Source organism: Coregonus clupeaformis, chromosome 4 (genome assembly GCF_020615455.1).
Source record: "Coregonus clupeaformis isolate EN_2021a chromosome 4, ASM2061545v1, whole genome shotgun sequence".
NCBI classification, from domain to species: Eukaryota; Metazoa; Chordata; class Actinopteri; order Salmoniformes; family Salmonidae; genus Coregonus; species Coregonus clupeaformis.
In genome coordinates, this window is record NC_059195.1 from 15,201,064 (window position 1) to 15,273,152 (window position 72,089).

Sequence of the window (72,089 nt, forward strand, 5' to 3'; positions counted from 1 at the left end):
TAATAGCATTTGTCTGTGATACAGTATATTATCTAAGTCATATCATCCCTCTTCTTTCATGAAATATTTCATCCAAGATAGAATTAAAGAAAGTAAAACAGCAGTGAGAGATAAACTTAGGGTATCAGACAGTTAAGAAGAAATAGAGAGTGATGGCAATTAAACAATCACAGATCACCCTGTCTAAACTCACTATTGTGCAATTTTCTCTCTCTCCCTGCTGCAAAGGATTTTCATTTCTTTCTCTTTTTTGTCATCCGATCTCCAGTACCTAAACCCTTTCCCAGTGTTCCAAGCTGAACTGCAGACTAGGATAATACTTTGTTTTTCTTCCTGGCTGAATACAGACAAAGGCTGCCACTCCAGGAGGTCAGATGTACTCAGGGGCCGACAGTGTGTGTGTGTGTGTGTGTGTGTGTGTGTGTGTGTGTGTGTGTGGCCTTGCACCAGAATGTATGTCTGACATGATTTTAAGATATGTGCCCGGTCGGTCCTCAGATTGTCTGGCACTGTCCTTTTAGTTGTTCCAAAGGTCAGAACCAAGTTTGGTAAAGCTGCCTTCAGCCACTATCGTCCTTTGGAACAGCCTGCCGGAGGATCTGAGGGCCTCAGAAACTATAGGGATTTTTAAGAAGGATCTTAAGTCACAACTTTTTTGCCGTGCTTTTACTTAGGATGCATTTATTCATACTATCTATTTTATATATTTTATCCCATTTTATATTTCATATTAATTTTAATGCATTAGTCTCTTATTTTATTATTGTTTTACTATTTTAATGTGTCTAGTTTTTATCTTTCTCACCTTTTATTATATTTGTCAAGCACTTAGAAATGCATCCCCTGTAAGAAATGTGCTCTTTAAATAAAGTTTGATTGTATGTGTGTGTACATGGGTTTTTGTTCGGGGACCACTTTGCTGTTCACTTCCTGTCTCCAACACACAGCATGGAACAGAGTCGCTAGGGGATGAGAGAGTAGATACAATACAGACAAAGATTATAATAACATTATGCTAATTAAGTATGACAGAAACCTCTGTTGCATATCTTTGCATTGACTTTTGTGGGGGAATCAAAGCATTGAAATGATGTTATTTTTTTTATACATAGTTTATTGGATTACGCTAAGATTATCGGAAAGGGGTTACGGCAGAATACACACAAACACATTACTCCACAGTCTGCCAACCTTCTTCAGACAGAATTTCATTAGGGATTAGCCACAAGGTGCCCCCGGGTCTAACTGAAATACATTTGTTAGGTTAAATGAGGGCATCAGGTAGCCTAGCGGTTAGTGCATTGGGCCAGTAACTGAAAGGTTGCTGGTTTGAATCCCCAAGCTGAAAAAGGCTCTGTCGCTGTGCCCTTGAGCAAGGCACTTAACCCTAATTGCTTATGTAAGTCACTCTGGATAAGAGCGTCTGTTAAATGGGAAAAAAAACAAGGGGACAGTCTGGAAGGCTATACCTTTCAGCAGCTTATCTATTTTAAAAAGTAAGTACGGTAGTAGGAAGAAATACCAGCCAAAGTTTGTTGCCCCGTTGGACAACAAACAACTTCCACTTGTTGAATGAATTGTTTTGCAATGACATGCTTTATATACAATACTCAGAATAAACCGAAGATACGGTAGGTGACAGTATTGGCAAAGTCGACCCACTCCACCCAACCATTACAATTCCCTCAGAGTAACTAACTCTCCCAAGGCGGGTTTGGCGTAAGTTGTAGTGGTTGTTGGTGTGGTGGTGGCGGCGACAGCAGTGTTGGTTGGCATGCAGAGGGGTGATATCACCGACACCTCTCCACTTCACAGTGGATCGGTCTCTCTAGGGCCTGATCAAAGCCATGTGACCTCAGCCATGCGGGGCGTTGATTGCTTCCATGCACTCCATGACACCACTCGGCTCGGCCCACAACACCCTAATTAAAATGGAGAGTGAGAAGAGAGGGACTTCCACACACAAACTAAATAGACACTTCACGCATACACACAGGCACGCGCAGATACTGGCACACACGCGTGCACACTTACAGGAACACACAGTAAACACTCCATTGACCCTGCGTTAACTAGAACCACCTCCTCCTTTTGTTCTGAAAAGGGCAGCTCTTGAAAAGCAGAAGCAATAGCCGAGGACCCTTGTAATGCCCATTTTAACCTGCTGTCACTGTAAATCCCATAAGCACAAAGTCAATGGCTACAAACCAAGATGGATACATACCAGTAGGCGTAGCTAATGAAATGAGAACATAGAGAAACCAAGTCAGAATGACAAGAGATTCTGACCCTACACCTGGCGGAACAGAAGTTTATCCAATTTCTATTCCAAATTCCAATACTAATTAGAGTAAGAAATACCCCCTCGGCACCTAGCCGGCGGTGATTCAGGGAGCTGGGTGCTTTGTTGGTGCCTTAGCAGGAGGGATCAATATCATATCAGGACTGGTGGAACACCTGACAGTTCAATTTCACAACCAGCCTCCCAATCAATACCCGTGGAATAGTTTTGGACTTTCCCAAAGGTTGCCTGGCAGAGTTAATCTATGTCATTAGCCAGGTCACCATGCGCATGGTTATTTCACTGTGTAACAATAAACGTTCATAGAACATGGCACGCTCTGTTCTCTCCTGCTTGACTGCCCACCGCTAATTGAGGTAAATATATTCACATCATCTTTTTGTAAGTCATGTTCAGAGCATATAGAAAAGGATAGGCTGGCAGGCCTATCTACAGGGTTCAAAGCAGAGGAAATGTAACCCAGTTTTATCGAGCATAAAATGTGTTAAAATAAACTGTTTAAGGTCTGTCAGTACCTTTAGGACAAAGTGTTTGCCCTTGAAACATTGTACCATTTACAGTAACTATGCTTGGAATAAATGAACAGAAGGAGTTACATAACTAAAAGTGTTGGCAAAAAGGTGTTTAATATGGATACATATGATTTATAGGTAGAAAATATGTATATCTTATTGAAAAACAATATCTGGAACTTTTCGATTTGAAACCAAAAATGTATGTAAGTCTTAAATTGACAAAAGTAATTATCTCAATAACAGAAACCAAATTGATTGTTAATTTGACACTGCTCAGGGTGGTAGTTAGGTCATTGTAAGAAAAATAACAGGATAATTAAAACAGACCTAATTTGAGCAGCTTAACCAACTCTCTAATATGAGGAATTAGCAGGCCACATAAATCCACATGAGTTCTACTTCAATGCCCTGGATTTCAGCGGAAACCAGGAAAGGGGAGAAGAAAAATAGTTTTCCCCAGTTACTGAAGCTCAGCTGGAATCGCCTGTCAAAATATACCACGGAAACCCAGTGGAAAAATGACACAAGCGGCTCCGCTTTGAGTGGCATTGTGGTTTTGGCCATGGCCCACTCCAAACTGGAACCAGTTATTCCGCTGCATGTGTCAGGGGGCCTCGACGGGCAGGGGCGGGACAGGAAGCAACCCTGAAGCAAGGGAGTATGGGTAAAAGTGTCTCCACAAGCAAGGTTTTCCTTATATTCTTTGCGATGACCGGACACAGCAGAAATGTAACATGCTGTAGGTCACAGGTTGTTACTATAGCAAAGGCTAATGTTTAGACAAGGGAGCTTTTGTAAAATGTACAATGTGGTTTAAAGGATGGACACCAGACTCCTTCCTGCTCTGTGTGAGGTCTCCCCAGTTGTCTTTAATATGACAGAAATTGTTAAGAAAAATGTCTGTCAACAAAAGTTTCCCCTCTCAGTTCACCACTTGTTACTATAATAATTTGCTAAAATATTTTATTTGCAAAAGACAAGGAGGGATTCTAATATAAAGTCATTTTAGATTTGAACATTTAAATGCAACGCAATGCCATAACTTCACCATTCCAACAATGGCTGGACAGTGCATAATTCACTGGAGTTTGGGTTGGTAGACTCAAATGTAGTGAAGCTTCCCGTCACACTGTGCTTCTGGCTCTAGCACAGCCTCTCACTCTCCCTCTCACATCCCAGCTTACACATTTACAGTCGGGCCAGTGGCAGAGGTCCAGACCCTTAAGCCCAGCTCCCAACACACACTCTGAACCCACCCGGGTGTTCACTTGATGGCTTCTTTGGATCAAGAGAGGAGAATGAGGGAATTGCGTCCAAGAGTTTAGTGGCTGGGACTGGAACCGGAAGAGAGTTAAGACTGCCATTATATGGGGATATTGAACTGAGGAGTGTTCTTGTTCAGACATTTTGGGAAATCAATAGTGTAAGTTCTACGGTGCCCAAAATACAAAACATTTAAGTATAATATATGAGGTGCTTACAGAAATGTATAGCTCGTCATTGTTTTACATGTTATTCACGTTGGTCCCTTTGATAGAGACAACCAGTTTCTCCTACCAAAGATTCAAACCTCAAAACCGACATTTAAAATCACATATCCTCAGATAAATCCTCTCGGCCGGATGACAACATATTAATTTCCCCATAATGTTGAATTTTGAATGTCCTCTCTTGTCACAATAGAGGTGAATAGACGTTTAGTCGGTGTGACTGACAGTATCAATTACAGTAACACATGTATGACTGGATGAGTTGATGGTAATATATGGACAAATATTGGACACATCATGACCTTAGCTCTCCTAGGCAAGATTTATTTGACAGTCAATCAATATTAAAACAGTTGATTAAATGGTTTATAGAGCACACACTATATTGCATACAGTAGTTCTGAATCCATATGTAAGGTCTATAGGTAAATGTGAATTCAGAACATATTCATCATGTGATCTTACTGATGTAACCGTCAATAAAATTATTGTGACGATTTAACAAGTCCTCTCAGGGATGAAAAGCTGTAAATTACTCCCAATTGGAAAGCCCACCAAGATTGTATAAGTACACCAACACACACCCACCCAGTAATACACACAAGCATGCACACACACACACGCACACCACCACAGAGTTTTAGGGGGCCGTTACTGCAGTGACTGTCAGTATGGGATATGAGTCAGGGGGAAGTGATACACCTCATATAAACTCCAATAACCTACAGCTGAGAACAGTAAAACCTAGAGGTGAATGTGTGGCTTGGTGGATGGGAACATCTTTCCAGAGATTTAGCTAATGGGGGATCTGAGGGGCTGGATAAGATTGAATGCAGTATAGACCAGACATCCCTTAGCTGCCATAATTCCCTGCATAGTTCTGGACACTGATCTGGCCCTGGGAGGCTGGATCCGGTGGGTGACTTAGAGCAGCAATATCAGCTTCGTCTTTGAAATTCCTAAACAGTGTATCAGCTTTGGCAGTGAAATTCCAAGATGGTGTTTGTTGGCCCCCGGCATAAGAAAGGATAGTTTTCATTGTGAAGAACCTCCAGATCCTGTAGAAATGTAGCCAATTAATATGTGATTGACCACTGTCAGGAATGTCAAGCAACCATTGCTCATCAAACATAGATGATTCTGGATTGAGACAGGTGCATTTCTGAGACCAAAGAGAAGGACAAGAAACTTGTATAAACTATTAGACACAAAATAGCCAACAGACCTGAATCTGAAGGTTTTGGTATGATTTATCTTTTCATAAAGTGTACATAAGGATTTCACATCCCTTACATTTCATTACTAACAAATGTAACTGCATCACTTTTTTTCTTAATTTAATCCACACCATTGCTTATCATGGGAACTCTTTGATCGGATTGGACCAAACACACATGTACATTGAACAAATGTTTAGGGAAGTTATTGGAATTCCATATCAAATGCCAAAGAAAAGTTAACAATGTACAATCCTCTTGAACAGGCCAGTGTATGGCAGGTAGCCTAGCTTTAAAGAGCGTTGGTCCAGTAACCGAAAGGTCGAATCCCTGAGCCGGCAAGGTGGAAAAATCTGCCGTTCTGCCCTTGAGCAAGGCAGATAACACCCAACAACAACTGCTCCCCGGGCGCCGATAACATGGATGCTGATTAAGGCAGCACCTCTTTGATTCAGAGGGGTTGGGTTAAGTGCGGAAGACACATATCGGTTGAATGCATTCAGTTGTGTAACTGACTCGGTATCCCCTTTCCCAGTATCCCGTAACATGATGGCTGGTTTAACTTGGTACAGTAGACATTTCATGCTGAGCTCAGCTTCCTCTGTCCTGTCACTTCACTCAACACAACACCCTGCCAGCCATGGGGTCAGTCTCTGACTGCTTTTCTCCTTAATGAACTAGCAGATAATGGCCTATGGGGGCCTGGGACAGCCTTGACACAAATTGCCATGTCCTCTGACTTGGATTAGCTGTAATTACTGTTCTGTTCATCATAGAAGATCAATGGGATAACAGTGTAACACGTAAAGGCCGGCCGGTGTCACACGCTAGGCTAGCATGAAACCCACCCCTATGAGCCTAGCTCAAATGAGAATGAACTTGTTGTTATTATCAGTGGGAATGTTGTAATTATAAGCATTACTATTTTGGCATCTGTGTCAAAATCTTTAAGTTTTAATACAATTATCTTAGGATAACTTACTTTGAAGTTGGGACAGTGATCTTGATTATTTCATCCAATGTGGCATTGAGTGCATATGAGGCCCTCTTCTGTCCTACACCATTACGGCTAGTCTGTTGAATGTCTTCGATGACTTGAACACGATCACACATACATACTGTACTGAACTGTATACACACACTCATGCACAAACACACACCGACACACAGACAGACACAGACACAGACACACAGACATCGCACACTGACATGTCCTTATAACCTCTGCATCGCTGCACATCCGATACATACTGTACAGTAGTACCCATGGCCCTATCTTGATACAGCCCTCACCTGCTGTGTGTTGAACCTGTATGACTTCCCCCATCACCCTATCCCAGGCATGTCAGCGCCAGAGTTGGAGCCTCTGGGCTGATGCCATCCGCTCTGTCAGGGAGTAGTGTTCTCCCCTGGCCTCTACAAAGTGGGGCGGAATGCTGATTAATGACTATGGCTCTGCTCTCTTGGGTTTTTAATTAAAGTATCTTCACATGCTCACACCTACACATACACACACAAACACAGAGTAATAATGGATTACAGATAAGGCCTAGAGAATAGGGGAGAAACCGAAGAGAATGTAAATTAAGACCAACACAAATGAACCACTCCTTGATGATATGACCCTTTGGCTCTTTACCAGCTCTAATCATCCTCTCTAACTGGATGTGCGAGAATTAAGTTGTCCTCTTGATTAGAGAGACATACATCTAGATGGAGGTAGTGGACATTTCTGTTTGCTTAGGCATCATGTAGGATGTGATGAGTAGAAGGTGCATGTGTATGCTTAGAGGAAAGTGCTGTTAATTTAGTCGGAGATGTCCAGGCAAAGAGCATTTTTAGGATCATTGGAATTTTACAAATGAGTATAAGAAACACATAGTCACAATAACAAACAGATCACTACACAGATACTCTTTAAATAGAAGCGCTGTACTATTCACCATCAGATGGAACAAACAGCTTGTTGATTTAGGCCACGGGAAAGAAGAAAAAAAGTCAAGTGATTTGCTCATTCACTGGAGGGAAGGAGAGCGAGAGGGTGCAATTGTCATGAATGTAGAAGTCAGTGGCGGTGCGGCGTTGACGGTGGGCTAACCTGATGAATGCAGATGGTGTCCGGCTGCTAGCGCCATACGGCGCTCCAGATTAAACCTGCCGCCACTTACAGAACCAGAGAGAAGAGCACGCCACATGGAAGGAAAGCCAAGGGGGACCGTTTGATCTCATTCCATATTCCATTTGTTTTTGGTCAATTCTGTGCCACAGACACAGGTCTATATGAATAGTGCATAGACTAGCCTGGTACATAATCAATGAGGGAGTGAGAAAAGGGAAAGTGAGTGACTGTTGTCACTTCAAAAGCCTGTTTTTCTTCCTTCCAGTGATTTGGATAAAGGGTTTTAATGGGTCTGTTGGCGGAGGGTTCATTGTGTTGAGGATAATGGGCACAAAGCTGGTCTCCCACGAGGCACGTTATTATTCTAAACAGTGTAATGAGGTTTGTGTAGCGCCAGCGCCTTGGGACAGACAGGCAGCCTGATGATGATTCTGAGGGAAGAAGATGCAATGAACTGTATCCTCTGGATGAGGGTGACTGGTTGGTTCATGTCACATTGATATGGTCCGCATTGACGTCATTGTTGTTGTCGTCTTACACACACACACACACACACACACACACACACACAATATCATCATCATCTGCATTTTACATCTTAAAGTCTTTGATGAAACATATCTTGGTTGTCTTACCTATTTCAGAGTTGTATACAAAGTTATCCAGACTTAAGGGGAGTTTAATCAAAACATGTACAGTCGTGGTCAAAAGTTTTGAGAATGATACAAATATTAATTTTCACAAAGTCTGCTGCCTCCGTTTTTATGAAGGCAATTTTCATATACTCCAGAATGTTATGAAGAGTGATCAGATGAATTGCAATTAATTGCGAAGTCCCTTTTTGCCATGAAAATGAACTTAATCCCAAAAAGACTTTTCCACTGCATTTCAGTCCTGCCACAAAAGGACCAGCTGACATCATGTCAGTGATTCTCTCGTTAACACAGGTGAGAGTGTTGACGAGGACAAGGTTGGAGATCACTCTGTCATGCTGATTGAGTTAGAATAACTCTTCCTCTGTTAACCATGGTTACCTGCAAGGAAACACGTGCCGTCATCATTGCTTTGCACAAAAAGGGCTTCACTGTCACACCCTGACCTTGAGAGCCCTGTTATTTCTCTAGTTAGTTTGGTCAGGGTGTGAATGCTAGTTGTTCTATGTTATATATTTCTATGTTGGCCGGGTGTGGTTCCCAATCAGAGGCAGCTGTCGATCGTTGTCTCTGATTGGGGATCATACTTAGGCATCCATTTTGCCTACCTATGTTGTGGGATCTTGTTTCTGTTTAGGCTTGTTGCTGTTAGCCTTCAGAACTTCACGTTCAGTTGCTTTTGTTATTTTGTCAAGTGTTTAGTTAATAAATTAAACATGTACGCATACCACACTGCACCTTGGTCCGATCCTTTATACAACGAACGTGACATTCACAGGCAAGGATATTGCTGCTAGTAAGATTGCACATAAATCAACCATTTATCGGATCATCAAGAACTTCAAGGAGAGAGGTTCAATTGTTGTGAAGAAGGCTTCAGGGCGCCCAAGAAAGTCCAGCAAGCGCCAGGACCGTCTCCTAAAGTTGATTCAGCTGTGGGATCGGGGCACCACCAGTGCAGAGCTTGCTCAGGAATGGCAGCAGGCAGGTGTGAGTGCATCTGCACGCACAGTGAGGCGAAGACTTTTGGAGGATGGCCTGGTGTCAAGAAGGGCAGTGAGGAAACCACTTCTCTCCAGGAAAAACATCAGGGACAGACTGATATTCTGCAAAAGGTACAGGGATTGGACTGCTGAGGACTGGGGTAAAGTCATTTTCTCTGATGAATCCCCTTTCCAATTGTTTGGGGAATCTGGAAAAAAGCTTGTCCGGAGAAGACAAGGTGAGCGCCACCATCCGTCCTGTGTCATGCCAACAATAAAGCATCCTGAGACCATTCATGTGTGGGGTTGCTTCTCAGCCAAGGGAGTGGGCTCACTCACAATTTTGCCTAAGAACACAGCCATGAATAAAGAATGGTACCAACACATCCTCCGAGAGCAACTTCTCCCAACCATCCAAGAACAGTTAGGTGACGAACAATGCCTTTTCCAGCATGATGGAGCACCTTGCCATAAGGCAAAAGTGAGAACTAAGTGGCTCGGGGAACAAAACATTGACATTTTGGGTCCATGGTCAGGAAACTTCCCAGACCTTAATCCCATTTGGAACTTGTGGTCAATCCTCAAGAGGCGATTGGACAAACAAAAACCCACAAATTCTGACAAACTCCAAGCATTGATTGGGCAAGAATGGGCTGCCATCAGTCAGGATGTGGCCCAGAAGTTAATTGACAGCATGCCAGGGCGGATTGCAGAGGTCTTGAAAAAGAAGGGTCAACACTGCAAATATTGGAATTACTCTTTGCATAAACTTAATGTAATTGTCAATAAAAGCCTTTGACACTTATGGAATGCTTGTAATTATACTTCAGTATACCATAGTAACATCTGACAAAAATATCTAAAAACACTGAAGCAGCAAACTTTGTGAAGACCAATACTTGTGTCATTCTCAAAACTTTTGACCACGACTGTACAGTACCTTGATTACAAAACGTTTTCAACATCAACAACAGTCCTATAACTTTTATAATGTCCTTTTGAAAAGTGCTGAGGACTGTTAATAAAGACAGAACACATTTGAAACCGTTAATTTGACTGATTGTCACGTCTCCTCCCGTTGCTCCCCTCCGGCGCTCTGATTCGCCCACCTACTGAGCCACCGGTCTGAGCGCACCACCTCGGCAACACCGGCATGGAAACCCAACGCACCCTAATCACCTCCAGCGCACCTGCACCTCATCTCATCACCACCCCTATTTAGCCCTGGACTGTTCTGTATGATGTTGTGTGTGATTATTATTATTAATAATAATAATAATAATAAGCCATTTAGCAGACGCTTTTATCCAAAGCGACTTACAATCATGCGTGCATACATTTATTTTTATTTTATTTTTTGTGTATGGGTGGTCCCGGGGATCGAACCCACTACCTTGGCGTTACAAGCGCCGTGCTCTACCAGCTGAGCTACAGAGGACCACATTAAGCTTTGTGTCAAATCAAATCAAATCAAATGTTATTGGTCACATGCGCAGACATTACAGTGAAATGCTTACTTACAGCCCTTAACCAACAGTGCATTTATTTTTAACAAAAAAAGTAAAAATAAAACAACAACAAAAAAAAAATTGAGAAAAAAAGAGCAGAAGTAAAATAAAATAACAGTAGGGAGGCTATATATACAGGGGGGTACCGGTGCAGAGTCAATGTGTGGGGGCACCGGCTAGTTGAGATAGTTGAAGAAATATGTACATGTGGGTAGGGTTAAAGTGACTATGCATAAATAATTAACAGAGTAGCAGCAGCGTAAAAAGGATGGGGTGGGGGGGCAGTGCAAATAGTCCGGGTAGCCATGATTAGCTGTTCAGGAGTCTTATGGCTTGGGGGTAGAAGCGGTTGAGAAGTCTTTTGGACCTAGACTTGGCACTCCGGTACCGCTTGCCGTGCGGTAGCAGGGAGAACAGTCTATGACTAGGGTGGCTGGAGTCTTTGACAATTTTGAGGGCCTTCCTCTGACACCGCCTGGTATAGAGGTCCTGGATGGCAGGAAGCTTGGCCCCAGTGATGTACTGGGCCGTACGCACTACCCTCTGTAGTGCCTTGCGGTCGGAGGCCAAGCAGTTGCCATACCAGGCGGTGATGCAACCAGTCAGGATGCTCTCGATGGTGCAGCTGTAGAATTGTTTGAGGATCTGAGGACCCATGCCAAATCTTTTTCAGTCTCCTGAGGGGGAATAGGCTTTGTCGTGCCCTCTTCACGACTGTCTTGGTGTGTTTGGACCATGATAGTTCGTTGGTGATGTGGACACCAAGGAACTTGAAGCTCTCAACCTGTTCCACTACAGCCCCGTCGATGAGAATGGGGGCGTGCTCAGTCCTCTTTTTTTTCCTGTAGTCCACAATCATCTCCTTTGTCTTGGTCACGTTGAGGGAGAGGTTGTTGTCCTGGCACCACACGGCCAGGTCTCTGACCTCCTCCCTATAGGCTGTCTCATCGTTGTCGGTGATCAGGCCTACCACTGTTGTGTCGTCTGCAAACTTAATGATGGTGTTGGAGTCGTGCCTGGCCATGCAGTCATGGGTGAACAGAGTGTACAGGAGGGGACAGAGCACGCACCCCTGAGGGGCCCCCGTGTTGAGGATCAGTGTGGCAGATGTGTTGTTACCTACCCTTACCACCTGGAGGCGGCCCGTCAGGAAGTCCAGGATCCAGTTGCAGAGGGAGGTGTTTAGTCCCAGGATCCTTAGCTTAGTGATGAGCTTAGAGGGCACTATGGTGTTGAATGCTGAGCTGTAGTCAATGAATAGCATTCTCACGTAGGTGTTCCTCTTGTCCAGGTGGGAAAGGGCAGTGTGGAGTGCAATAGAGATTGCATCATCTGTGGATCTGTTGGGGCGGTATGCAAATTGGAGTGGGTCTAGGGTTTCTGGGATAATGCTGTTGATGTGAGCCATGACCAGCCTTTCAAAGCACTTCATGGCTACAGACGTCAGTGCTACGGGTCGGTAGTCATTTAGGCAGGTTATCTTAGAGTCCTTGGGCACGGGGACTATGGTGGTCTGCTTGAAACATGTTGGTATTACAGACTCAGTCAGGGACATGTTGAAAATGTCAGTGAAGACACTTGCCAGTTGGTCAGCACATGCTCGGAGTACACGTCCTGGTAATCCGTCTGGCCCTGCGGCCTTGTGAATGTTGACCTGCTTAAAAGTCTTACTCACATCGGCTACGGAGAGCGTGATCACATAGTCATCCGGAACAGCTGGTGCTCTCATGCATGCTTCAGTGTTGCTTGCCTCGAAGCGAGCATAGAAGTGGTTTAGCTCGTCTGGTAGGCTTGTGTCACTGGGCAGCTCGCGGCTGTGCTTCCCTTTGTAGTCTGTAATATTTTTTAAGCCCTGCCACATCTGACGAGCGTCAGAGCCAGTGTAGTACGATTCAATCTTAGCCCTGTATTGACTCTTTGCCTGTTTGATGGTTCGTCGGAGGGCATAGCGGGATTTCTTATAAGCGTCCGGGTTAGAGTTCCGTTCCTTGAAAGCGGCAGCTCTACCCTTTAGCTCAGTGCGGATGTTTCCTGTAATCCATGGCTTCTGGTTGGGGTATGTACGTACGGTCACTGTGGGGACGACATCATCGATGCACTTATTGATGAAGCCAGTGACTGATGTGGTGCACTCATCAATGCTGTCTGAAGAATCCCGGAACATGTTCCAGTCTGTGCTAGCAAAACAGTCCTGTAGCTTAGCATCTGCGTCATCTGACCACTTTTTTATTAACCGAGTCACTGGTGCTTCCTGCTTTAGTTTTTGCTTATAAGCAGGAATCAGGAGGATAGAGTTATGGTCAGATTTGCCAAATGGAGGGCGAGGGAGAGCTTTGGATGCGTCTCTGTGTGTGGAGTAAAGGTGGTCTAGAGTTTTTTTTTCCTCTGGTTGCACATTTAACATGCTGGTAGAAATTAGGTAGAACGGATTTAAGTTTCCCTGCATTAAAGTCCCCGGCCACTAGGAGCGCTGCATCTGGATGAGCGTTTTCCTGTTGATTTATGGCCTTGTACAACTCATTCAGTGCAATCTTAATGCCAGCATTGGTTTGTGGTGGTAAATAGACAGCTATGAAAAATATAGATGAAAACTCTCTTGGTAAATAGTGTGGTCTACAGCTTATCATAAGATACTCTACCTCAGGCGAGCAAAACCTTGAGACTTCCTTAGTATTTGATATTGTGCACCAGCTGTTGTTTACAAATATACAAAGACCGCCACCCCTTGTCTTACCCGAGTCAGCCGTTCTATCCTGCCGACGTAGCGTATAGCCCGCTAGCTGTATGTTATCATTGTCATCGTTCAGCCACGACTCGGTGAAACACAGGATATTACAGTTTTTAATGTCCCGTTGGTAGGATAACCGTAATCTTAGGTCATCCAATTTGTTATCCAGTGATTGAAGATTGGCTAATAGGATTGATGGAAGAGGCAGTTTACTCGCTCGCCGTCGGATCCTTACAAGGCACCCCGATCTACGTCCACGATATCTCCGTCTCTTCCTCACGCGAACGACGGGGATTTGGGCCTTGTCGGGTGTCTGTATGATATCCTTCGCGGCCGCCTCGTTGAAGAAAAAAATCTTCGTCCAATACGAGGTGAGTAATCGCTGTCCTGATATCCAGAAGCTCTTTTTGGTTATAAGAGACGATGGCAGAAATATTATGTACAAAATAAATTACAAATAACGCGGAAAAACACACATAATAGTACAAATGGTTAGAGGGCTGTAAAACGGCAGCCATCTTCTCCGGCGCTGTTACATGGCACTCTATCTTTGTTATTTCTCTTTATCATTGTTAAGTAAACCTTGACCTTAATCAAGGTAATTCCTGCGTCTGTGTCATGCCTCTTCGTATACTCAGTACTTGTCACAGAATCACACACCAAACGAAAATGGATGCAGCAGGAGTTTCCCAGTGCCTTGACCAGCACCAGCAGCAGCTTGCCCAGTTGAACGCCGCCATGCAGGAAGTGCTACAAACTCTGCAAAATATGCCCAGCGTTCCAGTTCCACCTCAGGGAGCGGCGAGTGCCCCCAATCCACCTGTTCCCGTGCTATCACCCACTTCTGCGGGAATCCTCGGCCTACTGGAGCGCTATGACGGTAAAACTACTAAATGTAGCAGCTTCTTGCTACAGGTTTCACTTTATCTGGCACGTTAGCCTGGGGCATATCCATCTGACCAAGCCAGGATAGCGCTGGTGATTTCGCTCCTTAAAGGAAAGGCGCTGGATTGAGCCACGGTAGTCTGGGAAAGAGAGGAGACAGTGGTGCTTCCCTATCCCACCTTCCTCGTTCAGTTCAGGGTGGTGTTTGATCATCCCACGGAGGGAAAGGATGGGGGTGAGCGTCTCCTCCATCTACAACAGAGAGGGGCCCGCGTCCGAGTACGCTCTGAGCTTTTGGCGGTGGTGGCGTCTTCCGGCTGGAATGAGCATGCTCTGCACATGACCTTCAGGAGAGGCTTACGGGAGGACATCAAGGCGGAACTCGCATGTTGGGATGACAAGATGGACCTTGATACCCTCATCACCACGTCCATCCGTCTTGACGACATGTTGAGAGAGAGACAGCGTTCCCAACACCTCCCGGAGCCTCGACGCTCACCCTATCTGAGCTATGGAAGCCGCCCTGCTTCCGAGTCCTCACCCATGGAGGTATGCAGCACCCCCTACACCATCACGGACGACAGATCTCCTGGTGGCTCCTTATCTAGGCGTTATGACTCCCGTCGCCGCTCCGTGAGTATTACGTCAGCTCCTATCACAAAACCATTGTTTTTAGTTCCCATAACGGTGACTGGTTATTCCTTTTCTTCCATTTCTACTGCAATGATAGATTCCGGATCAGCGGGGAACCTTATAGATAGGGAGCTGGTCTCTGAATGTGGGTTGCCAACCATGCCACTGCTAACTACGCTACACGTCACCTCACTGGACAATAAACCCCTTGGATCAGGCACCATTACGCACTTCACTCTCCCCATCACCCTCACCATTCCCACACCACGAGGAGCTGTCATTCCACATCGTCACGTCACCCCTTCACCGGATCGTCTTGGGATTGCCCTGGCTCAGACTACACAACCCCACCATCAATTGGAGCACCAAGAGGATCACAGCCTGGTCCACCTCATGCCGGAAGACCTGCCTGCCGGTGGTTTGTTGTTCCACGTCAGTGGAGAGTCCGGAGTCTGCTCTCCAGCCCAACATTCCACGTGAGTACGCAGATCTCTCCGATGTCTTCTCTTCGTTAAAGGCTAAGTGTCTCCCTCCTCACAGGCCCTGGGACTGCGCCATTGACCTGCTGGAGGGACAACACCCCCCGAAGAATCACATTTACCCCCTTTCCATGGCGGAGACTGAGGCCATGGAGAAGTATGTGGTGGAGACCCTGAAACAGGGGTTCATCAGACGCTCTACCTCTCCTGCCTCCGCCAGCTTCTTCTTCGTGGCCAAAAAAGACAGAGGACTGAGACCATGCATTGACTACAGGGGGCTGAATGCTGTCACCACCAAGTACCGGTACCCCCTCCCTCTGGTTCCGTCGGCCATCGAGCAGCTACGAGGGGCCCGGTACTTTACCAAGTTGGACCTGAGCAGTGCCTACAACCTGATCCGAATCCGCAAAGGAGACGAGTGGAAGACGGCATTCAGCACTACCTCAGGCCACTATGAATACTGCGTCATGACCTACGGCCTCACCAACGCACCTTCTGTGTTCCAGTCCTTCGTCAATCCGGGACATGCTGAGTAGACAGGTGGTGGTGTACATCGACGATATCCTGATCTACTCGGCTACGTTCGAGGAGCACGTCAGGGACGTCTGAGCTGTCCTGTTGGTGAAGGGGGAGAAATGCAAATTCCACCAACAGGCCATCTCCTTCCTGGGATACCGGATCAGTCCTCAGGGGGTGTTCATGGAAGGAGTGAAGATGGACACCGTCAGGTCATGGCCAGTACCCACCACCATCAAGGGCCAACATAGCTTCCTGGGCTTCGCTAATTTCTACCGGCGTTTCATCAGGTCCTTCAGCTCCATAGCCGCCCAGCTCACCTCTCTCCTGGACTGGAACCCTGAGGCTGATGCTGCCTTCAAGAGGCTGAAGGAGAGGTTCACCACAGCGGCCATCCTAAAACACCCAGATCCTTCTCGTCCTTTCATCCTGGAGGTGAACGCATCGGAGGAGGGCGTGGGTGCGGTCTTCTACCAGCAGCACGCTAAGCCAGAGAAAATGTATCCCTGTGCCTTTTTCTCTAAAAAGCTTACCCCCGCAGAGAGGAACTATGGAGTTGGAGACAGGGAGCTGTTGGCGGTGGTCCTCGCTCTGGAGGAATGGAGACACTGGCTGGAGGGCTCAGTCCATCCATTCCGGATTGTTATTGACCACCGGAATTTGGAGCACATACGGGCAGCGAAACGGATGAACTCTCGTCAAGCAAGGTGGGCCCAATTTCTTACTCGTTTTCAGTTCATTTTGTCCTACCGCCCAGGATCCCAGAATGTGAAGGCCGACGCACTCTCCAGGATGTACCATACTGGAGAAAGGAAGGATCTGGGGGGTCCTATCCTGCCCTCATCTCTCATCGTTGCACCTGTTGTTTGGGATGTGGACGAAGACATCCACCTGGTGGCTCAGAAGGACCCAGCGCCTGCCAACGCCCCTCCGGGGCGCGTGTATGTACCCACCAGTGTCCGTGACTGCCTGCTGATCTGGGCGCACACTACCCTTACGGCAGGGCACTCTGGTATTACGCGTACCCTGCATTCTCTAACCCAAAAATACTGGTGGCCCACCTTGGCTTCTGATGTCTCCCGCTATGTCAACTCCAGTGCTGTATGTGCCCATACGAAGACACCTCGGAATGCCTCAGCAGGCAAACTAGTTCCTCTCCCAGTGCCTCAGCGACCTTGGTCACACCTGTCCATGCCGTTTTTTGCCACTAACTGGTCTTCCTTCTGCTCTCCAGGTCACTGAGGTCCTGTTCCAACAGGTCTTCCGGTATTACGGACATCCGGAGGACATCGTCTCAGACCGTGGCGCCTAATTCACCTCCCGAGTGTGGAAGGCTTTCCGGGAGAAGATCGGGGCCACGGCCAGCCTCACTTCCGGGTAAAGGCCTCAGTCGAATGGGCAGGTGGAGTGCATGAACCAGGAGCTGCGGAGGTTTCTTCATTGCCACTGTCAGGACTGGAAGGGTGAGTGGGCGAGGTTTCTTCCCTGGGAAGTATATGCCCAGAACTCCCTCGTTCACTCCTCCACGGGGCACACTCCCTTCCAGTGCGTCCTGGGGTACCAGCCGGCCCTGGCCCCTTGGACACCCAGCCAGACTGATGTGCCCGCTCTCGACAAGTGGTTCCACAGGGCTGGACAGATCTGGGATGCCGCCCATGTCCATCTCCAGAGGGCCATTCGTCGGCAGAAGGACAAAGCCGACCGCCACCGCAGTGATGCCCCTGTATTCCAGCCTGGGGATCGTGTCTGGCTGTCCACAAAAAACCTCCCTCTCCGCCTGCTCTGTAAGAAACTGAGCCCCCGGTTTGTGGGGCCGTTTAAGGTCCTCCGGCGGATAAATAAGGTATCATACTGGCTGTTCCTTCCCCCTCACTACCATGTATCACCCACTTTCCATCCTCAGGCCGGTGGTTCCTGGTCCTCTGGCGGATGTCGTCCCCCGAGGTACGCCTCCTCTGCCCCTGGACATTGACGGGAGTCCAGCGTATGCTGTGAGGGACCTGCTAGACTCCAGGTTCAGTTGGGGATGGCTCCATTACCTGGTGGACTGGGAGGGGTATGGTCCTGAGGAGAGGAGCTTGGTTCCGGCTGTGGACGTTCTGGACCCCAACCTAATTCGGGACTTCCAACGTCGCCGCCCTGACCGGCCCGCTCCTCGTCCTCGGGGTCGTCCTCCTGGCCGGCGATGTCCAGCGGCTGGAGCCGCGCATCTGGGGGGGAATTGTTAAGCTTTGTGTCATTTACTCTATCTTAGTTATTTCTCTTTATCATTGTTAAGTAAACCTTGATCTTGTTATTTCCTGCGTCCTTCCTCTTCGTATACTCAGTACTTGTCACACTGATACACACAAACTAAATTCAACTGAAAGTAGCTTTTTGCAAACCTAATTAGCAAACGTAACACAATACAAAAATAAACAAATTAAACATATTCTGCAATGGTTCCTTGTTCTTTGTAGAGCTATTCTTTTTTTCTTCTTCTTCTTCTTTTTATAATTAGGAAGAATAATACCTCCACGTTAATAAACAATGACTTTCAACATGTTTGAATCAGTTCATTCAAATGAAAAGCATCCTTTTCAAGATTCAATTATACTGACAATATTAGAGACACATTTCCCTTATAACAAGAATAGTTTTAATTCACCGAATAACCCTGGGGTGTCTGTTTTTGAAAGAAACATTTGATCATTTCAAAGAAAGCGGGCCAAACAATATTCTTATTCCATATCCATCAGACTCAAAAAAACATATTTGTGCAAAACAATGTATAATCAAACTTACTTTTGCAAGCAACTCACAATATTGTTCTTTCCTCTTCAAAGGCGGAAGAGGAAAGGAATATACCGAACTCTATACTTCTGTGGATGGACTAATGGTAGAGCTAAAAACAAAGTGCACATGAGTTGCCAGTATGTGTCAGGTTGAGCGGGTGGTAAAATAGGAAAGGTGATTGGATTGTGCCGCAGCACAGCATGTACCAATTTCCAGAGTTAATGGGAAATGTCTCCTTCCTGCCTTGTTTTCTTTCCCCAGCCCCGGGAAACGTATGTGTCTTCATGGAGGGTGCAGGGTTTGTGTGGCCATGGCGGCGGGGGACACTACCATGCCAATGGAGGGTAAACACTCCAACACTACCCCCTCCGTACCACACTAGAGGCCCTAAATACCTGTGTAAGTAAACACCCTGTTGTTGGTTCTTGGTGGAGTGGCAGGTGGATGAGGCTGTGGATGAGGAGGATGTTGCAGAATTGGACAAGAAAGTTTTCAGGGCCTCACAGCCCAGGCTTTGGTCCAGACTGGCCATTCGGGTGCAGCGTGACCAAATAAACATGGCCGTCATCTTCTTGAGTCCGAGCCGACGCCAACAGCCCCACATAGGTCCACGTTGAGGCACCCAAGATCAACAGCCCACTGATAGGGATATAAATACTGGACTGAATGATCGACTGAACCAGTCGACCATGAATTACAACGTAATGCTAGAAAGACTTTCATCTTGACTCTCATCAGGAAATGTATTTTCTCTCTCCCTCTCTTCCCCTCCCACTCTCTCCCTCCCTCCCTGTGTGTGGACATATGTGGAATATTGGAAGTTCAGGCTGAGATTTGGAAAGATAATAGCCACCATCAGAGAAACATTCTGCCATGGTTTGCTGAATGCAGCTGTAGGGAGCCTGAAAGCTGGACAGATGTGGTTTGTCTGAATGGAAACATCTTGCCACATTCTGTTGTTTCATGCTATTGGCTGTGCAAGTGGATCATTCATGTCTGGTTGTGTTGAATCGTTCAACTGCAAGTGCTTGCAATAGTTCACTACTACCTGAACAAGGATTAATAGAAATAGACATACAGGGCATTCGGAAAGTATTCAGACACCTTCCCTTTTTCCACATTTTGTTACGTTATAGCCTTATTCTAAAATTGATTAAATAAATAACAATCCTCAATCTACACACAATACCCATAACGACAAAGTGAAAATAGGTTTTTAGAAATGTTTGCAAATGTATTAAAAATAAAAACAGAAAAACCTTATTTACGTAAGTATTCAGACCCTTTGCTATGAGACTCGAAATTGAGCTCAGGTGCATCCTGTTTCAATTGATCATCCTTGAGATGTTTCTACAACTTGGAGTCCACCTGTGGTAAATTCAATAGATTGGACATGATTTGGAAAGGCACACACCTGTCTATATAAGGTCCAACAGTTGACAGTGCATGTCAGAGCAAAAACCAAGCCATGAGATCAAAGGAATTGTCCGTAGAGCTCCGAGACAGGATTGTGTCGAGGCACAGATCTGGTGAAGGTACCAAAACATTTCTGCAGCATTGAAGGTCCCCAAGAACACAGTGGCCTCCATCATTCTTAAATGGAAGAAGTTTGGAACCACCAATACTTGTCCTAGATCTGGCCGCATGGCCAAACTGAGCGATCGGGGGAGAAGGGCCTTGGTCAGGGAGGTGACCAAGAACCCGATGGTCACTCTGACAGAGCTCCAGAGTTCCTCTGTGGAGATGGGAGAACTGTCCAGAAGGACAATCATCTCTGCAGCACTCCACCAATCAGGCCTTTATGGTAGAGTGACCAGACGGAAGCCACTCCTCAGTAAAAGGCACGACAGCCTGCTTGTAGTTAGGCCAAAAGGCACCTAAGGACTCTCAGACCATGAGAAACAAGATTCTCTGGTCTGATGAAACCAAGATTGAACTCTTTGGCCTGAATGCCAAGCGTCACATCTGGAGGAAACCTGGCACCATCCCTACGGTGAAGCATGGTGGTGGCAGCATCATTCTGTGGGGATGTTTTTCAGTGGCAGGGACTGAGAGACTAGTCAGGATCGAGTGAAAGATAAATGGAGCAAAGTACAGAGAGTTCCTTGATGAAAACCTGCTCCAGAGCGCTCAGGACCTCAGACTGGGGCGAAGGTTCACCTTCCAACAGGACAATGACCCTAAGCACACAGCCAAGACAACGCAGGAGTGGCTTCGGGACAAGTCTCTGAATGTCCTTGAGTGGCCCAGCCAGAGCCCGGACTTGAACCCGATCGAACATTTCTGGAGAGACCTGAAAAAAGCTGTGCGGTGACGCTCCCCATCCAACCTGACATAGCTTGAGAGGATCTACAGAGAAGAATGGGAGAAACTCCCCAAATACAGGTCTGCCAAGCTTGTAGCGTCATACCCAAGATGACTCGAGGCTGTAATCGCTGGCAAAGGTGCGTCAACAAAGTACTGAGTAAAGGGTCTGAATACTTATGTAAATGTGAAATTATTATTATCATTTTTTATATACATTTGCAAACATTTCAAAAAACATGTTTTTGCTTTGTAATTATGGGGTATTGTTTGTAGATTGATGATGGGAAAAAAATCCATTTAATTCATTTTAGAATACGGCTGTAACGCAACAAAATGTGGAAAAAGTCAAGGGGTCTGAATACTTTCCGAATGCACTGCAATTTAACCTTGGCTCATGCCTATAAAATCCTCTGGTCTCAGATGTTCCCTTCATGTTTGACTTTTAGAATATAATGTCTTCCAAATCTGCTTGATTCTTCCCCAATGCACCATTCAATATTCTAGCATTTCTAGAATTACCTTCTATGGTATTTTAAGAGGAGGGGGTAAAAAGGCATGCTGAAAGCCTCATATTAGCCGATGAGGCAGCTGACAAATGCATTGTCGTGTGCGCGTGAGGTTCGATTAATCTCCCCAACGATGCAAGGGCTAATGGGCAGGGAATTTAAGAGAGGACACGGCCGCTCTCTGATCTTCCTCCAGGACACAGGCAGCAGAGAGTAATCTCCCATTGCAATCAGATTACTCCTCTCTCCTTCAGACATACTGCACCACACTGCCTGACTCAGACACCCAGTACCAGATTTATAACAGTATCCAGTTTTAATTCTCAGTGGGGGTAATCCATCTTTTCCTTTCGTTTTATTTGGGAACACTTTTCTCATGTTCTTTCCTTTCCCTTTTCTGTTTAGTGCTCAACACTCTAGTTATTATGGTCGCTACCACAATGATCATTACTATGTAATTTAAGATTGACTATTTTGTTGAATTATAGCATTAAGCAATTTCTCACTACTGCGAAGTGTCAAGAGGACTCATACGCTTAATTTATCTAAAATGTTGTGTAAGCAATAAAAAGTTTACCAATCTAAAGGTTTCTACTCCTCTCTATCCCCAGCAGGTATTTGGCTATCTATGTACTCTGATTCCCACAGTCCTTCCATGTGCTACTATACCTCAGCTAATTCAAGTCTTGTCTGTGATCCCAACAGCCGTCTGAGGAAGGGGAGGTGGTGAGGCTGATGCCTCCGGGGAAGACAAATGCTCCCTATCCATATGGCTTACAGAAGGAAATGCAATAACAGTGCTTCAGCAATATAGACCTGAAACCCTCCAAGTCAGCGACTTCTGACTGGGTCTGATGAGGCCTTCAATATCAGTTCACCTCTCCCTCGGTCTCCCTCCGAGAGCCTGCACCTGTGTGGCTCTGCCTGTGTCATAACACCCTGGGCTGATGCAACGACACAGAAACACTATCTGGCCGCTCGATGTTGGACCAACAACACATGGAAGGACAAGAGAGCTGAGGGGGTGAAAAAGGGCAACTAATACGATAAGAAAAGTTTGGTCTCCGACGTATTGGTGGTATCCAAATGAAATACAAAGAGCTTTTGTTTCATTCTAAAACTTCTGATGTTTATGGACTTTTATCTTGGAAATGTCAAGATTTTTAAATGTCAGGTACAGTGTGTTGCTGTAGCAAAGGCATGAAGACAGAACGCCACCAGATCACCGATGCTGTATAACCGTGACATTTGCTGACACGCTGGGAAAGGGTGAAACCTCCTCAAAATCTGTAGCGAAACAGAATTACTTGATCTTCCACCTAGGACTTGAAATATATATGGTGGGGTGAAGTGGATGCAGTATGTTCCTTTAAATTAAGGTCAGTTGAACTTTGACCTTATATCCTGCAGCCAAAACAGTAATAGTTTTTCCACCTCTTCTCTGGGCAAACATACAGTAGCTGACCTCTCCTATTCCTGTCAAGTAGAAGGTGGCTGGCCATACTGTACTTTCTGTACTTCAGAGTTAAACTCTTTCAACTGTGCTCCCCTACATCCAATTACTTTTGACATTTTAATGTCACCTTAACCAAGGGAAATAGCCCTATTCATTTTTTCTGAAGAGAAAAACCCCTCTCCTTTCCTGAAATGTATTTCCCTTAGCGCCACCTGCAATTTGGCCTCACCATTCACACTAATTGGTTATCTATCTTTACATTCTATGGGTCCCAGGCCATTAATGTCACACTCTGGCTCCGGGACTTGTATTTTGAGTCAGGGTGTGTTCGTTTTGTTGGGTTTTGGGTAGGTTATGTTGTGTTATTGGGTGTGTTTGGTTTTGTTGGTTTTGATTAGTCATGTGACTCCCAATCGGAGGTAACGAGTGTCAGCTGTCGGCTCGTTATCTCTGATTGGGAGCCATATTTAAACTGTGTGTTTTCACCTTGTGTTTGTGGGTTTTTGTTCCTTTTGGTCAGTGTACCGTGGACTTCATTGAGTCGTCTTTTGTTTTGGATAATAGTTACGTTTATTGAATAAAGTCATGTTTCTTGGACACGCTGCGCCTTGGTCATACTTGGACGACATAGACGACCGTGACAGAAAAACCCACCAAAAAAGGACCAAGCAGCGTGTCAAGCGGCAACAGGATCCACCTACACAGGATTTATATCCACCCATAAAGGATTCATGGACATGGGAGGAGATTCTGGATGGTAAGGGGCCTTGGGCACAACCGGGAGAATATCGCCGCCCTCGTGAAGAGCTGGAGGCAGCTAAAGCCGAGAGGCGGCGATATGAGGAGGCAGCACGGAGGCAAGGCTGGAAGCCCGAGAGTACTACCCAAGAATTTCTTGGGGAGGAAGCGCCGGGTAAGGAGAGAACGCTGGTGGATGTCCTCCTCGGCTGGGGACATATTACGCAGGAGGAGGCCGTCCGGTACCGGAGGGCGATGAAGGGGGAGAACCTGGCAGGAGAGGAGCAACGGCATCAGCAGGGCCATCGTCGGAAGGACGAGAGGCAACCCCCAAAAAAAATTTTTGGGGGGCACATGGCTTAGGGCGCCTGGGCAGCAGGAGGCTGCCACAGGGAGATGTGGAGAGAAGGCTATCGGATTACGGGAGCCATTGGCGAGTAGAGGGAGGGAAGTTGTTGTGGCACGGCGTGAGAGACTGAGGTGTGTTACCAGTCCGGTCCGGCCCGTTCCTGATCCCCCAGTTAAGGCCAGTGGTGTGTGTTCCCGGTACGGACCGGCCTGTTCCTACTCCACGCACCAGGTCCACGATGTGCGTCACCAGCCCAGCCCGGCCTGTTCCTGCTCCACGCACGAATCCTACGGGGTGCGTCACCAGTCCAGCCCGGCCTGTTCCTGCTCCACGCACGAAGCCTACGGGGTGCGTCGCCAGCCCAGCCCGGCCTGTTGCTGCTCCCCGCACTAGCCCTGAGATGCGTGTCCTCAGCCCGGGACCACCAGTTCCGGCCCCACGCATCAGGCCTACAGTGCGTCTCAGCCGGCCAGAGTCTGCCGTCTGCCCAACGGGCGCCTGAACTGCCCGTCTGCCCAACGGCGCCTGAACTGCCCGTCTGCCCAACGGCGCCTGAACTGCCCGTCTGCCCAACGGCGCCTGAACTGCCCGTCTGCCCAACGGCGCCTGAACTGCCCGTCTGCCCAACGGCGCCTGAACTGCCCGTCTGCCCAACGGCGCTTGAACTGCCCGTCTGCCCAACGGCGCTAAAGCCGCCCGTCTGTACTGAGCCTGCAAAGCCGCCCGTCTGCCATGAGCCTTCAGAGCCGTCCGCCAGACCGGAGCCGCTAGAGCCTTCCGCCAGACAGGAGCCGCTAGAGCCTTCCGCCAGACAGGATCAGCCAGAGCCTTCCGCCAGACAGGATCAGCCAGAGCCTTCCGCCAGACAGGATCAGCCAGAGCCTTCCGCCAGACAGGATCAGCCAGAGCCTTCCGCCAGACAGGATCAGCCAGAGCCTTCCGCCAGCCATGAGCAGCCAGATCCGTCAGCCAGCCACGAGCAGCCAGATCCGTCAGCCAGCCACGAGCAGCCAGATCCGTCAGCCAGCCATGAGCAGCCAGATCCGTCAGCCAGCCATGAGCAGCCAGATCCGTCAGCCAGCCATGAGCAGCCAGATCCGTCAGCCAGCCATGAGCAGCCAGATCCGTCAGCCAGCCATGAGCAGCCAGATCCGCCAGAGCCGTCCAGCCAGGATCCGCCAGAGCCGTCCAGCCAGGATCCGCCAGAGCCGTCCAGCCAGGATCCGCCAGAGCCGTCCAGCCAGGATCCGCCAGAGCCGTCCAGCCAGGATCCGCCAGAGCCGTCCAGCCAGGATCCGCCAGAGCCGTCCAGCCAGGATCCGCCAGAGCCGTCCAGCCAGGATCCGCTAGAGCCGTCTAGCCAGGATCCGCCAGAGCCGTCCAGCCAGGATCCGCCAGAGCCGTCCAGCCAGGATCCGCCAGAGCCGTCCAGCAAGGATCCGCCAGAGCCGTCCAGCCAGGATCCGCCAGAGCCGTCTAGCCAGGATCTGCCAGAGCCGTCCCAGCCAGGATCCGCCAGCCAGCCAGGATCCGCCAGAGCCAGCCAGCCAGGATCCGCCATTCAGTCCGGTGCTGCCCCTTAGCCTGGTGCTGCCTCTTATCCTGGTGCTGCCCCTTAGTCCGGTGCTACCCCTTAGTCCGGTGCTGCCCCTTAATCCAGGTGGGTTAAATTGGAGGGTGGTCATTTGGAGGAGGCTACGAGAGTGGGTAGTGACTATAGTGGGGTGGTGGTCAAGCCCGGAGCCGGAGCCGCCTCCGAGGAGCAACACCCACCCAGCCCTCCCCTATTGTGGGGTTGTGAGGCACGGTCGCAGTCCGCGCCTTTAGGGGGGGGTACTGTCACACTCTGGCTCCGGGACTTGTATTTTGAGTCAGGGTGTGTTCGTTTTGTTGGGTTTTGGGTAGGTTATGTTGTGTTATTGGGTGTGTTTGGTTTTGTTGGTTTTGATTAGTCATGTGACTCCCAATCGGAGGTAACGAGTGTCAGCTGTCGGCTCGTTATCTCTGATTGGGAGCCATATTTAAACTGTGTGTTTTCACCTTGTGTTTGTGGGTTTTTGTTCCTTTTGGTCAGTGTACCGTGGACTTCATTGAGTCGTCTTTTGTTTTGGATAATAGTTACGTTTATTGAATAAAGTCATGTTTCTTGGACACGCTGCGCCTTGGTCATACTTGGACGACATAGACGACCGTGACAATTAATGGGTTACCACATGAAAAAATATGACGGTTACTATAGAATACTACAGTACCTACTATATAAGTCTGTAGCAAACTGTAGTATACTATACTACACACTGTAATATCACTCGATCATGTGTAGTACTTACTATAGAATGTTGTAGTATACTGTAGAATACTATAGTAAGTACTACAGTAATGACCACAAAATCACGACACTTTTTTAAACTATAGTTAATACTACAGTATGTAATTTGCATATGCCATTCCCCTCCCCCATATCCCAATTTGTGTCACCCATAAGTAATAAAACTACATGCCAAATATAGACCATATTGTGTTCCATACAGCTTATAGAGCAGAAGCTCTGAACTATCCATTCAGATCACAGGTTATCTATAGGTTATGGAAATGTTGCTCTTTCAGTATTTCTCCACTAGGTTTCCTCAAGGAGAAAGCCTCCCCTTCTATGTTGAAGATAATAAAACTAAAACACTATAGTAAACAGTACATTAAATTAGTCTGCAAAAACACTACAGTAAATACTACATTATATTACGGTCTGCAAAAACACTATTAATTACTATAGTTTATACCACCGTTTTTTACTACAGTAGTTATGTTATAGTTAACTGTAAATACTACAGTATTCACTGTAGTGTTCTTGTGGACTTCAGTCAGGATGTCTTATTGCTAATGTCATGTCGTCCCAGTGTATTCAAGTCCAAGATTGGTCATCTGTGGCATCCTTAATGCTGTCATCCTGAGAGTGAAACTAATTTCCCTCACAATAAAGTCCCATGAGGTACATTCAATTGATGCTAAATAATTTATGTTTTTCATCGTAAAAATTCAGAGTTACAGTATGACCCGTCAATACTTCTCATTTTCCCAGACTTACTTAAAGGGATGGTGCGACATTGTAGCAATCAATACCTTTTTTCTAATTACCCAGTGTCAGATGAACTCATGGATAGAATTTGTATGTATTTGAAGGAATTGAAGGTAGTTTCTGGAGCCATTGCTAACTAGCGTTAACTGGTTAGATGTTCAGGCCTTACAATGCCAGCTTTGCCAGTGCTGTGAAGTGATGAGCACTACAGCATGCAGTATAGTAAATCATAGAACCCTGTTTCCTCCCATCTCCTTGGCTACCCACCTGTTTCATTACCTGCTGTCTCCACTCAGTGTCAGCTGCTGTCCAGAGCTGGATTGCACAGTTCAGAGAGTATCCAGGTTTCTCTCCTCCTCTATCCACTCCTCTATGTATTTCCATAACCTCCCTTCTATACCTTGATTTAGGGCAGCAATTAAAATGTCAAAACACACATGTGCACAAAGCAGGATCATGGGGAATGAGTGAACAGAAGTGGGAGCCAATAAAATATCATCTGTGTAGTTAACTGGTCTAATTCACAACATTTCCAGCTACAAGCACACAACAGAAGGAAGGAGGGGGTGATGGTGATATAGGATTGATGATGGAAGTGTGTGAGAGGGAGGGGGTCTCCAGAAAACGTAATTACAGTCTGGATCGGCTGGACACAAACCATCTCTGATTGTTGTTGTGTCCCTATATCACAAACAAACCAATATTTCCTGTCGTTGAGGCTCAATCTCCATATACAGGTGTCTCGGCTCTATCTTTCCAAGGAACAAGGTGTCCTCCGTGTTCTGAAAATCCATTCTGCCGAATCGACGGCCCTCAACTTCAGATTTGATCAAGTGGCGAGCCGCTGATGGGAGCAAAGTGCTGCGACCGTTGCCTGTGGCGGCGCCTGCATTTGAATATCTGTCAGACAGCGAGATGATTTGTTATGCAAACCATTATTCATATGTGACAACATGCGGAGTGGATACTTTTGTATTAATGGCCCTTCACATCGGCAGACGTTATTGATGTTGACAGCGACACCTTCCCAATGCTACGGATTCAGCAAACCCACCATTATATTAATAAATGGCAGACAGAGGGAGACATAATGTGCCTGTGCGCGTGCTTGTGAGCATGTGTGTTGGAGAGAGAGAGAGAGAGAGAGGCATTTTGAGGTCATTGTTCAAGACACCATTATTAACATAAGACTGAAGATTCAACACAGTCTTCATGTCATCTTCATGTTTATATTGAATGATTCCCTATACATTTCATTACCCAGCTGTAAGACAGAGAACATTCTGAACAATAGAGGAGGCAGAGAAACTGACAAAACACACACATACAACCCTGCATGTGGTCAATCAAAGTCTTAATTTGGATGGAAATGCTTAGGATAGGATCTTTCCTCTCTGGTTTAATCCAGTCAGAGGAGATGAGTAAAAGCTTTTACCAAGAGCCAATTCTCATATCAAATAAACAAAGGACTACGGAAAAAGAGGGGGAAAAAACAAATGAACCTTAAGCTTGATGCCAAATTGAAGGATTTCAGAAACAGCAGACGTGGAGGTGGATAACAAACTAGAGAAAACCATAGCTCACAGCAGTAATATTGAATGGTAAATAAGGCTTGAATCTAGCAAGTTGGACAACAGAGTCTGAACCGCTCTCATTTAAAAACGTCACTAGAAAATGAAAACAAAATATTTTTCTGATGTTTGATGAAGGTCACTCTACCATTGTGTAGAGTAGTGTCCTCATCGGTTTTATGTACTGCTTATGGGTACGTTGGCATCATTTTGTAAAAGCGGGGAATAGTGAATTTTTCTTCTCTCCATATATCAGGCAGCTGTGCCAAGATAAGACAAGAGCGTGTGGGAGAGAATGAGCTAGGTCAGTCACAGTATTCCCCATGGTCAGTCACAGTATTCTGCAGCGCTTTAAACAAATTAATATTTTACCTCTAGGGTTGTGGCAACATATATCCAGTCTGTAATGTGATAAGAGTATGGGAACGGAGGGACGTACGGCACGCCAAGAGGTTCTTAGTGTGGCCATCAGATTCATTTCTTCACCTGTCGCAGCGCACACTACTACACCTCCACCTCAAGGTGAGGGCAGCAGCAGGAAATGGGGAAAATGGACGCCTTTGCTCTTTCAAAAGCACAAATAAGCGTGTCTCCTTTAAATCCCTGTAGCTCATGCATGCCTTCACTGTACTTAACCTGATGCACCGCAGACACATTCATCTCACTCCCAAGGTGGAGGGATCAGAGGAGGCCGCAGAACCCTGCTAAATGGAAATCCTTTACTTATATGCAGACTCACAGTGCTGAGATGTTTTTGTGGGGTGTCAGGTCCACCTCTGAAGATAGGGAATATTGTAATGAGAGGTGATAGGGGTTCTCTTATTATATATGTGGGCTGTGCAGGTCATGTGGTGATGTGAGTGATCACCATACAACCCAAACCATACAGTGCTGGCTCAGATATTTTATTTTCACACTATCCTTTCCAACACTGTATTGGCAATAAGGCTAGCCCAGTAAAGCTCGGTTCTGTAGTGGAAAAAAGGTAGCTGAATTACCATTACTGGGGAACATTTTAGATCAACAGAAGCAGGGAGTGAACTGGAAGATGACTGTCTCAATGACCTGACATTTCAATCAAAACATAAAAACATCATTGAGGATGCATTTGTTGAGATGGAAAGAGAGGGAGCGAGAGAGAGGGGTAAAGGGGTAGAGAGAGAGCGGGAGACAGGGAGTCGTTCACTCTGAGTAGGTCCATTCACTGTCAGGTAAAGTGTGGAATAGAATGGCATTTATAAAAGGCTAGAACTCAGATCATATCACAATGGCTGACTGTCACATCTCACAGCTCCTCTGCCCTACTCTCCTCTCTCACCCTGTCATGGTCTCTCCCAGAATTCATTGCAGGGACAGATCGCTGTCCAGGGAGAGAGAGGCTGAAGCGAGGCATGTTTCACGCTTTCCTCGTCGCAATTCGCCAGCTGCAAGAAAAACTGCACCAAGTGTAGTGAGCTGAGAATATCAACGCTCCTTTGATGGGAGACAGCTGGCTAGGAATATTACTTCTGAAATGTAGCTTTAAATGGCCTATAAAGCTGTAAGGAGTCAGGTATTTTATCATAAGGGAATGCTATAGAATTTGCTGTTGTGTTGACTTCATTAGTCACAAAGTAATCTGAAGATGTATTTGTAGTCTTTTACTAGGAGACATGCATAAGAGGAGCTGCAATGAAATTCAGTTTGCCAGTCAACAGATGGAACGATTCATCTTTCTTGTTTTTGAAGTGGCACAATCAAAGCTAACGAGAGATCGACATCTACATGTACAAATTAAAGGGAAGGAAGAAGGAATTAATTTTGGCACTCACTTTGTTTCTTAGAGTTCTGTACCATTTTACTTTGAATCCCCACCCCCTTTCCCAAGAGTTCAGAGTGTGATGACGGTGTGTGTGTGTATGTGTGTGTGTGTGCATGTCTGTGCAGGCTCTGTAGCTGTGAGACAGAGTGATAATGAGAGCGGTGAGACCCTGTGAAATGGAGATGTTCTCAGAGCTGCTGGAGTGACATATTGAACATATAGAGGTGTGGGATATTCAGGGGCTCACAGGCTATAAACAATACTCTGAAAGCCATCATTGTCCTCTCAATGTCACTGCTGGCATCTATCTTAGGCCTCCAGGGTCCGAGAGAGATGTCATCTAGAAATATGGCGTGTCAAAACACTGTCATTTACTTTACATATGTCTTCTGTCTCTCCCATCCTTTACAGTAGAACATGATACTGTTATGATGTGAAAATGGAATGACAAATATAATTATTAATTGTCAGCATTCACACTTCTGGGGAGCCACGCTCATGTCACACTCATTCATTACATATCGTAAATAAACAATACATTCTCAGCCAAAACTTTCAGGACTTTACCTCATCGAACGTCGCTTGGAACTTTCCTTAAACAAAGAGTTAGGTGGCAGGAACCTTTTACCTCTCAACTAGCCCACCATCGGAGCAGAATAGAAATGAATTAATCATTCCTTCTGCATCAGCACCCCTCCAATCGGAATGGCAAAACTCCATTAATTATGCTGCTTCACATGCCTCAGTTTTAATTATCGCTGCATTAGCAATGATAAAGTATACATGGCAGGCTCACTGTGAAGGTGTGACCTCCGCTAGCTTGCTCTTTGTTCAATTAGCAACATGGCACCACGACGGCACCGCGAGCTGACAGCTAAACACTGGCCAGGGCTAAATCATTCTCCCCCATCCACCCAATACATGCAGTCGTGTTATTGTGTTTCTATGACTTTTTCTTTCACCGTCTATCACTATCACCTTAACACTTCCTCCCTCGGTTCATTTCTCTCGCCGCTGGTTCGGTGGAACATTAATTGAAAGCGAATGTGAAGCATGGTGGATCCATGTTTTAACACTAAAACCATATGGGATGTGGTGAATGCACACAACAGGGCTTAATCACCTTGGCATGGGCTGGCTTCCCTCACATCTGTCCAGGCTCTACTGAGGGGAGGATGGTAGGTGCTATGGTTCCAACGGTTCTGTCGAGGCTTCCTGGTTGGTTCCCTAGAGGCACCAGCGTCGCCCATGGGCCTATCAGATTCTCTCCACCACATCTCCTCCCGAGCAAATGTTTCATCATCTATGACAGAGTGTTGTGTTAAATCACTTGCAGCCGGCTCCCATCACTGTAACAGAGATACCGGCAGAGGTATTAAGCCAGATGGGACGCGGAACCTCTCGTATTGACGGAAAAAGTTAGTCAAAGACGACAGCTATTGATGGACAGCCAGCAGTGGACTTTTTCTTATCCGTCAGTCAGATTTTTCAGGAAGTAGAGCTAGATCATTTGTTTCTATGACGGGATTATGAGAGTGTTAGGAAAGTACATAATGACATAGGAAAACATAGAAGATATCAACACTGCGTTTTAGCCTGTTTGAAATGTGGCTCTTTTTGTCGGGATGAAGAACATTCACATTCGCTGTAGCAAATCATGCCTGTATCAGGGTATTAGACATTGATGGGTTGTGAGGACCCAGTTAGGCCAGCCACATGGCCATGTGCTACCCACCATGCCAAACACTTAGACTAGACAGTGGCTCACACAACAGAAGGCCCTCTCTCCTCTCCTGCCAAACAGCCAGACCCTTTCTCCTCCTCCTCCACTTCAGTCTATCAGATTAATGTTCCCTAGATATCTGTTTTGGGGTATTTTCATTGAGTGCCAACGTGACATGTTGTTTCCATAGCATTTGATTTGTTTGTAACCGTTGCCATTGGAAACGGTGCACTTTGTTGCTTTGATGAGGTATCTTTTTGAGGGATATCTGTGTGTGTGCATGTGCATGTTTGAGAGAGAGTATTTACATTAACACTGTACCTTTTTTAGAGTAACTTACAGTTAACTGGCTTCCAGTAAATTACCATAGAAACAAAATGATTATATTTACAGTGAACTATAAGTTCGCTAATTAACACTACATACACTTTTAATTTGTATTTGTTTTTTTCTTTTGTTGGGGGGTTTACAGGTACATTATCAGCTATAGATTAATTTGCATAATTTAGTGGAATTAAATCTGTGTGTGTACAGTATATTTTATATGTATCTTATTTTTCACGTGTACATATAGCATACAGATACTGCGTCTTTGAGCGGAAAATCTGTCCAACAGCACGATACCTGCTGGTGCAGCATCTCAAACAGCAACAGAAGGCAGGCTTCATCAGCATGTCACACACCACTATGCAATGAGCTGCAGGCAGTATGCATTTTGAAAACATCTACTGTACTAAATTGTTTGAAACCTGAACGTTTTCATACGTATGAGGCATGTTTTACCTTGCTTAGCCTATTAGATCTCCCCTTTCTAAATTACAAATTGCTAATTGCATTATGTAACGAACATTTGCGCATTGCTGCGCGTATAATGTGAAGAAATAATCGTCTGATCTGTTGCACCAGACTAATTGCTTTTTAACGTTTTTTTTTTATGTAGCCTAGGCCTACTGGTTATATGAATTCCGGATTTATTGTCCCACAACTGTCCCAGAGTCTGTTTGGAATAGGCCATTTCTTTCTCAACAAGATGACCAACAGAATAGGTAAACTGTTCTACTATGGGGGATAGTAGATTGACATAGTTTAGTGATTTTGCCGGTTCGTTACTAATCTTGTTGGCTGAAGAAAAGTAAATGTGGACAGTTATTCAAACATCTTCAAAGTGCACATCAGAATTCGGTAAGGAAGGGCCGCACATCGATGCATCCTCAACTTGCATGTTCTGTTAATATGAATTGCCATAATCTAAATGTGATTCTGTCATTCTGAGCACTGGCGGTGGACACCCTAATCAGGTAAATTAAAATATTGCCAGACAAATGACCGGCGCCACATTTTCCTAACGGAAACCATGATTAAATATATGTATGTATACAGTATACACACACGACAGACTGACTAGGTGAATCCAGGTGAAAGCTATGATCCCTTATTGAGGTCACTTGTCAAATTCACTTTAAATCAGGGTAGATGATTGCGTTTCTCCCATTCTTCTCTGCAAATCCTCTCAAGCTCTGTCAGGTTGGATGGGGAGCGTTGCTGCACAGCTATTTTCAGGTCTCTCCAGAGATGTTTGATCGGGTTCAAGTCCGGGCTCTGGCTGGGCCACTCAAGGACATTCAGAGACTTGTCCCGAAGCCACTCCTGCGTTGTCTTGGCTGTGTGCTTAAGGTCGTTGTCCTGTTGGAAGGTGGACCTTCGCCTCAGTCTGAGGTCCTGAGCAGGTTTTCATCAAGGACTACTTTGCTCCATTCACCCTGCCTGTGATCCTGACTAGTCTCCTAGTCCCTGTAGCTGAAAAACATCCCCACAGCATGATGCTGTCACCACCATGCTTCACCGTAGGGATGGTGCCAGGTTTCCTCCAGACATTTTTTTATTTAATCCATTTTAGAATAAGGCTGTAACGTAAAACAAATGTGGAAAAAGTCAAGGGGTGTGAATACTTTCCGAATGCACTGTATATACACACAGTATTAACCAAAAGTAGTGTAGTAACCAAAAAAGTGTCAATCAAAATATATTTTATATCTGAGACTCTTCAAATAGCCAACCTTTGCCTTGATGACAGTTTCGCACACTCTTGGCATTCTCTCAACCAGCTTCATGAGATTGTCACCTGGAATGCATTTCAATTAACAGGTGTGCCTTCTTAAAAGTTAAATTTGTGGAATTGATTTCCGTCTTAATGCGTTTGAGCCAATCAGTTGTGTTGTGACAAGGTAGGCGGGGTATACAGAAGAGCCCTTTTTGGTAAAAGACCAAGTCCATATTATGGCAAGAACAGCTCAAATAAGCAAAGAGAAATGACAGTCCATCATTACTTTAAGACATGAAGGTCAGTCAATACGGAACATTTCAAGAACTTTGAAAGTTTCTTCAAGTGCAGTCGCAAAAAACATCAAGCGCTATGATGAAACTGGCTCTCATGAGGACGGCCACGGGAATGGAAGACCCAGTTACCTCTGCTGCAGAGGATAAGTTCATTAGAGTTATCAGCCTCAGAAATTGCAGCCCAAATAAATGTTTCACAGAGTTCAAGTAACAGACACATCTCAACATCAACTGTTCAGAGGGGACTGTGTGAATCAGGCCTTCATGGTCGAATTGCTGCAAATAAACCACTACAAAAGCATACAAATAATAAGAGACCTGCTTGAGCCAAGAAACACGAGCAATGGATATTAGACCGGTGGAAATGTGTCCTTTGGTCTTGAATCCAAATTTGAAGATTTTTGGTTCAAACCGGCGTGTCTTTGTGAGACGCGGTGTGGGTGAACGGATGATCTCTGCATGTGTAGTTCCCATCGTAAAGCATGGAGGAGGAGGTGTTATGGTGTGGGGGTGCTTTGCTGGTGACACTGTCTGTGATTTATTTAGAATTCAAGGCACACTTAACCAGCATGGCTACCACAGCATTATGCAGCGATACGCCATCCCATCTGGTTTGGGCTTAGTGGGACTATCATTTGTTTTTCAACAGGACAATGACCCAACACACTTCCAGGCTATGTAAGTGCTATTTTACCAAGAAGGAGAGTGGTGGAGTGCTGCATCAGATGACCTGGCCTCCGCAATCCCCCGACTTCAACCCAATTTAGATGGTTTGGAATGAGTTGAACGGCAGAGTGAAGGAAAACCAGTCAACAAGTTGAGGGGTTCTTGGAGGAACCTTTAATGTTTCAATGTAGCAAAGGGTTCCTTGAACAACCCTGGACTGGATGCGCGGCTTAGAAGGGGCGTGGCTTTCAAATATATATATTTTAGGCCACCCATGGGAGTAAATGTAATTCCCATTCATGTGCACTGTTGTATTCCCACAGAAATGTAATTAGCATAATACAAATTCCATCAGTTTAAGCTAGAGATATGTTCTTTTTTTGCATGGGCTGCATCGTAATACAGTGCATCTGCCGATGTCGCCCTTCTGCACCTGTGGTGAAAGGTAACATAGCCAGAGCGGTGTCTGTCAGACCATGAGACATCCCAAAAATTGGTCTTAACACGAAAACGTCTGTAGCGTCCGAACGGTTGACCCTTTATGGAAACATGACTCTCATGAACACGATGGCGTTCTCCGTTTTGCTCTACTTCTGTCTGTAGCATCCAAACAGTTTGCGCTACACACTAATATGAAAAGGTGAGTCTCTCACGAACATGTACTGTACATGTTGATAGTTTGCTCTAGGATGCCCACAAGCCTCACAAGACTAGTCTGAAGGTAGCCGGGTACCAGTAAAAAAATGATGGAAGTACATATGGAGATAGTTTAGTGCCTAAAATAAGGGATTAAATACATACGAACAACTAATAATGTTTCCTGATCTTTCCTATATCTCTCAGATATAGGACACACACTTCAGAATATTTTTTGGGGGACCATCTGTTTATCCATGAAGCTGTTATTCAATGTGTTTCTAATGGCCTAATAGCAGCAATGCCAAATTCAATGTTTCATCATATTATTATTATTTTTTATAGCATTTTACACCTTAAGGGGTCCTAAAACTCAAAAATGTCAAATCAAATAGCTAAATGATCATTGGTATGATTGGCTTTTGCGGTGACCGTATTAAGGCCACACCGGCGGTCATGAGTCATGAAGGTAGTCAAATTCCACGTGACCGTTTAGTCATGGTAATAAGGCTTCTCCAAGCTCTGATGCTGCTGATGGTCATTAGTAGCCTACCAAACTTGCTAATTGCCTGGTACTCAGCACTCTATTGTCCCTCTAATCACTCAGACATCAATTCAAATGTAATCGAAAATCTAATCAAACACTTAATGAGAGCCCACGAGCTCATGTTGCGCAACATAGGCTATGCAATTGAGTGAGAAAACAGAGTGATGGCCTCTATTAAAAAGAGGAGGATCCCATCAGCTTTCTATAGGCCAGGCCAACTATATTTATTTCTCAACTTTCCTAATAATAAGCACCAAATGTTGTCACCTTCTCACCAAGCTGATTGGTGATGGTCTTGTAGTCCATTCCAGCCTTGTGTAGGTCTACAATCTTGTCTCTGACATCTTTGGAGAGCTCTTTGTTCTTGGCCATTGTGGAGAGTTTGGAATCTGATTGTTTGATTGCTTCTGTGGACAGGTGTCTTTCATACAGGTAACAAGCTGAAATTAGGAATGTGCTCCTAATCTCAGCTCGTTACCTGTATGAAAGACACTGGGAGCCAGAAATCTTTCTGATTGAGAGGGGGTCAAATACTTATTTCCCTCATTAAAATGTAAATCAATTTATAACATTTTTGACATGCGTTTTTCTGGATTTTGTTGTTGTTGTTATGTCTCTCACTGTTCAAATAAACCTACCATTAAAATTATAGACTGATCATTTCTTTGTCAGTGGGCAAACGTTTCAAAATCAGCAGGGGATCAAATAATTTTTTCCCCTCACTGAATTTTCACCCCTGCCCCTGTTTCGAGACAGGTGCATGATAATGCTCCATTCTAAATCAAAACAAATTTCACATATATTATTTAGTATATGTAAAGACAAGATTAAATCAAGAATAGTCTGATGGGTGACAATATTAGCCGATCACTTGTGAATTATATATTATCACTTGTGAATGATGCCCAGCGTAAGGCAAGAAACAATGCCTTTTTTAAATCATAGTCACACACCTCATGTAGCCTAGCCCATAAGCCTATATGTTTTGATAAGGTTTGTATCACAACTAAAGTGGCCAAAGAACTTCTTAAAATTAAGCACAATAATCCGCTTTAAAAAAGGGGTGTAGAGCCTAACTGGCATACATAAGCAGCGCGTGAGTTTCAAGTTTGGGGAAGATCATTTTAACCATAAAAATGCACCTTTATAATAAAAGCATTACATGCATAATCACATTTGTGGTCACTTTTGAGAATGGTGTTTTCCGGCTAAAGGAACATTTGTGCTTATAGCCTACTGCCGTGTGCGCAATGCTGCGCTTATAATGTGAAGAAATAGCCTAATAGTTTATCAACATTTTAAGCTGAACGTTGTCATCTGTTGCATCAGGCTCATTGCTTAAAACAGTTTTTTGATGCTAGTGGTTGTATTAATTTGGGATCTATCGCATCCCACAACTCTCCCGGACTATGTTCAGAATATTTATTTCTCGCACAGCATGTCAACTTTTTTATTATGGGGGATAGTAGATTGACATAGACTAGTGCTTTTGCTGTTTGTTAGACCTACTCATGTTGTTGGCTGACAAAAAGTATATGTGGACAGTTCTTCCAATATGCGCCTCGGAATTGGATAAGGACGCGCGCAGTTGCATCCCGATGTGTCTGTCTTCACTTGTAGCCTGTGAGAAAGACCCGATCACGTGACTGAGAGCCATGTGAGTGAGAGGTGCTTCGGCACGCAGCGGGGAGAAGGGAATTATAACTAAACTCAGCAAAAAAAGAAATGTCCCTTTTTCAGGACCCTGTCTTTCAAAGATAATTCGTAAAATTCCAAATAACTTCACAGATCTTCATTTTAAAGGGTTTAAACACTGTTTCCCATGCGTGTTCAATGAACCATAAACAATTAATGAACATACACCTGTGGAACGGTCGTTAAGACACTAACAGCTTACAGACGGTAGGCAATTAAGGTCACAGTTATGAAAACTTAGGACACTAAAGAGGCCTTTCTACTGACTCTGAAAAACACCAAAAGAAAGATGCCCAGGGTCCCTGCTCATCTGCGTGAATGTGCCTTAGGCATGCTGCAAGGAGGCATGAGGACTGCAGATGTGGCCAGGGCAATAAATTGCAATGTCCGTACTGTGAGACTCCTAAGACAGCGCTACAGGGAGAAAGGACGGACAGCTGATCGTCTTCGCAGTAGCAGACCACGTGTAACAACACCTGCACAGATCGGTACATCCGAACATCACACCTGCGGGACAGGTACAGGATGGCAACAACAACTGCCCGAGTTACACCAGGAACGCACAATCCCTCCATCAGTGCTCAGACTGTCCGCAATAGGCTGAGAGAGGCTGGACTGAGGGCTTGTAGGCCTGTTGTAAGGCAGGTCCTCACCAGACATCACCGGCAACAACGTCGCCTATGGGCACAAACCCACCGTTGCTGGACCAGACAGGACTGGCAAAAAGTGCTCTTCACTGACGAGTCGCGGTTTTGTCTCACCAGGGGTGATGGACGGATTCGCGTTTATCGTAGAAAGAATGATTGTTACACCGAGGCCTGTACTCTGGAGTGGGATCGATTTGGAGGTGGAGGGTCCGTCATGGTCTGGGGCGGTGTGTCACAGCATCATCGGACTGAGCTTGTTGTCATTGCAGGCAATCTCAATGCTGTGCGTTACAGGGAAGACATCCTCCTCCCTCATGTGTTACTCTTCCTGCAGGCTCATCCTGACATGACCCTCCATTATGACAATGCCACCAGCCATACTGCTCGTTCTGTGCGTGATTTCCTGCAAGACAGGAATGTCAGTGTTCTGCCATGGCCAGCGAAGAGCCCGGATCTCAATCCCATTGAGCATGTCTGAGACCTGTTGGATTGGAGGGTGAGGGCTAGGGCCATTCCCCCCAGAAATGTCCGGGAACTTTCAGGTGCCTTGGTGGTAGAGTGGGGTAACATCTCACAGCAAGAACTGGCAAATCTGGTGCTGTCCATGAGGAGGAGATGCACTGCAGTACTTAATGCAGCTGGTGGCCACACCAGATACTGACTGTTACTTTTGATTTTGAACCCCCCTTTGTTCAGGGACACATTGTTTAATTTCTGTTAGTCACATGTCTGGGGAACTTGTTCAGTTTATGTCTCAGTTGATGAATCTTATGTTCATACAAATATTTACACATGTTAAGTTTGCTGAAAATATACACAGTTGACAGTGAGAGGATGTTTCTTTTTTTGCATGGATTTTTTTAGGGGCATTATGGCCACACAAAGGGGATGCAGCTGGAAAATTTGAGGCATTATCAAGTGCTTGTCAAATTGTGAATGAGAGACTGATGATGTGCGTACAGCCTGCGCAAAAAACAAAGCAGAGTTCATGCCTTTCACTCAGAGTTGTCCCATGCAGCCTTAGAATGTATTAAAAATGAAAACATATAGCCCAACATTTGTATCACAATTAAAGTTACATAAATATCTCTAAATTAAGCATATAGTGGTACCTTGTCACGGTTTCGGCCGAGGCTGCTCCTCCTCCTGGTTCGGGCAGGCTTCGGCGTTCGCCGTCCCCGGAGTACTAGCTGCCACCGTTGAATGTTTCGTGGTGTGATTGCTTTGGTCTGTCTTGCACACCTGTGTCTGTTTGTGTTCTGATTACGTGTCCTATAAGTTCCCCGTTTTGTATTGGTTAGATTGTGTGTTGTTTTCGCCTGTCCGTTGTGCTGCGTGTTTTTTCTCTTGTTTGTTGTTTTTACGCACAGTTGCGTATTGCTCGCCTCTGTTGTTTTTGAGGCCGTTTATTTTGTATCTGTGCCTTTTGATACATTAGTAAACTTTTGTTGGACTAAGCTTCGGTGTCCTGCGCCTGACTTCCACACAACATACACCTCAGCCTTGACAGAACAACACACCACCATGGAGTCAGCAGGAGCATTGGTGGCACCCAAGTCGCTGGAGGATCGAATCAGCGACCAAGACACCATGATCCGGCGACTTGGGGCCGCCATGAACGAGGTGTCCAACACGCTGCACCGGTTGGTTACTGGAGAGGTGCCCACGCCTTCGCACACCATTCCATCACCAACGGCCAGTCCTCCTCTCTCAGCACCGGAACCCAGTGGCATTCGGCTCTCGCTCCCGAGGGCATATGACGGTTCTGCAGCCGGGTGTCAGGGGTTCCTCCTGCAGGTGGAACTCTACCTGGCTACCATACACCCAGCGCCCTCGGGATACGAGAGCGTCTCCGCCCTCATCTCCTGTCTATCCGGCAAGGCGTTGGAGTGGGCCAACGCCGAATGGAGGGGAATAGACGCCGCTACTATCACCTACGCGGAGTTCTCCCGCCGCTTCAGGGCTGTCTTCGATCACCCACCTGAAGGGAAGGCGGCGGGGGAGCGTCTGTTCCACCTCCGACAGGGGAAGAGGAGCGCACAGGAGTTCGCGCTGGAGTTCCGGACGCTAGCGGCAGATGCGGGGTGGAATGAGAGGGCCCTCATCGACCATTACCGGTGTAGCCTACGAGAGGACGTTCGTCGTGAGCTGGCCTGCAGGGACACCAACCTATCCTTCGACCAGTTGGTGGACATCTCCATCCGTCTCGACACCCTGCTGGCTACCCGCGGACGTCCCGAGTGGGGGTCGTCCATTCCACCCTCCAGCACCTCCGAGCCGATTCCCATGGAGCTCGGGGGTGCTGGCGCTAGAGAGAGGAGGAGAGAGAACCCGAGGGAGGCCACCCCCTGCACCAACTGTGGCCGTGGAGGACACACCGCGTGCCAGGTGCTGGGGAGGGTCTCCTGGGAGAGGAGACAACAGGTCACGCACTGGGGAGTCATTTCAGGTGAGTAGGCGCCCCACTTACCCAGAGCTCTCTGTTGGTCACATGAGTATTCCTGTGAGATTTCCACAGGTGGCACCTCATTCCCAGCATAAGGCGCTAGTAGATTCAGGCGCAGCTGGGAATTTTATTGATCGGGCATTTTGTTATAGGTTAGGAATTCCCCTTCGGCCGGTAGAAAACCCCTTTCCTGTCCACGCCTTAGACAGCCGGCCGTTGGGGTCGGGGCTGATCAGAGAAGTCACAGCACCACTTAAGATGACAACGCAGGGGGGTCATGAGGAGATCATTCAGTTTTATCTGATTGACTCTCCTGCGTACCCTGTGGTGTTGGGGCTTCCCTGGTTAAGCGCCCATGATCCTACCATTGCGTGGCAACAGAGGGCTCTTATGGAGTGGTCTGCCCAGTGTGTAGGGAGATGTCTAGGTGTTTCCTTAGGGGCGACCTCGGTAGAGAGTCCGAACCAAGTGCCCGCAATGCGCATTCCCCCCGAGTATGAGGACTTAGCACTTGTGTTCAGCAAAACGAGGGCAGCACGGCTACCACCTCATAGACAGGGGGACTGTGCGATAAATCTCCAAACAGGAGCGGCTCTTCCGCGGAGCCGTGTGTATCCCTTGTCTCAAGAGGAGACAGCGGCTATGGAGACTTACATAGCCGAGTCCTTGGCACAGGGATACATACGGTCCTCCACTTCCCCGGTTTCCTCGAGTTTCTTCTTTGTGAAGAAGAAGGACGGGGGTTTGCGCCCGTGTATTGATTACCGTAGTCTCAATCAGATCACGGTTAAGTACAGTTACCCTCTTCCACTGATTGCGACTATGACGGAGTCATTACGCGGAGCGCAGTTCTTCACAAAGTTGGATCTCAGGAGCGCGTACAATCTGGTGCGCATTAGGGAGGGGGGATGAATGGAAAACAGCATTTAGCACCACCTCGGGTCATTACGAGTATCTCGTCATGCCATACGGGCTAATGAATGCTCCTTCAGTCTTCCAATCCTTTGTTGACGAGATTTTCCGGGACATGCATGGGCAGGGTGTGGTAGTGTACATCGACGACATCCTAGTGTACTCTTCTACACGTGCCGAGCATGTAGCCCTGGTGCGCCGAGTGTTGAGAAGACTGTTGGAGCATGACTTGTATGTCAAGGCAGAGAAATGCCTGTTCTTCCAGGAGTCCGTCTCCTTTTTGGGTTATCGGTTGTCCGCGTCTGGTGTGGAGATAGAGGTAGACCGTGTGTCGGCCGTGCGTAATTGGCAAACTCCAACCACTGTAAAAGAGGTGCAGCAGTTCTTGGGTTTTGCTAATTACTACCGGAGGTTTATCCGTGGTTTTGGACAGGTTGCAGCTCCCATTACGTCCCTGCTAAAGGGGGGTCCGGTTCGTTTGCAGTGGTCAGCTGAGGCGGACAGGGCATTTGTCAAACTGAAGAACCTGTTCACCTCGGCCCCGGTGCTGGCGCATCCGGATCCCTCTTTACCATTCCAAGTAGAGGTAGACGCGTCCGAGTCCGGCATTGGGGCAGTCCTGTCGCAACGGTCCGGCACGCCACCTAAGCTCCGCCCCTGTGCGTTCTACTCTAAGAAGCTCAGCTCGGCGGAGCGTAATTATGACGTTGGGGACAGGGAGCTGTTAGCTGTAGTCCAGGCCCTAAAGGTGTGGAGGCATTGGCTTGAGGGGGCTCAACACCCTTTCCTCATTCTGACTGATCACCGTAACCTGGAGTACATCCGGGCAGCTAGGAGATTGAATCCTCGTCAGGCTAGGTGGAACATGTTCCTAACCCGGTTTGTTTTTAAGATCACATACATCCCAGGGTCCCAGAACGGTAAGGCAGACGCCCTGTCCCGGCGGTATGACACAGAGGAGAGGTCCATTGAGCCTACTTCCATACTGCCGGAGTCTTGTCTGGTGGCTCCGGTGGTGTGGGAGGTCGATGCGGAAATCGAGCGGGCACTGCGTACCGACCCTACTCCCCCTGAGTGTCCTGTGGGGCGTACGTACGTTCCGCTCGAGGTTCGTGATCGTCTGATTTATTGGGCTCATACATCACCCTCCTCTGGACATGCAGGTATTGGCCGGACAGTGCACTGCCTTAGCGTGAAATACTGGTGGCCAACGTTAGCTAGGGATGTGAGGGTTTATGTCTCCTCCTGCTCGGTGTGCGCCCAGTGTAAGGCGCCTAGACATTTGCCCAGGGGTAAGTTACATCCCCTGCCCGTTCCACAACGACCATGGTCCCACCTCTCGGTGGATTTTGTGACCGACCTACCCCCTTACCAGGGGAATACCACCATTTTGGTCGTTGTGGATCGGTTTTCCAAGGCCTGTCGTCTCCTCCCAATGCCGGGTCTCCCTACTGCCCTACAGACCGCCGAGGCCCTATTTACCCACGTGTTCCGGCACTATGGGGTCCCCGAGGATATTGTGTCTGACCGAGGTCCCCAGTTCACCTCCAGAGTCTGGGGGGCGTTCATGGAACGCTTGGGGGTCTCGGTGAGCCTTACCTCGGGGTACCACCCAGAGAGCAATGGGCAGGTGGAACGAGTCAACCAGGATGTGGGTAGGTTTCTAAGGTCCTATTGCCGGGACCGGCCGGAGGAGTGGTCTAGGTATATCCCCTGGGCAGAGATGGCCCAGAACTCTCTCCGCCACTCCTCCACCAATTTAACACCTTTCCAGTGTATTTTAGGATATCAGCCGGTCCTGGCACCGTGGCACGAGAGCCAGATCGAGGCCCCTGCGGTGGACGAGTGGATTCGGCGCTCGGAGGAGACGTGGGACGCTGCCCATGTCCATCTACAGCGGGCCATCCGTCAACAAAAGGCGAGCGCCGATCGTCACCGCAGTGAGGGACCGGTGTACGCACCGGGAGATCGAGTCTGGCTCTCAACTCGAAACCTGCCCCTCCGCCTGCCCTGCCGGAAGCTGGGTCGGCGGTTTGTGGGGCCCTTCAAAGTCCTGAGAAGATTGAACGAGGTGTGTTACAGGTTACAACTGCCTATAGAGTACAAAAATATTAACCCCTCGTTCCATGTGTCTCTTCTCAGGCCGGTGGTAGCTGGCCCACTCCAAGAAGATGAGATAGGAGAGACCCCTCCGCCCCCTTTGGACATCGAGGGGGCCCCGGCGTACAGGGTCCGGACCATCTTGGACTCGAGGCGCCGGATGAGTGGTCTCCAGTATCTCGTGGAGTGGGAGGGGTACGGTCCGGAGGAACGGTGCTGGGTGCCTAGGAGGGACATCCTTGATCCATCCCTCCTGACTGAGTTCCACCGTGGGCATCCCACGCGCCCGGGTCCGCGTCCTCCTGGCCGTCCCCGAGGCCGGGGTCGGCGCACGGCTGGAGCCACGCGTCAGGGGGGGGTACTGTCACGGTTTCGGCCGAGGCTGCTCCTCCTCCTGGTTCGGCAGGCTTCGGCATTCGCCGTCCCCGGAGTACTAGCTGCCACCGTTGAATGTTTCGTGGTGTGATTGCTTTGGTCTGTCTTGCACACCTGTGTCTGTTTGTGTTCTGATTACGTGTCCTATAAGTTCCCCGTTTTGTATTGGTTAGATTGTGTGTTGTTTTCGCCTGTCCGTTGTGCTGCGTGTTTTTTCTCTTGTTTGTTGTTTTTACGCACAGTTGCGTATTGCTCGCCTCTGTTGTTTTTGAGGCCGTTTATTTTGTATCTGTGCCTTTTGATACATTAGTAAACTTTTGTTGGACTAAGCTTCGGTGTCCTGCGCCTGACTTCCACACAACATACACCTCAGCCTTGACATACCTATTTATTTGTTAACCGCTCAACACAGAATAGCCGCATGTGCGCACTCCCTCAAATCGTTCAGAGAAAATATCCTTTCTATTTTATTCAGCTATGTTCAATTGTATTCTTCATACTATAAAATAATATAAAATAATGCCATGGAATTCTAAGCAAATAATGTCTGCTAAGTGAATTAGTGTAGCCAACAGCCATATGGCATAGCCAGATGATAAGGACAACACAGAGTATATTATTCTGTTCTTCTGAAATAGACATTTTCTTCATATCATGTTTCTTTAGACCTGTCTAAAATAAATGATGGATTTATTGTGATGGTGTAGGCTATATTTTTATGAGACTTTTTTAAATGTAGATGTTCCAAATGTCTGCATCAGTGGCTTGTAGGCTATGCGTGGAAGCTTGTAGATGCTAAATGTGTTTATGTTCATTAACGGTCAATTACTGTGAGACCGGCAGTTATTTGCTTGACAATCACCGGCTGACAAAATGTAATGACCGCCAAAGCCCTACGTGCGACATACAGTCGTGGTCAAAAGTTTTGAGAATGACACAAATACTAATTTTCACAAAGTCTGCTGCCTCAGTTTTGATGATGGCAATTTGCATATACTCCAGAATGTCATGAAGAGTGATCAGATGTATTGCAATTAATTGCAAAGTCCCTCTTTGCCGTGAAAATGAACTTAATCCCCCAAAAACATTTCCACTGCATTTCAGTCCTGCCACAAAAGGACCAGCTGACATCATGTCAGTAATTCTCTTGTTAACACAGGTAAGAGTGTTGACGAGGACAAGGCTGGAGATCACTCTGTCATGCTGATTGAGTTAGAATAACAGACTGGAAGCTTTAAAAGGAGGGTGGTGCGTGAAAGCATTGTTCTTCCTCTGTTAACCATGGTTACCTGCAAGGAAACATGTGCCATCATCATTGCTTTGCACAAAAAGGGTTTCACAGGCAAGGATATTGCTGCTAGTAAGATTGCACCTAAATCAACCATTTATCGGATCATCAAGAAGTTCAAGGAGAGAGGTTCAAATGTTGTGAAGAAGGCGTCAGGGCACCCAAGAAATCCAGCAAGTGCCAGGGCCGTCTCTTAAAGTTGATTCAGCTGCGGGATCAGGGCACCACCAGTGCAGAGCTTGCTCAGGAATGGCAGCAGACAGGTGTGAGTGCATCTGCATGCACAGTGAGGCGAATACTTTTGGAGGATGGCCTGGTGTCATGAAGGGCAGCAAAGAAGCCACTTCTCTCCAGGAAAAACATCAGGGACAGACTGATATTCTACAAAAGGTACAGCGATTGGACTGCTGAGGACTGGGGTAAAGGCATTTTTTACATTTACATTTTAGTCATTTAGCAGACGCTCTTATCCAGAGCGACTTACAGTTAGTGAGTGCATACATTATTTTTTTATTTTTCATACTGGCCCCCCGTGGGAATCGAACCCACAACCCTGGCGTTGCAAACGCCATGCTCTACCAACTGAGCTACATCCCTGCCGGCCATTCCCTCCTCTACCCTGGACAACGCTGGGCCAATTGTGCGCCGCCCCATGGGTCTCCCGGTCACGGCCGGCTACGACAGAGCCGATGAATCCCCTTTCCGATTGTTTGGGGCATCCGGAAAACCCCTTTTCCGGAGAAGACAAGGTGTGCACTACAATCAGTCCTGTGTCATGCCAACAGTAAACATCCTGAGACCATTTATGTGTGGGGTTGCTTCTCAGCCAAAGGAGTGGGCTCACTCACAATTTTGCCTAAGAACACAGCCATGAATAAAGAATGGTACCAACACATCCTACGAGAGCAACTTCTCCCAACCATCCAAGAACAGTTTGGTGACGACCAATGCCTTTTCCAGCATGATGGAGCACCTTGCCATAAGGCAAAAGTGATAACTAAGTGGACATTTTGGGTCCATGGCCAGGAAACTCCCTAGACCTTAATTCCATTGAGAACTTGTGATCGATCCTCAAGAGGTGGGTGGACAAACAAAAACCCACAAATTCTGACAAACTCCAAGCATTGATTATGCAAGAATGGGCTGCCATCAGTCAGGATGTGGCCCAGAAGTTTAATTGACACCATGCCAGGGCGGATTGCAGAGGACTGGAAAAGGAAGGGTCAACACTGCAAATATTGACTCTTTGCATAAACTTAATGTAATTGTCAATAAAAGCCTTTGACACTTATGGAATGCTTGTAATTATACTTCAGTATACCATAGTAACATCTGACAAAAATATCCCATAACACTGAAGCAGCAAACTTTGTGAAGACCAATACTTTTGACCACGATTGTACACCTAGTTTCCTGAAACGAGTCACATTTCTCCTCTGCCAAGATAATCCATCCACCTGACAGGTGTGGCATATCAAGAAGCTGATTAAACAGCATGATCATTACACAGGTGAACCTTGTGCTGGGGACAATAAAAGGCCACTCTAAAATGTGCAGTTTTGTCACAACACAATGCCGCAGATGTATCAAGTTGAGAGAGAGAATGCAATTGGCATGCAGACTGCAGGAATGTCCACCAGAGCTGTTGCCAGAGAATTGAATGTTCATTTCTCTACCATAAGCTGCCTCCAACGTCATTTTAGAGAATTTGGCAGTACATCCAACCGGCCTCACAACGTGTAACCACGCCAGCCCAGGACCTCCACATCCGGCTTTTTCCCCTGTGGGATTGTCTGAGACCAGCCACCCGGACAGCTGATGAAACTGAGGAGTATTTCAGTCTGTAATAAAGCCATTTTGTGTGGAAAAAGTAATTCTGATTTGCTGGGCCTAGCTCCTCAGTGGGTGGGCCAAGGTCGATTTGTTGCTAAAGGTTGCTAAATGACATTGTGATGTCATTGCGTGATGACGTCATTACGTAATGACGTAAAACTGCGTTATTGCGTAGAATACACAATAACGTTACTCAAATTAACTGGCCATCTCGGCGACAAATATGATTTGACATTTGTTAGTTTAGATTTCTTTGTTTATTATCACGTTGTTATTTGTAAAAGTAATATAAACACAACACATTTTATATGATCAGATATTTTTAAACACAACACATTGAATTATTGAACAATTACACATTACAAATTATTGAACAATTACATTTTATTTATTTTCTTATTAACTAGTAAACCTACACATTCTGAACAATTATAGTTTTAAGCAGTGCATTGGTAGTTAGTTAACATTCTACCTAACTGATCAACAAATATAGGTGCAAGCTAATAACAAGGTATATATGCTATCTTATTGAACAAGACACTTAACTCTCTCCAGCTCTCTCCAGGTTGTTGTGCTGCTTGGCTGGCCTGCTGCTGCCTGTGCACGAGCTGAGCGCCTGCTGCTGACATCACTCACAATGCACTTTTGCAGCCAGGCACGTGTGTTGTGACTGAGTGTGTGACAGAGAAAATCATTTTTGTGTCATTTGGAGGGAAAATGTGTGCATTTTAGCATTTGAGTCACTTTTCAAAAGTTGCTAAATGTTCCAAATAAATTTTTTAAAGTAGCTACATTTGTTGCTAGGTGCTGTTTGAAAGAAAAGTTGCTAAATCTAGCAACAGAATTGCTAAGTTGTCATCACTGCCCCTGCGAAGTCATGTGAAATTTATAGATTAGGGCCTAATATACACTGCTCAAAAAAATAAAGGGAGCACTAAAATAACACATCCTAGATCTGAATGAATGAAATAATCTTATTAAATACTTGTTTCTTTACATAGTTGAATGTGCTGACAACAAAATCACACAAAAATTATCAATGGAAATCAAATTTATCAACCCATGGAGGTCTGGATTTGGAGTCACACTCAAAATTAAAGTGGAAAACCCCACTACAGGCTGATCCAACTTTGATGTAATGTCCTTAAAACAAGTCAAAATGAGGCTCAGTAGTGTGTGTGGCCTCCACGTGCCTGTATGACCTCCCTACAACACCTGGGCATGCTCCTGATGAGGTGGTGGATGGTCTCCTGAGGGATCTCCTCCCAGACCTGGACTAAAGCATCCGCCAAATCCTGGACAGTCTGTGGTGCAACGTGGCGTTGGTGGATGGAGCGAGACATGATGTCCCAGATGTGCTCAATTGGATTCAGGTCTGGGGAACGGGCGGGCCAGTCCATAGCATCAATGCCTTCCTCTTGCAGGAACTGCTGACACACTCCAGCCACATGAGGTCTAGCATTGTCTTGCATTAGGAGGAACCCAGGGTCAACCGCACCAGCATATGGTCTCACAAGGGGTCTGAGGATCTCATCTCGGTACCTAATGGCAGTCAGGCTACCTCTGGCGAGCACATGGAGGGCTGTGCGGCCCCCCAAAGAAATGCCACCCCACAAACTTTGACTGACCCACCGCCAAACCGGTCATGCTGGAGGATGTTGCAGGCAGCAGAACATTCTCCACGGCGTCTCCAGACTCTGTCACGTCTGTCACAACCTGCTTTCATCTGTGAAGAGCACAGGGCGCCAGTTGCGAATTTGCCAATCTTGGTGTTCTCTGGCAAATGCCAAACGTCCTGCACGGTGTTGGGCTGTAAGCACAACCCCCACCTGTGGACGTCGGGCCCTCATACCACCCTCATGGAGTCTGTTTCTGACATTTGAGTAGACACATGCACATTTGTGGCCTGCTGGAGGTCATTTTGCAGGGCTCTGGCAGTGCTCCTCCTGCTCCTCCTTGCACAAAGGCGGAGGTAGCAGTCCTGCTGCTGGGTTGTTGCCCTCCTACGGCCTCCTCCACGTCTCCTGATGTACTGGCCTGTCTCCTGGTAGCGCCTCCATGCTCTGGACACTACGCTGACAGACACAGCAAACCTTCTTGCCACAGCTCGCATTGATGTGCCATCCTGGATGAGCTGCACTACCTGAGCCACTTGAGTGGGTTGTAGACTCCGTCTCATGCTACCACTAGAGTGAAAGCACCTCCAGCATTCAAAAGTGACCAAAACATCAGCCAGGAAGCATAGGAACTGAGAAGTGGTCTGTGGTCACCACCTGCAAAACCAGTCCTTTATTGGGGGTGTCTTGCTAATTGCCTATAATTTCCACCTGTTGTCTATTCCATTTGCACAACAGCATGTGAAATGTATTGTCAATCAGTGTTGCTTCCTAAGTGGACAGTTTGATTTCACGGAAGTGTGATTGACTTGGAGTTACATTGTGTTGTTTAAGTGTTCCCTTTATTTTTTTGAGTAGTGTATATTTTTTTCAATTGACTGATTTCCTTATATGAACTGTAACTCAGTGAAATTGTTGCATTTATATTTTTGTTTAGTATATTAATATTTTTAGAAAGTAATATACATTAAGATCCAAGGAAAATTTAAATTGCTATTGTACCAATTTAACATGATGAACAAGAATGATATTTACCCTAACAGGTGGCCAAATATAACTATCTGCAAGCCACACCTCCAATAAGCCAAGCCTCCAATCTTCTATTAGGTTGGCACCTCTACAATATATTATTTTAAAACTTTAAAATTGATCCCTCCCATCACAAAAAGGTTAAAACCTTTACATAGGGGTTCCTTGAAGACCATTTTCAGAGTGGTTCCTCAAGTAACATTTTTTTAACTGGAAGATTCCCTGTGTGGCAATTTTTAGAACCCCAAAAGGTTTTTCCAGGCTCCTTTACTTCTAAGGTTGAACCAGGGTCCAGGGTTATTGCATTCATTAAATCACTGAAACAGATGCTTGTCGTCATTACCCTGCACAATTAGGCCACTGTGCTGTACTAGACTGTTCCCTGTACAATAATGTAAACTGCCACAACCAAAACATCATGACTAGTCTCTGTGGCAGGATGTGTCCAGTATACTAGACTGCAGTAGGGTACAGTCATCTGAGGTAGCATGTAAAGAGGTCAGAGATGTGATCAGGTTTAGAAGGCAGGTAACTTACATACTGTACATACTCCACAAGACACAAATTATGGTAGACCTTGAAGGATTGGTTTACCGCCTGGCTAGATTAGATCCTTGTGCTGCGCCACAAACAGCATGTGTGTGGGCGACACGACGGGACTCATAATGATAAGGGTGGGTCTGGTCTACGCATTAGCATGAAGCAATGTTCCTGTGTTTTTGCAGCATGTGGCATACACTCGTATTTATGTCAACAACACACACTAATAAATGTTAAGATAAAACTGTCACCTTCTTCTTCTTCTTCTTCTTCTCGATGACACGTGTATGTCAATTGATGGAGCTACGTATGGGCCCTAACAGAACATAAACAATAAGGCCCAGCACCTTGACAGAGACAGATATGGGACGTGGGACACCCTGATTGAATGGTGAAACCGAGGAGGGGAAAATGACCGCCCCACACAGTGCCTGTTACTAGGTTACAGGGGCAGGGCCAATCTCAGAGTATGGGGAAGCCATTTCTTACTGCCCTGACCAATCAAACTCAAGATCCACCTATCTAGCTATTCAGGTCACACTCAAAAAGAGGAGAGGTTACTGTATATCCCTCAAGTGGAGCTTGGAAGAGGGGACAGTGGTTAAAATGACAAGGTGTTGTTTTTTTTACACCGGATAAGAGTTGTGCTTGCTATGCTAAGCTTTATCAAATTAAAGGTGTCTTACCTCTTTGTCATGAAGTGCAAACAGTTGTCTTAACCCCATAACCTCTAAGTATGAAAAGTTGTAATGGGTTCAGTAGTATTTCACATAAACTTAAAGGCGGTAATGTAATTCAAAGGAGTATGTTGTCGACAATCCCCCAAAAATGTTAATAATAAAATGCTGTTAATATTTCAGGGCCTGCATGTTCTCATCAAACATCTTCATTATGATATTAATAAGAATATGGGCAACTGATTAATTAATGAAGTTTTCAATGAGAACACTTGGGGATCTGCTCTCATGTACGTTATAATAATTTCATGAGGGTGGCTTTGTGGAGTTAGTTGCCAGCTACCCGCTTAAGGACTTACAGTAAGACTTGCAGTATGCATGTGTATACTTGTGTATGAGTATAGTTGGCTCTGAGACTATTTTGCTTGGACTACAGTATTCCCTTGATGTGTGTAATACAAATCAAAGTTAGTAGTTGTAAAATAAATGTACGACTTGAGTTATTTTTTACCTTTGCCTCCTTGGCGTTCCCAGAGGCATGCCAGGTTTGCAGGTTGGCAGACTGGTGCCAGTGCACAGTCGGCACATTCACTGCTTTTGGTGTTCTGAATTTCTAACAGACTCATTCATAGCCTAATTAGTCTTATTCGTTTGACCCTACCAAGTACATTAGACTATTAGAGGTGTGTCTAAAGTTTCCCCTTGCACATTATTTTTTTCATATACTAGATTTATAACACTTGTAAGGACAGTTTCCTGTACTCAAGTACTTCAGATAGGGAAAATAATGCTCATCTTTCCCATTGAAATTGATATCTTACTGTTCAATTTAGTAGATCTGTAATTATTATTGAACAGAAAAGCAAATTATTAAATGGGAGTATCCATTGAGCTGTTAGAGGCCAATTCAGACATAGAAAAATTTGTAGTTTTCATTCAATAGGGTTTTCAGTGCATTTATCTTAAGCCATCCCTTTAAATACGGTGTACCTTTTAGGTTGAATTTTGTTAACAGATTCACTAAAATAGGGCTCTCCAACCCTGTTCCTGGAGAGCTACCGTCCTGTAGGTTTTTGCTCCAACCCTAATCTAGCGCATCTGATTCTAATAATTAGCTGGTTGATAAACTGTATCAGGTTAGTTACAACTGGGGTTGGATTGAAAACCTACAGGAGGGTAGCTCTCCAGGAACAGGGTTGGAGAGCAATACACTAGAATATATTGAGAGAACAGGTTCAGAATATTAGTGATCAATGAATTTGTCTCAGTTTCAGCACCAATCGGTAGATTAAAACAATACTCTGACCTTGTAGATTATTTAGGGCAGGGATGGGCAACAGTTCATATAAGGAAATCAGTCAATTGAAATAAATTCATTAGCCCCTAATCTATGGATTTCACATGACTGGGAATACAGATATGCATTTGTTGGTCTGTCTGATTCACAGGACGTGGATCAGAAAACCAGTCAGTATCTGGTGTGACCACCATTTGCCTCATGCAGCGCAACACATCTCCTTCGCATAGAGTTGATCAAGCTATTGTTTCTGGCCTGTGGAATGTTGTCCCACTCTTCAACAGTAGCAGTGTGTGGGTAAAATCATTGGGGAAGCCATATTACCAGTGGTGGAAAAAGTACCCAATTGTCATACTTGAGTAAAAGTAAAGATAACTTAATTGAAAATGACTCAAGTAAAAGCGAAAGTCACCCAGTAAAATCCTACTTGTCTAAAAGTATTTGGCTTTAAATATACTTCAGTATCAAAAGTAAATGTAATTGCTAAAATATACTTAAGTACCAAAAGTAAAAGTGTAAATCATTTCAAATTCCTTATATTAAGCAAACCAGAAGGCACCAATAGTTTTTTTTTTTTTTTTTTACGGATAGCCAGGGGCACACTCCAACCCTCAGACATAATTTACAGGGATGTTCTCTTGATAAGTGTGTGAATTAGACCATCTTCCTGTCCTGCTAAGCATTCAAAATGTAACGAGTACTTTTGGGTGTCAGGTAAAATGTATGGAGTAAAAAGTACATTATTTTCTTTAGGAATGTAGTGAAATACAAATATAAAGTTGTCAAACATATAAATAGTAAAGTAAAGTACAAATACCCCAAAGAACGACTTAAGTAGTACTTTCAAGTATTTTTTACTTAAGTACTTTACATCACTTCATATTACAACCTACAATGTATGTGGTTTGATAATTGCGTTGTTTGCTGTTAATTCGTATGCCTTGTGACCGTGATATATAGGCCTAAAGGCCGAGACAATAAGAAGACAGGGGCAGAATAAATTCAACCACACCTTTGTTTTATGACAAAACCAGATAGCACCCTCTGTCCGGTGAAGTCCACGACGCATATTGCATGTAACACACAGTTACATGACCTACAGCATGGTTAAGCAAGTTAATGTTTCCGACATTTTCGGACCTCTAAACAACTATTGATTTAGAACCATAGAGAGTTGTCGGAAAGAAAAGAGGAGCTGCCTCCTCTATTCCAGCACCATTTCAACATCATCAAATCACCTCTGCTTAGTCTAATACAGCGACAACTAAAAGATACCCAAGTCCAATCAACATAAGCTAAATATGTGGCTGTCCATGGTTCTGATTTCTGTTTGCGCGTGTGTGCGTGCAAGTAGAAAAGCATATTGAGTCCCCTACTTATAGAGAAACCCCAATGGCATCCTCCTCTCTTTCATATTGACGAAACGGTCCATCACTCCGTCATACAGTACACTTTTATTTTTTGTTGTCCTAGGCTACCTGGCTAAACTGCTTGCTCACTAGCCTAACTTTCATTCATGGGCAACGTTAGCTAGTTAACATTAGCCTTCTACATCTAGCTACTGTACATATTGACCTTCCATCCTCTCAGGCCAGGGGCACAACAATGTATAAATTAATGGTTGGATCAGAATCGCCGTTATAATCATTGGCCAGTACGGAGAGTTAAGTAAAACCACAAGTCCAAATCCCTATCTCCATCCATGGCTAATTTATGGAACGGCCAATTTTAGCTAGCCACCGGTGGACAACAACACGACGAGATGCAACAATTCAAGTTGTTTCTGTTAATGAAGAATGCTCTCAAAGCAATTTGATAGGAAAGACGCCAAATCCAATCTGTCTTTCCTTAACCCTTTTTGTTCTTCTTCGCCTGGACCATTCACAGTTGAGCACGCTCAGTTTAGCTCAATGCTGATTGGCAATTTTTTTATACTTTCTTTGTCAAGGGAGGCCAAATGCTCACTGGCTTCCCTTGCATTCAATGCTACGGACGGCAACAATGTCATACTGGTTTGGACCAGACAGTATCAGATAGATGGCCTACACGTAGAGAGACAGACAGGCTCTGTTTCGTTCGCTCGGATGCTTTCTCCTGTGAGATACATTCAGCCTCTTGCGAATTGAAGGAAAATTATGAAACACAGAGAGACAAAATAAATTATTTGATGTTATTATTTTTGGGGGGGGTAAAGTTTTGGGGGAAGCCTGGCTTCCCTTGGCGTCCATGAATACAAGCCACTGCTCTTCAATGGACTATTCAAGATGGCACCGACAGACATGGCGGCTCTGCTTCTAGCTCCTAAGCAACTTTGCAGTATTTCGTTTTTTTGTGTGTTATTTCTTACATTATTAGCCCAGAATGTTTTTTGCGTTATTACATAAGCTGGAAAAAAGAATTTCGGATATCAGAGCGGCGGTAACTCACCAGCATTACGACCAGGAATACGAATTGCATCCTTTGTTCGTACCCCGCAGGGCAATTTAACTTATCCCAGAGGCTGCTCCAAGAAGCCGCCGGCGGAGAAGAGATATTCGGAGTGGACTTCTAGTCCGACTCAGGAGGTGTGCACACTATCCGTCACTTCTGAGTATATTACTCGCTAATGTTCAGTATATGGACAATAAAGTAGATGAGCTCAGGTCGAGGATCTCCTTCCAGAGAGTCTTCAGGGACTGTAACATATTCTGTTTCACGGAATCATGTCTCTCTCCGGATATACTGTCCCCGTCCATACAGCCAGCTGGGTTCTCATTACGTCGCGCAGACAGGAATAAAGAACTCTAAGGGAAGAAGAAAGGCATGGTGTATGTTTCATGATTAACTACTCATGGTGTGATTGTGATAATGTACAGAAACTCAAGTCCTTTTGTTCACCCGACCTAGAATACCTCACAATCAAATGCAGACCGTATTACCTCCCAATAAAATTATCATCGGTTATAGTCACAGCCGTGTATATTCCCCCTCAAGCCGATACCACGATGGCCCTCAAGGAACTACACTGGTTTTTGTGCAAACTAAAACCACATATCCTGAGGCCGCATTTATTGTAGCTGGGGATTTTAACAAAGCAGATTTGAGGAAAACGCCACCGAAGTTCTATCAACACAGACTGTAGTACTCGCAGTGCTAAAATGCTCGACCACTGCTACTCCCCCTTCCGGGATGCCTACAAGGCACTCCCCCGCCCTCCCTTCGGCAAATCAGATCACGACTTAATTTTGCTCCTCCCTTCCTATAGGCAGAAATTCAAACAGGAAGTACCCTTGCCAAGGTCTATTCAATGATGGTCTGACCAATGGAATTCATGTTTCAAGATTGTTTTGATCACGCAGACTGGGATATGTTTCGGGTAGCCTCTGAGAATAACATTGACGTATTCATGGATACAGTGGCTGAGTTCATCAGGAAGTGTATAGGGGATGTTGTTCCCAATGTGACTATTAAAACCTACCCAAACCAGAAACCGTGGATAGATGGCAGCATTCGCGTAAAACTGAGACATGAGACGTATGTGGCAGGGTCTACAGACAATTATGGATTACAAAGGGAAAACCAGCCACGTCGCGGTCACCGACGTCTTGCTCCCAGACAAGCTAAACACCTTTACCCGCTTTGAGGATAACACAGTGCCACCGACGCGGCCCGCTCCCAAGGACTGTGGGCTCTCATTCTCCGTGGCCGACGTGAGTAAGACATTTAAGCGCGTTAACCCTCGCAAAGGCTGCCGGCCAAGACGGCATCTCAAGCCGCGTCCTCAGAGCATGCACAGACCAGCTGGCTGGAGTGTTTATGGACATATTCAATCTCTCACTATCCCAGTCTGCTGCCCCCACTTGCTTCAAGATGTCCACCATTGTTCCTGTACCCAAGAAAGCAAAGGTAACTGAACTAAATGACTATCGCCCCGTAGCACTCACCTCTGAGGTCATTAAGTGCTTTGAGTGTTACGGATCATATCACCTCTACCTTACCTGACACCCTAGACCCACTTCAATTTGCATACCGCTCCAATAGATCCACAGACGATGCAATCGCCATTGTACTGCCCTATCCCATCTGGACAAGAGGAATACCTATGTAAGAATGCTGTTCATTGACTATAGCTCAGCCTTCAACACCATAGTACCCTCCAAGCTCATCATTAAGCTCGGTGCCATGGGTCTGAATGTCGCCCTGTGCAACTGGGTCCTGGACTTCCTGACGGGCCGCCCCCCAGGTGGTGAAGGTAGGAAACAAGATCTCCACTTCTCTGATCCTCAACACAGGGGCTCCACAAGGGGTTGAAGAAATTCGCCTTGGACCCTAAGACCCTCACAAACCTTTACAGATGCACAATTGAGCACATCCTGTCAGGCTGTATCACCGCATGGTACGGCAACTGCACCGCCCGCAACCACAGGGCTCTCCAGAGGGTGGTGCGGTCTGCTCAACGCATCACTGGGGGCACACTGCCTGCCCTCCAGGACACCTACAGCACCCAATGTCACAGGAAGGCCAAAAAGATCTTCAAGGACATCAACCACCTAAGCCACGGCCTGTTCACCCTGCTACCATCCAGAAGGCGAGGTCAGTACAGGTGCGTCAAAGCTGGGACCGAGAGACTGAAAAACAGCTTCTATCTCAAGGCCATCAGACTGTTAAATAGCCATCACTAGCTGGCTACCACCCGGTTATTCAACCCTGCACTTTAGAGGCTGCTGCCCTGTAGACATGGAATCACGGGTCATTTTAATAATGGAACACTAGTCACTTTAATAATGTTTACATACTGCTTTACTCATTTCAAATGTACATACTGTATTCTATTCTACTGTTTTTTAGTCAATGCCACACCGACATTGCTCGTCCTAATATTTACAGTGAGGGAAAAAAGTATTTGATCCCATGCTGATTTTGTACGTTTGCCCACTGACAAAGACATGATCAGTCTATAATTTTAATGGTAGGTTTATTTGAACAGTGAGAGACAGAATAACAACAAAAAAATCCAGAAAAACGCATGTCAAAAATGTTATAAATTGATTTGTATTTTAATGAGGGAAATAAGTATTTGACCCCTCTGCAAAACATGACTTAGTACTTGGTGGCAAAACCCTTGTTGGCAATCACAGAGGTCAGACGTTTCTTGTAGTTGGCCACCAGGTTTACACACATCTCAGGAGGGATTTTGTTCCACTCCTCTTTGCAGATCTTCTCCAAGTCATTAAGGTTTCGAGGCTGACGTTTGGCAACTCGAACCTTCAGCTCCCTCCACAGATGTTCTATGGGATTAAGGTCTGGAGACTGGCTAGGCCACTCCAGGACCTTAATGTGCTTCTTCTTGAGCCACTCCTTTGTTGCCTTGGCCGTGTGTTTTGGGTCATTGTCATGCTGCAATACCCATCCACGACCCATTTTTAATGCCCTGGCTGAGGGAAGGAGGTTCTCACCCAAGATTTGACAGTACATGGCGCTTTCCATCGTCCCTTTGATGCGGTGAAGTTGCCCTGTTTCCACCTCCATGTTTGACGATGGGGACGGTGTTTTTGGGGTCATAGGCAGCATTCCTCCTCCTCCAAACACGGCGAGTTGAGTTGATGCCAAAGAGCTCGATTTTGGTCTCATCTGACCACAACACTTTCACCCAGTTCTCCTCTGAATCATTCAGATGTTCATTAGCAAATTTCAGACGGCCCTGTATATGTGCTTTCTTGAGCAGGGGGACCTTGCGGGCGCTGCAGGATTTCAGTCCTTCACGGCGTAGTGTGTTAGCAATTGTTTTCTTGGTGACTATGGTCCAAGCTGCCTTGAGATCATTGACAAGATCCTCCCGTGTAGTTCTGGGCTGATTCCTCACCATTCTCATGATCATTGCAACTCCACGAGGTGAGATCTTGCATGGAGCCCCAGGCCAAGGGAGATTGACAGTTATTTTGTGTTTCTTCCATTTGCGAATAATCGCACCAACTGTTGTCACCTTCTCACCAAGCTGCTTGGCGATGGTCTTGTAGCCCATTCCAGCCTTGTGTAGGTATACAATCTTGTCCCTGACATCCTTGGAGAGCTCTTTGGTCTTAGCCATGGTGGAGAGTTTGGAATCTGATTGATTGATTGCTTCTGTGGACAGGTGTCTTTTATACAGGTAACAAGCTGAGATTAGGAGCACTCCCTTTAAGAGTGTGCTCCTAATCTCAGCTCGTTACCTGTATAAAAGACACCTGGGTGCCAGAAATCTTTCTGATTGCGAGGGGGTCAAATACTTATTTCCCTCATTAAAATGCAAATCAATTTATTTGATTTTTCTGTTGTTATTCTGTCTCTCACTGTTCAAATAAACCTACCATTAACATTATTGACTGATCATTTCTTTGTCAGTGGGCAAACGTACAAAATCAGCAGGGGATCAAATACTTTTTTCCCTCACTGTATATATTTCTTAATTCCATTATTTTACTTTTAGATTTGTGTGTATTGTTGTGAATTGTTAGGTACTACTGCACTGTAAGAGCTAGGAACACAAGCATTTCGCTACACCCGCAATAACATTTGCTAAGTTGTTGGATATTGGTAGGAACTGGAACAGAGATTCCCAAACATGCTCAGTGGGTGACATGACTGGTGAGTATGCCGGCCTTGGAAGAACGGGGACATTTTCAGCTTCCAGGAATTGTGTACAGATCCTTGCAACATGGGGCTATGAATTATCATGCTGAAACATGAAGTGATGAATGGCACGACAATGGGCCTCAGGATTTCGTCACGGTATCTCTGTGCATTCTAATTGCCATTGAACAAATGAAATTGTGTTTGTTGTCCGTAGTTTATGCCTGCCCATACCATAACCCCACCACCATGGGGCACTCTGTTCACAATGTTGACATCAGCAAACTGCTCGCCCACACAACGCCATACACGCTGTCTGCCATCTGCCCGCTACAGTTGAAACCGGGATTAATCCATGAAAAGCACACTTCTCCAGCATGCCAGTGGCCATCGAAGGTGAGCATTTGCCCACTGAAGTCGGTTACGACCCTGACACGCAGATGAGCTTCCCTGAGACGGTTTCTGACAGTTTGTGCAGGAATTCTTTGGTTGTGCAAACCCACAGTTTCATCAGTTGTCCAGTTGTGGCTAGTCTCAGACCATCCCGCAGGTGAAGAAGCCAGATGTGGAGGTCCTGGGCTGGCGTGGTTACACGTGGTCTGCGGTTGTGAGGCCGGTTAGATGTAATGCCAAATTCTCTAAAACGACGCTGAAGCGGCTTATGGTTGAGAAATGAACATTCAATTCTCTGGCAACAGCTCTGGTAGACATTTCTGCAGTCAGCATGCCAATTGCACGCTCCCTCAAAACTCGAGACATCTGTGGCATTGTGTTGTGACAAAACTGCACATTTTAGAGTGGCCTTTTATTGTCCCCAGCACAAGGTGCACCTGTGTAATGATCATGCTGTTTAATCAGCTTCTTGACATGCCACACCTGTCAGGTGGATGGATTATCTTGGCAAAGGAGAAATGCTCACTAAAAGAAATGTAATGAAATGTGTGCACAAAATTTGAGAGACATAAACTTTTTGTGCATATGGAAAATTTCAGGGATGTTTTATTTCAGCTCATGAAACATGGGACCAACACTTTACAAGTTGTGTTCATATTTTGTTTCAGTATAGATAATGAATGTTTACGGGAATGCTACAGACTTTGTGGCGCAGCAGAAAGATCAGTCTAACTTAAATCCAGAGGTTATGAGTTCAAATTCCAGGTTTGATCATATTTTTGTTGAACAACGATAACACATGGAATTCCACATTTGAAAACGTGATCAAACGTCAAGTGTTCCAAAAACACGTTTTCACATGTGAAATGTCAAATGTGAAGTGCTCCAAAATCACATTTTCACATGATTTCACTCGTGAATTCAAGTGATCCTTGAATGGGTGGTCCTCTGTAGCTCAGCTGGTAGAGCACGGCGCTTGTAATGCCAAGGTAGTGGGTTCGATCCCCAGGACCACCCATACACAAAAATGTATGCACGCATGACTGTAATTCGCTTTGGATAAAAGCGTCTGCTAAATGGCTTATTATTATTATTTTATTATTAAGTGGTTCAACATGTGATAACATAAAGCTGACTGTTAGCCATTGCTGTTAATTTTGTGGTATATTTTACAGTCATTATACAGTACATGTCTACAGTAATAGGATAATGTATTGCTATATATTTACTGTCAATTGTAAATACAGTCCCCTGTAGCTCAGTTGGTAGAGCGTGGCGCTTGCAATGCCAGGGTTGTGGGTTCGTTTCCCACGGGGGGCCAGTATGAAAAATGTATGCACTCACTAACTGTAAGTCGCTCTGGATAAGAGCGTCTGCTAAATTACTAAAATGTAATTGCAATGCACTTGGGTACTTTTTGGCCCATCCTGCAAATTAACTTGTGTTGCCTCAATTGCAATTGCATTTAAATGTATGGGATACTTTAGATGAGCTTATTATTTTATAGTAAGTCACCGGCTACTGAGTTGCGGTGAAAATAGTTGAAACAACTTTTAATGTATTTCTACAGCTGAACTGTATTTTGTCAGTAAATATACAACAATGTTTAGAAAGTACACAGAAATTCTAATTCGATACCGGGAAATTAGGAATTTACTTTCTGAATTGACTGGAACTTAAATGGAATTGTCCATTGGTTAGCAAACTTGGGATGCAACCACACCTGGGATTTGAACTCAACCTCTTAGATTTACATTTACATTTACGTCATTTAGCAGACGCTCTTATCCAGAGCGACTTACAAATTGGTGCATTCAACTTATGATAGCCAGTGGGACAACCACTTTTTTTTAAATGTTATGGGGGGGTGGTGGAGGGATTCCATAAAGAGTTAGGGTTTCAAGTGTCTCCGGAAGGTGGTCAGTGACTCCGCTGTCCTGGCGTCGTGGGGGAGCTTGTTCCACCATTGGGGTGCCAGAGCAGCGAATAGCTTTTACTGGGCTGAGCGGGAACTGTGCTTCCGTAGAGGTAGGGGGGCTAGCAGGCCAGAGGTGGATGAACGTAGTGCCCTCGTTTGGGTGTAGGGTCTGATCAGAGCCTGAAGGTAAGGAGGTGCCGTTCCCCTCACAGCTCCGAAGGCAAGCACCATGGTCTTGTAGTAGATGCGAGCCTCAACAGGAAGCCAGTGGAGTGTGCGGAGGAGCGGGGTGACATGAGAGAACTTGGGAAGGTTGAACACCAGACGGGCTGCAGCGTTCTGGATAAGTTGTAGGGGTTTAATGGCACAGGCAGGGATCCCAGCCAACAGCGAGTTGCAGTAATCCAGACAGGAGATGACAAGTGCCTGGATTGGGACCTGTGCCGCTTTCTGTGTAAGGTAGGGTCGTACTCTGCGAATGTTGTAGAGCATGAACCTGCAGGATCGGATCACCACTTTGATGTTAGCGGAGAATGACAGGGTGTTGTCCAGGGTCACGCCAAGGTTCTTTGCACTCTGGGAGGAGGACACAATGAAGTTGTCAACCGTGATGGCGAGATCATGGAGCGGGCAGTCCTTCCCCGAGAGGAAGAGCAGCTCTGTCTTGCCGAAGTTCAGCTTGAGGTGGTGATCTGACATCCACACTGATATGTCTGCCAGACATGCAGAGATGTGATTCGCCACCTGGTTAACAGAAGGGGGGAAGGAGAAAATTAATTGTGTGTCGTCTGCGTAGCAATGATAGGAGAGACCATGTGAGGTTATGACAGAGCCAAGTGACTTGGTGTATAGAGAGAATAGAAGAGGGCCTAGAACTGAGCCCTGGGGGACACCAGTGGTGAGAGCACGTGGTGCGGAGACAGATTCTCGCCACGCCACCTGGTAGGAGCGACTTGTCAGGTAGGACGCAATCCAAGAGTGAGCAGCGCCGGAGATGCCCAACTCGGAGAGTGTGGAGAGGAGGATCTGACGGTTCACAGTATCAAAGGCAGCAGACAGGTCTAGAAGGATAAGAGCAGAGGAGAGAGAGTTAGCTTTAGCAGTGCGGAGAGCCTCCGTGACACAGAGAAGAGCAGTCTCAGTTGAATAAACAGTCTTGAAACTGACTGGTTTGGATCAAGAAGGTCATTCTGAGAGAGATAGCAGGAGAGTTGGCTAGAGACGGCACGCTCAAGAGTTTTGGAGAGAAAAGAAAGAAGGGATACTGGTCTGTAGTTGTTGACATCGGAGGGATCGAGTGTAGGTTTTTTGAGGAGGGGTGCAACTCTCGCTCTCTTGAAGACGGGAGGGACATGGCCAGCGGTCAAGGATGAGTTGATGAGTGAGGTGAGGTAAGGGAGAAGGTCTCCGGAAATGGTCTGGAGAAGAGAGGAGGGGATAGGGTCAAGCGGGCAGGTTGTTGGGCGGCCGGCCGTCACAAGTCGCAAGATTTCATCTGGAGAGAGAGGGGAGAAAGAAGTCAAAGCATAGGGTAGGGCAGTGTGAGCAGGACCAGCGGTGTCATTTGACTTAATAAATGAGGATTGGATGTCGTCAACCTTCTTTTCAAAATGGTTGACGAAGTCATCCACAGAGAGGGAGGAGGGAGGGGGAGGAGGAGAAGGATTCTGCAGGGAGGAGAAGGTGCCAAAGAGCTTCCTAGGGTTAGAGGCAGAGGCTTGAAATTTAGAGTGGTAGAAAGTGGCTTTAGCAGCATAAACAGAGGAAGAGAATGTAGAGAGGAGGGAGTGAAAGATGACAGGGAGTCTAGTTTTCCTCCATTTCCGCTCGGCTGCCCAGAGCCCTGTTCTGTGAGCTCGCAATGAGTCGTCAAGCCACGGAGCAGGAGGGGAGGACCAAGCCGGCTGGGAGGAAAGGGGACATAGAGTCAAAAGATGCAGAAAGGGAGGAGAGGAGGGTTGAGGAGGCAGAATCAGGAGATCAGAGGGAAGAGATTATAGGATGGAAGAGGAGAGAGTAGCGGGAGAGAGAGAGCGAAGGTTGTGAAGGCACATTACCATCTGAGTAGGGGTAGAGTGAGTAGTGTTGGAGGAGAGCGAGAGAGAAAAGGATACAAAGTAGTGGTCGGAGACTTGGAGGGGAGTTACAGTGAGATTAGTAGAAGAACAGCAGTTCTTCTAGTAAATATGAGGTCAAGCATATTGCCTGTCTTGTGAGTAGGGGGGGACGGTGAGAGGGTGAGGTCAAAAGAGGAAAGGAGTGGAAAGAAGGAGGCAGAGAGAAATTAGTCAAAGGCAGACGTAGGGAGGTTAAAGTCACCCAGAACTGTGAGGGGTGAGCCATCCTCAAGAAAGGAACTTATCAAGGCGTCAAGCTCATTGATGAACTCTCCAATGGAACCTGGAGGGCGATAAATGATAAGGATGTTAAGCTTGAATGGGCTAGTGACTGTGACAGCATGGAAATTAAATGAGGAGATAGACAGATGGGTCAGGGGGAAAAGAGAGAATGTCCACTTGGGAGAGATGAGGATTCCTGTGCCACCGCCGTGCTGACCAGATGCTCTCGGGTTATACGAGAACACATGATCAGATGAGGAAAGAGCAGTAGGAGTAGCAGTGTTTTCTGTGGTGATCCATGTTTCCGTCAGCGCCAAGAAGTCGAGGGACTGGAGGGTAGCATAGGCTGAGATTAACTCTGCCTTGTTGGCCACAGAACGGCAGTTCCAGAGGCTGCCGGAGACCTGGAACTCCATGTGGGTCGTGCGCGCAGGGACCACCAGATTAGAGTGGCAGCAGCCACGTGGTGTGAAGCGTTTGTATGGCCTGTGCAGAGAGGAGAGAATAGGGATAGACAGACACATAGTTGACAGGCTACAGAAAAGGCTACAATAATGCAAAGGAGATCGGAATGAAATTATCTAAACATCTGGGAAAGCGAGAGAGCGGGGCCTCCCTCACTTACGTTTCACTGAAACACTCAAATATAACTCTCCCAACTTCCACTTTAGAAATTATAATTGTTGTAAACTACAGCGGTTCAATGTTTTCTAGGAATATACTCTAACTTAGTTTTTTCAGCTAGCTATCTTGGTACAGTATTCTTCAGTGAAAACCGCCCACGGCAACGTATCCTATGACGCCATAGCTAACTAGCATGCTAGCTTCCAATAACACAGTTTAGCACCAATACTCGGTTACAACAAACTACAAATAGTGTGTTAACATGCTAAACAGATCATTCGTGTCCGTGTCTAACGTTGTGTAAAGTTTTGGGGTTAGTTTTAACAGTTTGAGTGAGTACGTCGTCAACTTATTCAGCCAGTTAGTTAACTAGCTAGAATAGTTAGCATATTAGCTAGCCATTGTTCTCTGTCAACGAACCAACCCCTCCTTCCACGGTATGAAACACACAGAGAGAGCCAAGCTAACGTTAACTAGTCACCCATGTCTTGAATTCCTTTTGAACGACTCTGCACTACCAGGTCTGTGGCCACAGATTTATTGGTAAGAATACATTTCTACACTTTGCTAAAAGTTGCCCGTAATTAGGTCAATAATTGCGTGATTATTTGACAACACCAACTGAAAAGTAGCATTGCTCAGGGACACTTCACATTAAGGCCTAGATTCAATCAGATCAAGCGTAAACACACGATATCCAACCTCCGCATAGCTGGTGTTTTGGCGGTGTCGGAGGTGTAACTGCGTTAGAGCGGTTAAATCACTGAGCAGCTGCACGTGTGGTCATTGTCACGAAGCCACACCCGTCCTTCTTGGGACAGAATTTCAGAATGAGAAAGTGTTGGCCTTAATATAATAATAATCATCATTAATGAAAATAATGAGTGTTTCTATGTCTTATTGTATAGATTACATAGGGCAGGGATGTAGCTCGGTAGGTAGAGCATGGTGTTTGCAACGCCAGGGTTGTGGGTTCAATTCTCACGGGGGGCCAGTATGAAAAATTAAAAAAAATAATGTATGCACTCACTCACTGTAAGTCACTCTGGATAAGAGCGTCTGCTAAATGACTAAAATGTAAATGTACATATGACGTTCCAACTTGTAAACAAGGCTGCATGAAATTTCACTTAATGTAGCGTGCAACAATGTCAAATTCCGCTTCAGGTATAATGGCGGGAGACGCGTGTGGATTTGATAGTTCTAACACAGTTCCACCTCCGACACCGCCAGAACAACCACTACGCAGGTGTCTGCTAGCACAGATCTGATAGGGCTGAATTCTGTGTGTGCATTAATGCTCTCGGGATTTGAACTTTCTACCTTTTGGTCTGAAGTGTGTTAATGTGTCAGCAGTGCTACCAGATGGTTGTCTGTTACCAAGAACATATCCACACACTCAAAAATAAGAGTATGGTTACGGTACAGTGTTGTTCCCTATTGTACATAAAGGTCAAAAGTACACATAAGGTACCTTTAGAGGTACACATAGGATCTCCCAAGGTACTGGTTGGTACCTTTTAGGGTACATGTCCGGTTAATGTAGTATAATGTTTTTTTTTTTATTATACCCAATATATTAACTATAAAGCTGCCATCTAAACTGTGTTGGAGGTGGGAATTTACCAGTTATTAAGTAATATATCCAGTTAGATGCATTTACGTGCTTTGAAATCATTGGGAAACAGCAATTGGCTATTTGCCAAAAAGCTGTGTCAACCATAAACTAAAAGTACAGCGATCATGCTTGTAAACAAATTACAGAGTTTAAAAACCATGTTAATAGATTGCTTTTTATGAATAATGTTTGGTTACATTTAACTGCAGTAAATGCTTTTAGAGGTAATTTCCTTAGTTGGTGACATCAGAGGACAGCATGCAGGAGAAGTCAGAGCTCAGGGATGATAATAATTACCAGTTGGAGGGCCGTTGAAGTGGATTTTTCCCAGTCGTATGTGATATATTCCCACTTCTCACTTGGTTACGAACGCAGCATTGGGTACAATCATTACTGAACTTAGAAATGTAGGTGGGGGCAATGTGCTGGTGGGGGCTCATTAGCATATTTGAGAGCATTGTCTGAAATATGTGGTATTTGTGCTAACCGTCAGTGGAAATGTTGTACCAATTTTAGTGGTTTTATCGTTATGTTGATGAAGTTTGAACACATCTTGACATTGTCATTTCTGCAATCTTTGTAAGAACTTGTGACAATCAAGAGCTGCACTGTTAATAGGTCACTGTGTATTTTCCAGTAGCTTAAAGATACACTATGCAGAAATTGTGCTGACATTTCCTGGTTGCAAGAATTCTAATAGCTTGCCTAATTTGAGTTTGTGACAACACAGGCAAGTGTAGTGTAGACAATCATTGTACCATCTAAACAGTTGTGAAACATTTTCAATAATCAAAAATAAAGTTTTCAGCTGTTTGAAGCTGTTGTACAAAATCGAAAGTAAAAGACGCAAAAAACTTAAGAACGGGAAGCATTGAAATAGTGCACACAGAACATATCTACCGCTTCTTAGACTTGCTTTCAATGAGAATGACAGATCTATAACATAATAATTGGTTGGGTCACCCCAAATGTCACATATTGCAGCTTTAATGGCAGCTAGAAGTTAATGTTTAATTTTCAATAACTTAAAAGGTCCTGAACAGTCATTCTGAAAAGTAATTTCTCTCTCATGGCTAACTAACATAAAGTTTGAAAAGACAGGCTGAGTAGGCAGGGAGCTTATATTCATGAGTTTGCCTTGACTGACAGCTCTTTGAAACACCTATGTCAGGCAACTTGGATGCAGTGAGCAGTGCTATAGTAAAATCATCTCAAGCTAATTTGGTGATACACAAAGCAACAAACATTGAAAGTATATCAATGATACATATATTTTTTTATAGATCTACCATTTGGCAGGTCTCTTGTGATGCGGTTCACAGCAGCACTGATGGTTGTGTTGACTTCACAACTGCGTCAGAGTTGTGAACGACCCTTCCCCCTTATGTTACATGCTGGCTGAAAACCTAGCTAGCCAGTAACTAGCTAGCACCAGTTGAAAGGGGAAACATATGTATCTTTGCCATATACGAATAGGTTAAACTTTTCGTTATATTTTCTGACACCCTACAGTAAAAATGGCATCAGTAGAGTAGCGATCTAGCTACATAAAATATGCCCCTCTGCGAACATGCCTTCTCTGATGTTGATTACAAGGCGGTACTTATTTAAATTAGGTAAGGGAATATAATTTTACCATTGGTGTGTTAAAATGAGAGTTAAGGTGATGTCACCTTGTCCTCTTAATAATGAATCCAGGTTTTTGACATGGGGGGAGGGAACCAGTAATTTTATGATGAAACTTTATCAATGTAGAAGCAACAGTAATATTTCATACTTTGTTCATCATACTTTGATCTGATATCCTTCAAATATCATTGAATTTCATGAAAAATATGATTTTGTTCAACTAGTTACAAGTGGGTTATTGTAAAACTCACAGTGGCCTGTGGAATATGTCGTAGAAATATTTGACTCAAAAAGTAGTCAACTTAAAAATATTTCTCAAGAGACTGGAACTTGTGAATTTAGACTTTTATTATTGTCATGAGCCCTCTCACTCCACCGGGTTACCACCTTAATTGGTTTCCACTATCTTCCACTCTGCTCACCTCCCTCTCTCTACTCAGCCTAACTAGCTCCACCTGTCCCTGCTCTGCTCGGCTCTAATTACTCTGCCAGCTGCGCTGCATTACCCACTAACCTCTCCCAGTATTTAAGGCCCTGTCTTTCAGCTCTCCGGTGTCAGATCGTCTGCAAAGCTCACACCCGGAACCTGTTTGCTCGCGCTTCTGGCTCACCCTGGTTTTGTGACCCCGGACCTGCCTGTTTATTGGATACTCTTCTGCCTTAGGAGATCCAGACCTGCTTCTGCCATTACGACTCCTGACTACTCTTCAATCCCGGTAACTCTGACCAGCCTTCTGCCTTGCTACTACGTATTTTGGATTCCCTTGAACTGTACTGCTGCCTGGTTTCATTCCGCCCTGTTGTGTCTGTGTCTCCCCCCAGGACTTCTGGACCACCCACCACCGGCTTCATAGGACGCATCGCTGCCACTGGGGGGGCACAGACCCAGCGCATTGGACGGGATCCCTGTTACCCCTGGAGCCTTCATTCACTCCCTACTTCCCTTTTCCCTTAAGTTTAATAAACTTTCTGGTGTGACGCAATTGTGGTCCTCTGGTCGTCTGTCTGAATCGTGACAGTACGATCTGACCATTATGGACTCAGCGCACACTTTCCCCGACATGGAAACCGATGAGCATGAGCAGCAGTTCCAGCAGCAGCAACAACAACTCGCCATGCTCATTCAACTCCTCACCAACCTTACCCCAGCCAGTCTGCCCACCAGCCCAGCCCCCGAGTTACCTGCCCCGGTCATTGCAGCCGCTGCTCCGGAACCCAAGATTGGAAACCCCGAGCGGTTCAACGGCGATTCAACCCAGGTCCGGCCATTCCTGACTAGCTGCCGACTTCAGTTCTCCTTGCAGCCAAGGACCTTCGCCACGGAGGGGGCTAAAGTTGGGTATGCCATCACTCACCTGACGGGCCGAGCTCGACTCTGGGGAACAGCAGAGTTCGAACGTCAAACCCCCGCATGTGCAACCTTCGACCTGTTTGCTGAGGAGATGCTGAAGGTGTTTGACCTGGATTCACCCACCGCAGAGGCGTCTCGTGAACTGTTCAGTATTCGACAAGGCAGACGTACAGTCGCAGACCATTCCATCGACTTCCGAACCCTGGCTAGGCGAAGTTCTTGGAACACACCACCGTTGGTGGACGCGTTCTTCCATAGTTTGGCTGACTATATCAAGGGCGAGTTGGTCTCCCATGAACTGCCTTCCACTCTTGATGAAGCCATCGCACTGACTGTCAGGATCGACAGAAGGATACAGACCCGTCGTCGTGAGAGGGGGCGCCAAGGTCCACCTACTACCGGCATTCGGAGAGATCCGACTGGGCTCCTGTCATCTACTGCCACTCACCCAGGTCAGCTTGATCAGTCTGAGCCTATGGAGATTGGGCGAGCCTCCCTCACTCCTGCAGAGCGCCAGCGCCGCTTCACCTCAAACCTCTGCCTCTATTGTGGAGGTGATGGACATCGTGTGGTAACCTGTCCTTTAAAGGGCCGAAGCTCACCGGGCGTAGGGGGAGTCCGGTCGAGTTCAATGACCATCCAGTCCTCCGACCGCAAACCCCTGCTGCAAGTTCACCTCCGCCTCTCTGACTCAACTCACACCCTGGCTGCTCTGGTGGATTCTGGCGCCGAAGCCAACATAATGGACGTCAAGCTGGCACGCCAACTGGGACTGGAGAACCTCCGTTTGACACCTCCTATTCCTGCCCGGGCACTGGACGGACACTTACTCGGATCGGTCACTCATGTCACGGCCCCGGTCTCGATGGGTCTGTCCGGAAACCATCAAGAAACTATCCAGTTTCACCTGCTCCCCTCTCCAGGCCAACCCCTCATCCTGGGTTACCCATGGCTCCGCCCGGCACAACCCTCAGCTCGACTGGGTGACCGGGGTGATCAGGGAGTGGGAGAGGACTGCCACCGAACCTGCCTGCTTGCTGCCGCACTACCCCCTCGGCCAGTACCTACTAACTCCGCTCCGGACCTCTCCAATGTCCCAGAATGCTACCATGGTCTCAGAGAGGTGTTTAACAAAGCAAGAGCCACATCTCTGCCCCCTCACCGACCGTACGACTGTGCCATCGACCTCCTCCCTGGAACAGCTCCTCCAAGGGGTCGTCTTTATTCGTTGTCTGCTCCTGAAAGAAAGTCCATGGAGGACTACATCAATGGCTCTCTGTCCGCAGGATTAATCCGTTCATCTTCATCTCCTGCTGGTGCTGGCTTCTTCTTTGTGGGGAAGAAGGACGGATCTCTTCGCCCCTGCATCGACTACAGGGGACTCAACGACATCACAGTGAAAACCGTTACCCTCTGCCTCTGCTCACCTCTGCTTTTGAGTTGCTCCAGGGAGCCACTGTTTTTACCAAGTTGGATCTCAGAAACGCTTACCACCTAGTGCGGATCCGGGAGGGAGATGAATGGAAAACCGCATTCAATACACCAACAGGCCACTACGAGTATCTGGTTATGCCTTTTGGCCTCACCAATGCTCCTGCTGTGTTCCAGGCTCTAGTGAATGATGTACTGCGGGACATGTTAAACAAGTTTGTCTTCGTTTACCTGGATGACATCTTAATTTACTCCAGAAACCTGTCTGAACACACCCGCCATGTCCAGCAAGTCCTTCATCGTCTTCTGGAGAATTCCCTCTACGCCAAGGCAGAGAAATGTGAGTTTCACGTCAAGACAGTGGCCTTCCTGGGGTACATAGTGGCAGAGGGAAGTATCCAAATGGATCCTGCCAAAGTATCAGCAGTCACTTCGTGGCCAGTTCCGGAGAACAGAAAGAAGCTGCAACAGTTTCTGGGGTTTGCTAACTTCTATAGGAAGTTTATCCGGAACTACAGTACCGTTGCTGCCCCTCTCACTGCTCTAACCAGCACCAAGCAACCCTTCACCTGGACCCCAGCAGCCGACAAAGCCTTCAGTACCCTCAAGGTGAGGTTCACCTCCGCTCCCATCCTCCAGATGCCTGATGTGGACCGGCAATTCATTGTGGAGGTGGACGCCTCGGATGTGGGAGTTGGTGCTGTGATTTCTCAGTGGGCTGCGGAGGATAGGAAGCTCCATCCCTGTGCCTTTTTCTCACGTCGGTTGTCCCCCTCTGAGTGCAATTACGACATAGGGAACCGGGAGCTGCTGGCTGTGAAGCTTGCCTTGGAGGAGTGGCGTCACTGGCTGGAGGGGTCCACCATTCCATTTCTCGTTTGGACCGATCATAAGAACTTGGAGTACATCCGCACGGCCAAACGGTTGAACTCCAGGCAGTCCCGCTGGGCCCTGTTCTTCACCAGGTTTAATTTCACTCTGTCATACCGGCCTGGATCACGCAACACCAAGCCAGACGCCCTCTCCCGTCAATTCCAGAAGGATGACACCCCCTCCAAGGACCCTGTGTCGATTCTGCCAAGTCCCTGCATCGTTGCAGCTCTGACCTGGGCTGTTGAGGAACAGGTGCTGGAGGCTCTCCGTAACCAGCCAGGTCCCAGCACTTGCCCAGCTGACCGCCCTTTTTGTCCCCGAAGACCTGAGGTCCCAGGTCATTCAGTGGGGACATGA

At 46.1% G+C, this 72,089-nt stretch overlaps 1 long non-coding RNA gene and 1 other non-coding gene across 2 annotated transcripts; both read left to right on the forward strand.

Annotated features, from left to right (window-relative positions):
* The first annotated feature begins 2,569 nt into the window (after window positions 1–2,569).
* On the forward strand, window positions 2,570–23,423 carry LOC121552745. Its single transcript, XR_005997289.2, has 3 exons — window positions 2,570–2,658; window positions 19,065–19,202; window positions 22,322–23,423. It is a non-coding gene; the product is annotated as an uncharacterized LOC121552745 (long non-coding RNA).
* A 3,326-nt stretch (window positions 23,424–26,749) lies between these two features.
* On the forward strand, window positions 26,750–26,803 carry LOC121556476. Its single transcript, XR_005998176.1, has one exon. It is a non-coding gene; the product is annotated as a U7 small nuclear RNA (small nuclear RNA).
* The last annotated feature ends 45,286 nt before the right edge of the window (window positions 26,804–72,089 follow it).